The sequence below is a fragment of the Eucalyptus grandis genome, chromosome 6 (assembly GCF_016545825.1).
Source record: "Eucalyptus grandis isolate ANBG69807.140 chromosome 6, ASM1654582v1, whole genome shotgun sequence".
Lineage (NCBI taxonomy): Eukaryota > Viridiplantae > Streptophyta > Magnoliopsida > Myrtales > Myrtaceae > Eucalyptus > Eucalyptus grandis.
This window is the reverse complement of record NC_052617.1, coordinates 25,509,633-25,572,716: the sequence shown is the minus strand read 5'-3', so window position 1 is coordinate 25,572,716 and position 63,084 is coordinate 25,509,633. Positions and strand designations below refer to the sequence as shown.

At 38.7% G+C, this 63,084-nt stretch overlaps 4 protein-coding genes across 6 annotated transcripts; 2 read left to right on the top strand and 2 right to left on the bottom strand.

Moving 5' to 3' along the window:
* Positions 1–4,070: 4,070 nt before the first annotated feature.
* Positions 4,071–11,819, top strand: LOC104449066 (chloride channel protein CLC-f). Its single transcript, XM_010063080.3, has 9 exons — positions 4,071–4,251; positions 5,613–6,015; positions 6,901–7,095; positions 8,004–8,458; positions 8,621–8,725; positions 9,516–9,740; positions 9,847–10,059; positions 10,326–10,558; positions 11,296–11,819. The coding sequence occupies exons 1-9, from the start codon at positions 4,186–4,188 to the stop codon at positions 11,375–11,377; spliced, it is 1,977 nt and encodes a 658-aa protein (XP_010061382.2). The 5' UTR covers positions 4,071–4,185; the 3' UTR covers positions 11,378–11,819.
* A 298-nt stretch (positions 11,820–12,117) lies between these two features.
* On the bottom strand, positions 12,118–16,633 carry LOC104449064 (probable WRKY transcription factor 2). 3 transcript variants are annotated; one of them, XM_039315841.1, is made up of 6 exons: positions 16,156–16,633; positions 14,798–15,338; positions 14,376–14,558; positions 13,317–14,197; positions 13,059–13,217; positions 12,118–12,853 (listed from the first exon to the last, which is right to left on the bottom strand). In XM_039315841.1, exons 2-6 carry the CDS (start codon positions 15,257–15,259, stop codon positions 12,283–12,285), a joined length of 2,256 nt encoding a protein of 751 aa, XP_039171775.1. In that variant the 5' UTR covers positions 15,260–15,338; positions 16,156–16,633; the 3' UTR covers positions 12,118–12,282. The 3 variants fall into 3 exon arrangements, with proteins under 3 accessions (XP_039171775.1, XP_010061379.2, XP_010061380.2); XM_010063077.3 differs by having other exon boundaries at positions 14,798–15,324; XM_010063078.3 differs by lacking the exon at positions 16,156–16,633 and adding an exon at positions 15,669–16,116 and having other exon boundaries at positions 14,798–15,324.
* Positions 16,634–29,191: 12,558 nt separating this feature from the next.
* Positions 29,192–34,047, bottom strand: LOC104449063 (receptor-like protein kinase BRI1-like 3). The gene is made up of 2 exons (XM_010063076.3): positions 33,728–34,047; positions 29,192–33,541 (listed from the first exon to the last, which is right to left on the bottom strand). Exon 2 carries the CDS (start codon positions 33,432–33,434, stop codon positions 29,772–29,774), a length of 3,663 nt encoding a protein of 1,220 aa, XP_010061378.2. The 5' UTR covers positions 33,435–33,541; positions 33,728–34,047; the 3' UTR covers positions 29,192–29,771.
* An 11,547-nt stretch (positions 34,048–45,594) lies between these two features.
* On the top strand, positions 45,595–56,994 carry LOC104449062 (peroxisome biogenesis protein 5). The gene is made up of 15 exons (XM_010063075.3): positions 45,595–45,970; positions 46,555–46,683; positions 46,769–46,913; positions 47,625–47,818; positions 48,217–48,468; positions 48,870–48,992; positions 50,566–50,709; positions 51,056–51,249; positions 52,064–52,301; positions 52,891–52,975; positions 53,595–53,704; positions 53,805–54,029; positions 55,174–55,239; positions 56,215–56,309; positions 56,406–56,994. The coding sequence occupies exons 1-15, from the start codon at positions 45,860–45,862 to the stop codon at positions 56,482–56,484; spliced, it is 2,190 nt and encodes a 729-aa protein (XP_010061377.1). The 5' UTR covers positions 45,595–45,859; the 3' UTR covers positions 56,485–56,994.
* Positions 56,995–63,084: the final 6,090 nt, after the last annotated feature.

Below are 63,084 nucleotides of genomic sequence, written 5' to 3'. Positions count from 1 at the left end.
GTTTTTTTTCCATATGTATTCTCTAAAATTTAGATATATTTTTTCATTTTCAAATTTTGTAGGAAAAATCAATTAGTTATATTATGATCGAGGAAAGGGGACCATCGTACTTTCGTTAGGTTATTGATTCCATGAAAGGTCAAATCAAAGATACGACCAAATTAGTGAATTCGTGTAATCCGAGGTAAAGTTTCTCAATGGGAGATCTATGAACATCAATCTTGTACCATCCTAGTTGACTGGGGAGGCAGGAAATGTTATTTTATTAGTCGATGGAGACAGCTTGTACGATCTCTTTGAAAACCGTCCTATAAGGTTCAATGTCCCCAAATTACAAAAACATTTATATGTTAAACTAATAGAGCATTCATAATTTGATTGTATTGCGATTGAGAAAAGAGCTGTCATATCTTTTTTTTTTTTTTTGGTAAAAAGAGCTGTCATATCTTCATTTGACCTATTTATGAAAAAGATCATGTTAAAGAGGTACATGCAAAATTCTAGAGGGGTGTTTAAAGCCTTACCATAAGTATCTATGATTATTGATATGAGTCTACCATGACATCACATTGAGAATGAGAGCCAAGTCAAAGATAAATAGTTGACTTCTAGATTTTTCTTTTTTGTGTTTAAATATTTTCACACGAATTATTTTTCGACAGTATAGGAAATTTAATTTAAAAAGTAATGTTGCTACCATATATATATATATATATTTCGATGCATAACACTTATCTAAAGTAATTTGCATGAGTGGATCTCTAAAATGGTAATAGTGTACAAAATGAAAACCATGTTACAATAGAGTTTTCTCCAATGAGAAAACTCATCATTTGATTCTTAAAGCATTACCATAAGTATTACCATAAAATCAAGTGTCTTTTACATCTCCTTTACATGCCTAAACCCAAAATCTCAATTACTCTCTCTCTCTTGGGATATATGCACTAAAAATACTAAAACTTATTACGAAACTACACTTAAGTCAAAAAAACTTGCAAAAAATATAAACAAGTCATAAAATTTGTCAGATTTGTGCAATCAAGAGCTTCCATTAATTTCATTCAACTTGATTAACAAAAAATGCTAATGCAACTTTTTTTAAATATTTTTTCTCTCTTATGTAGCGATGACATGGTAAGGCTAAAAACGACATTGTCTTGGCCATTATCACCTGTTCTTTCTCCTCATTTTTCTAATAAAAAATTTAGCTTATTTTTATTTAATTTAAAAATTATATTTTGGATCGAAATAAATATTATTTTGGTCATGCTATCGCTACATAAAAGAAAGAAAATATAAAAAAAAAAATCACGTTAGAATTTTCCGTCAGTCACGTTGGATATAGTCAATAGAATGGATTAATTGCATTAATTTAATAAATTTTAATACTCAATTGTACTTTCTTAATAAAATTTAGGAGTTCCAATGAGCATATCCCTCTTTTATCCTTTACATTTCATTAATTTACATATTGTTTTTTCATGTGTATTCTCTAAAATTTAGATATATTTTCCCACTTTCAAAAATTCGAAGGAAAAATCAATTTACAGTTGCATTGCGACTGAGGAAAGGGCCCTCGCACCGACGTCCACTGAATGATTTCTACGAAAGGTCAAATCAAAGATATGACCAAATCTCCCAAGTGCGTAATCCACGGCAAAGTTTCTCGATGCAAGAAGATCTACAAACGTCCATCTTGTTCCATCCCAGTTGATTGGGGAGGCAGGAGACGTTATTCTACCAGTCAATCGTGAGCGCGCTTGCACGATCTCTTTTGAAACCGTCCTTTAAAGCTTGATCGTCCTCGAAGCACCAAAAAAAAAAAAAAAAGCTTATATGTTGCTGTAATAAAAGTATGCATAATTAATTAGGATGGTACTGCGATTGAGAAAGGGGCTGTCATTCCAACAGAGCTATCGTACATTCAAAGATATCACCAAGTACAGTGAAGGATATGCTTGGTGCTACAAGGATATTTAGCTGCCGACGTTGATACATGGCATACGACATAATGCGACGCAACACAACAGTATATATGTCGATATATAACTTCTAAAAATAAAAATTAATAATTTCAATCTGTTGAGACACATAATATATTAAATGTATATATATTTATATATACATAATAAATTATTATTTTTATGATTATTTTAATCAAATTAATTTAATTTCAAATTCACAAATAAAAAAATTAAAAATTTATATAATTAATTTACACTAAAGATATTAATCCGTCATTTATTGCTTTAATTTGACAAATTCAACTTCATTCCAATAATTTATAAAACTTAGAGAAAAAAACATGAAATTTACATTATGGACTTGCGTGTTGAGTGTGTTGGGAGAAAAGAAAAAAATTTGAGAGTTGAATTGTTATTACAGAAAGTAAAAGTTATAAGAGAAAAAAATTAAAATTTTCTTATTTCCCCATTTATTTTTGGTTTATATATATACACATTTTGACTATTCATTTATTAATTTTTTTTTAAAATTGACACAAGAATCAAATGTTGGAAACTTGAATATTAAAATTGAAGAGTGTTAGAAAAGTTGACTAATGGTCGAATTTTTCAACACGTGTTGATTGAATGTCCGAAAGTATCGAAGAATGTTGGATGCGTGTCGAGTATCCGATATGGTACGAAGGCTCCCGAAAATATCAATACTTCCTAGGTGTTTAGTAGTAAACGCTTATGTTCTTAGATTGTATCCATGGCTGTTGCTGTGAGTCTACCATGACATCATATCGAAAATGAGAGCCAAGTCAAAGATAAATAGCTGGCTTCAGGATTTTTCTTGTCTTTTCTTTTTTTTTTTTTTCTTTGAATTTCTTCACACGAATTTCTTTTTGACCGTCATATAGGAAATTTAATTTAGAAAGTAATGTTGATATATATATATATATATATATATATATATATATATATATTGACCCATATACATTCATCTATACAAAAATGAAAACCATTGTCACAATAGAGGTTTTTTTTTTTTTTTTTTCCAATAAGAAAATTTATGATTTGGTTCTTAAAGCATTACCATCAAATCAAGCATCTTCTATATCTTCTCAATTTGTCTCCCACATTTTCTTTATATTTCAATATCACCCTCGCCTCAAATTACATTAGAAAATTACAATTAATCATACCTCTCTCTCAACAAATATTGACCAACTACTCACCACGTCCAATCAATTAAATAGACTAGATCATTTTCTCGAAAAATATATATATTTTTTCTCTTCATTCAATTATCATCGATGATCGAGTACACGTGTAGCCCGGGCCTCCATACTTAGTATTAAATGCTACTCTTTTTTGGTCGAAACTTAGTATTATATACTTGACGCCAAAAAGAAATCACCAAAAATATTAAATAATGGTCCGACTCAGCGAGATTCCACCAACGACAGCAAAAACGGCGTCGTGTCCCGCCTATCGTCGATTTCCCGGCAAATCAGAGATTCTCTCCTTCAGTTTCCCTAATCCGACGCGCAAGAAAGGAAATTAAAAAATAATAATAAAATAACAAAAAAATAATAAAAAAACGAATGGGAAACAACTGTTCGATGGACGTTGAGTTCGGTCGCGCGATCCACCGAGAAGACGCGATCCCGGCTTCGCTGCTCATCTTCGTACGCCAGAAGACGAAGCACGAATCTCCCGACCGAGAAGAAGAAGCGGCGGCGGCAGGCGGCAGGCGGCGGCGGGCGGCGGAGATCATTCGCGGCTTCTCTTTCCTTTCTTCACCGCGCTCGCTGCGGATCCACCGCCGCCACCGCTCGATGCGCTCGCCGAATCCACTCTGAGTTTGGTGGAGAGAGAGAGTGTGCGCGCGCGAGCGCGCGATGGCCGCGGCGGAGTACGGCGACCAGAGCCACCTGCTCAGGGGGCGGCGTCGGGGGATGACGCCGGGGAGGAGGAAGGCGATTTGGAGGCCCAGGGCGGCGGGGGGTCCGGCGGCGGGAGGGGAGGCCTCAGGGATCTGCTCAAGCATCTGGATCGCGGCCTCTCGGGCCGCCGCCATGGCTCCAAGCGGCTCGACAGGGACAGGGACAGGGACAGGGAGCGGGATTGGGACAGGGGTAGGGAGGGGGAGCATGCCTTGGCGAGGGACGAGGATCATCACTTCGACGGGGAAGGTGATGTTCTGGGCGATAGCGCGCCGCCCGAGTGGGCGATGCTGCTGATCGGTTGCCTCCTCGGCCTTGCAACGGGTCTCTTCGTTGCTGCCTTTAACAACGGGGTGAGTTGGATTTCCTTTTTTTTTTTTTTTGTCCTTTCTAGATCAAACTTTGGATCGATATGGTGCTGGTTTTCGCGTGCATGAGTTCTGGTTTTCGCGTGCTTATTCATTAGAAGCTTCGATTTAGTTGGTTGCTCTGTTTAATTGTATTGATCCACTCTGATCCGTTATCGGTTTTGGTTTAGATTATGAAGACGAGTAGGGCAAAAATAGTGAGTATGTTACTTAGGGTGCGTGGAGTTTTTTCCATATTGGGGGGATTCTCATTGGAACAAGGAAGTGCGCGTGTCATTTTTTGGTAGCTCTGCGACTCAGGGATACAAATACAATGCGTGCTGTTCTGTTTATCATTATTCACCCGTGGACCTCTGTTCTCATCGGATTTTGCTAAGCGTTACGGTTAATGCTTAATTAAGAGTTGCAGCTACTGGACTGTTGTCCTCTGTGTCATGTAAAGAGAGAAGTCCATGATGGAATGTGAATGATATTGCTTAACAAAATGGTGGAATCTTAACCCTTGAGGAAAATGTCAATTATTGAATGTCTTTTGATTACCAAACCGCAGTAATTGAAGCAAGCAAAAAGTTGACCATCAGTCTTGCCTTCCACAAATAACTTTTTCACTCAGTGAATAGAGACAGATGAAACCTGGTGAGACTTAACTGGTTTGTTTGTTTTGTTCGGTGAAAGCATAGTCATGTAGGCATTGGTCTGTTAATCCCTCTTTGATACTTGACCTAGGATTTTCCTACGTGGCAAGGCAGCAGCATAACTAGAACTCTTTTGAGTGAGAGATCTGCTGGGAATTATCATCAAACAACATTTGGATCTGAAGTTTATCTATCAGTTTGGGTTAGATTGGAGCTAGGCGTGGCCAGGCAATTATGAGGGCTGGGCACCTTGTATAGTTCAGTGGTGGGAATGGGTTTTAGTGAGACATAGTGTACTTCCTATCGATTGATTGGGGGGAACTCTTTTCTAATCAAGGGCTTCACTTCATGTTTATGGTAATCACTCTCTTCTTCGTGCTATTTATCTGTTATATCTTCATAGAAGAATCTTACTAAGGCAGTTGTCATGGCTTCTAAGCAGTTGCAGATGTAGGTTACATTTCCCATTTTCCTGTATTACTCGTAGTCTTGACTCTCATAGTGAATAAATGCTGTGTAATTGCTTGTGGTGAAGAAGATGTGTAGTCTCGTTGAGTGCTGTTGGACTTTTTATTTGCCACTTGAGAAATGTTCTCTTGGGTTCCATGTCATTTGTGGCATTGTCTCTCCGTTATTTTCATTTTATGTTTCTGATGACATATTTTACTTTAATTGGATGTCTTGAGATTTGACATCAGAGTGCATATGCAGGTGCATCTAATACATGAGTGGGCATGGGCAGGTACCCCAAACGAGGGTGCTGCTTGGCTTCGTCTACAGAGGTTAGCTGATACTTGGCATCGCATTCTTCTGATTCCTGTAACAGGCGGAGTTATTGTCGGGATGATGCATGGTTTGCTTGAAATATTGGATCAAATAAAGCAATCCATGTCTTCTCAAAGGCAGGGTTTTGATTTGCTTGCTGGAGTTTTTCCGGCAGTAAAAGCCATCCAGGCTGCTGTGACTTTGGGTACTGGTTGTTCTTTGGGTCCTGAAGGCCCTAGTGTAGATATTGGAAAGTCTTGTGCACATGGATTCTCAATAATGATGGAAAACAACAGAGAAAGGAAGATAGCTCTTGTTGCAGCGGGTGCTGCAGCTGGAATTTCTTCAGGTACTGAAGGCTTTTGAAAACCCACATTGAAAACATTCTGCGTGACTCGCTTCATTATTTTTGCTGGTCATAGTTTCTCTGAATCTGATTACCCACTATTTTGATAGCTGTATAAAACTTCTTTTCAGATGGGGGAATTTGTATCTTTCCATTCTTCACTTAGGAAGCTGAACGGCCGCATTTGCATTTTTGGAATTTAGCTATGGAGGCATATGATTTTCATAGATATCTCTGGATTGATGCCATGTAATAATTTATCAGGAACTAAATATAAAGGTATATGGTATTTATGTGGATTATAAGATTTAGTTCTTTGGGTGCGGGAATAATGTTCTATTTAGAGGAAGTCGGTTTTTAATAGCCATATTCTCTCAGGTAGCGTTGAGTGAATGTTATATTCATATTTACTGAATATGAGACAATGGCATCAGGTGAATTACTTAACGAAAGGACACTCAATTAGATCAGGCAGTGGTTGCATGCTTTGGTCTTTCTGTTTGAGCTGGGAATCTGAGAGTGGAGTTAGTGCTGATCTCTTGAATTTTTTTCATGTGAAATTTCTGGAAGGATCATCATGGCTATTCTCTTTAACTTTTAGGGAGGTATGCTGGTCACTGACGATAATTTTAAGTCTATACAGTCTCATGCTCCCTGCAGTGATTTATCATCTAGGTTTTTTTGCGAAATGTATTTCTCTGCCTTGCATTAATGTTCATCTCGTGTAAAATCATCCTGTTAGACCAACTTGTGTTTAGAAAAGTGAGAACCGGTTCCTGTTCTCCCCTTTGAATACCATCCATCCAAGTGATGAAGGCGATACATTTCATTGATTTTTGCTCTGAAATTTTTGTGTACTATTGTGAATCATTTGTGGTCTTTTTGCAGGTTTTAATGCTCCACTTGCTGGATCTTTCTTTGCAATCGAAACTGTTTTAAGGCCTCTTCGTGCAGAAAATTCTCCTCCCTTTACCACAGCGATGATAATATTGGCTTCAGTTATCTCCTCCACTGTATCAAATGTTTTACTTGGGACAGAGTCGGCTTTTACCGTGCCAGGATATGATCTGAAATCTGCTGCAGGTAATTTGTCCTTAGTTCTTCTGTCACTATCAGTGGATCTAATGCACCTGACTTCTCATTAGTTTTGCAGTTTATGATGTTAAAAGTCCTTGTGCTTGGTCAGGAGACTCCTCTTACTTGCTTACCTTCTGAGCTGAATGCATTACGACTTGTTTATGAATTACATGTGATGTTATCTTTAGTCTTGGAATTCTCTTCTCCTTTGAGCATGCCCTCTGCTTTTACCCTTACGGCATCCCCTCTATGGATGGGGACACTATCAGTTTTTGAAGTTGCTTTGTTTTGGTTCTTTGGCTAGTGGATTGGATGGGGTTAACTTGCACTTCAATTTTGGCATCTTTTGTACATATAAAGGCATATGGAACAAAATTTTAGCTGATTGGCAGTGGGCTAGACAAATAGAGCCTGTATCCTTTAAATCAAATTTATTCAAAATATAGTCCTTGCAGTCTCTTTTCCTTGCTTTTGATTTGCTTGTAGAGCTTTGGTAGGTTGTGCTTGAACGTGTTAATGCCAATACCACCTACACCTTGAATAGTTCCAGTCAAGGTTATATCTCAAATATTCGGTCCAGCGCAAGTGGTTTTGGATGTACTGGATGTTCTCATTAAAATAATCAATTTAAAGCAAAGTAATGTCTGGCAATGTATCAGTTTCTTGCAAATTATTGACTTGAAACTCTTTCGCCCTGGATCCCTCGGTAGATTCTGAATGATCTTCAGCCTTTGTTTGAAGCATACTTATACTTGCAAATAGTCACATGCCTTTGATTTGCATGCTGACAATTTGATTGTCTGTTTCTGTGTAAAGAGTAGTGATAAATAGTGGGCAATAATAGATGTAATGAACCACCAGATTTTCTGTTTATTTATGAATCCTTGATGTACTTTTTAAATGATATTTTGCAGAGCTCCCTCTGTACTTGATACTGGGAATGCTATGTGGTGTAGTAAGTGTTGCCTTCACCCGCTTGGTCAGTTGGTTTGCCAAATCATTTGAGTTTATAAGGGAAAAATTTGGCCTTCCTACTGTTGTTTGTCCTGCTTTGGGCGGTCTGGGAGCTGGGATCATAGCTCTTAAATATCCTGGAATTCTTTACTGGGGTTTTACAAATGTGGAGGAAATTTTACATACCGGGAAAAGTGCATCTGCACCTGGAATTTGGCTGCTGACACAACTAGTAGCCGCCAAAGTTATAGCTACAGCGTTATGTAAGGGTTCTGGTCTGGTAGGGGGCCTGTATGCACCAAGTTTGATGATTGGTGCTGCTGCTGGTGCCGTATTTGGAGGCTTCGCTGCTCGTATTGTTAACTCTGCCATTCCAGGCAATGCTGCTGTTGCCCAGCCACAGGCATATGCACTGGTATGTTTTCTTGCCGCAGTGGAATGTGTATCCACACCCCCCTTTCCTTCCCCCAACACCCCACTCGAATTCTCAAACCTGCCCTTCGGTTTGAGAGAAGTCTTGTGATTAACTCTTCTCTAGTCAAAACTGGTTCTCAAAAGCTTCAAAATATTGCTGCAGGTTGGCATGGCTGCTACATTAGCTTCTGTGTGTTCGGTGCCATTGACGTCAGTTTTACTTTTGTTCGAGCTGACTAAAGATTACAGGATATTGCTTCCACTCATGGTAATTCGTTTTTCTAATATTTGTTTTCATGGGGTGGTCTGCTGCTAGATCCATCATTTGTACCATATTTGCAGTGGAACATCGTCCAATTGTTTGTTTGTGTGTCATCACACATTTATGTTTTCAGGACAGGTAGCAACAAAATTTTCCTTGCTGATGTTCCTAAATCGTGCATATTTGCTACCTTTTTGGATATGTCATTGCAAAGACATTTCCTTGTGGAAGAGGATTCTATGTTGAAAACTGATAGTTGTCTCCCCTAACAAAATATATTTCCACCAGAACTAGTTCCCCACCCTCCATTTTTGAGAGATTAAAAAGGCACACAATGTCTGTGCCACCGGGCCATGAATCATACTCTTGAGGGCTCCTCCTCGAACACCATGCCCATCCTTCAGATTAAACGGCTGTTTTGTTTCCCCATATCTCTTGTGGAATGACCTTTCCTGATTCAACCATGTTCTCTAGGGGTACTAGCGGCTGACCTTAATTTGATGTAAAATGCAAATGGCTCTAACCTTTTTCCTGCTAGTCATATGCTGTCCAGACGTAATATGCCTGAAACAGTGGCCTGTCAACTACTCTGGCATTAACATCTTTTGTTGTACATCTTTAGTGGCTTTGATTGCCAGTTAACTGTTCACCACGATACAACCTTGGAATGTTTGTCGCACTTGTTTCTGCTTCATATTGCTCAGCATCAAGCCCAGTCAGTTTAATGGTGATTTGTGATTCATAGTGAAATCTATACTTAAGTCTGGTGTATTGATTTTGTTCCTAACAAATTTAGGGAGCTGTCGGATTAGCAATATGGGTGCCCTCTGTGACAAACCAAGCCAAGGAGACTGAGGCATCTGATGCACGAACTCCACGAAGAGGCTATTCTTATCTTTCACATGCCGAAGACAATAGTGATGCTGAGTGGAGGCATACTGAAGGGCATGGTCTAGAACTACTTCCCATTGATGCTCAATGTGAAGTGGATAACGAAGATATTCTTTTGGCAGATCTTAAGGTATTTGTGATTATTGTTTATTGAGGTTCAAATGCTCTCGATTAATTTTCTGGCCTGCGACATTTACCCTACTATTTCTTATTTGGCTTTCTATGTTGCACTCCAGGTATCTCGGGCAATGTCAAAAAAGTATGTGAAGGTTTCTCCTGCCACGACCTTGAAGGATGCCAGTAAATGCATGCTTGATAGCAAGCAAAATTGTGTGATTGTGGTTGACAAGGAAAATCTGCTCGAAGGGGTATTAACATATGGTGACATAAGACGTTATTTATCCAAAACACCTACAGATGCTTTGACTGGTGACGCTGCATTAAAGGATGTATGTGGTTACACAAAGCTTCTCTTTCTTACTGTATATTTATTATTTCTCTCAGATGTCAAGTCATTCTGTAGTTATTGATGAACTCTGCACCAGAATTCCTTTTTCCTTTTTATTTTTTTGACCAATTGAAGCGTGGGATTCCTAAACTTAATGCCCCCGCCTTCCACCCCCAACCCCACCACCCCAAAAAGACCTTTTGGCGGACTGCCAAGGGTCAATAATCAAGATCCCTTGTCTGATTATTGGGATTGTAACTTTTACAGGCAAATACTACTCTCGTTTCTTCCATATGTACAAGGAAGATAACTTATCGTGGCCAAGAGCGTGGACTTCTAACGTGCTACCCAGACACTGATTTAGAAACGGCAAAAGAGGTGATGGAGGCAAAGGGGATCAAGCAATTGCCTGTGGTAAAGCGTGGTGGAGATCCTCCAAAAGGACGAAGGAGAAGAATTGTAGCTATCCTTCACTATGATTCAATACAGGCCATTCTCAGGTTTTTACCATTTTCACTATTTTAATGTTGTTGGGAATTTTCTTCTGCTCTTGATTGTCTAAGTAAGGACTCTCATTTCATGGGATATTTTCTAGTTGCTAGGCTCCTGAAACATAGATCTATTGAAAAGAATGGCTGCTTTGAAAGTATAAGGGTAGCTTTAATGCAAATGGAAAAATCCTAAATGTTTCTTTAGCATATCTTAGACCACATCACTTACGAATGAATGGTATTCTGCAAATTTCTTGAGTTAGGAGATTCTGGTGAAATGGTTGGTTGTATGTATCTTGGCAGATGGTTCACGCTACTGTGCTTAACAAGGTTAGTTTATTTTCCGTTGAGACTGTCACGGTGTGTGAAGAAGTAAATCTTTGACCAAAAAGAAGAAGTAATCACCGGCAATGTGGCATGTCTGTGACCTTTCTTCGAATTGTTGCTACTCTCTTAGGAGCCTCCATTCAATTCATAATTACTGATTTGCTCCTGACAAATATGAGAAAGAAAAGAAAGGAGTTGAAATCCTGTGCCTGTCAACGTTAATTGCTTTGTGAGCTTATCACGAGTCTTGTTTGCTATCAGAATTGCTTGTTACTCCATTTCGCACTGTGGCTCATCATGCATGCTCATGCTTTCATAATGTAAATGGTGATCTCTGTGAAGTTTCTTCTTAATAGACAGAATTTTGCATATGACTTTTGCTTCATGACATGAAGGCTGACATTCCCATGTTGATGCAGAGATGAAATAAAGCACCGAAAAGATGTAAATCAACGCAGAATAGAAAGCAATCTTGAAGACTCGATTTCAAACTCCCATTAAAGAGGCGACTTATTTGAAGAACCTTTTCTTCCCTCTGCGGCCAAACTGCCAGCAATTTTTAATGTGTCTGCTGAAAGTTTGCCTTGTCCAGATTGTGATACGGTCTGCGGAGTCGGTCGGCAATAGAACCGTGTTGGCAGGGGCTGTCTGGCTCCGAGGATTCTTTGATCGAAACAGCCAACAAAAGATGCATCTTTGTATTTGACTAGAATTCATCTTGCGATTTTTTTTTCATTTTTATATACAGCTCACTCCTGGTCCTTCATCGATGGACAAATGTGGTGGGTCGATGAAAGAAATAGTCGCATGAAAGGAGATATGTACCCAATAGTGTAGGAAAGTAAATTCCCTGCGTCCTACAAAGTGTCATTTTCCTCTCAAACCTGATAATCTACGCAATGAATCAATTAAAGTAGTGTGAAGTGCTGGATGCATTTTTTTTATACCCCTCGTCCACAGGGACTGGATGATTCATGTTGCCTCGTTTAGAGATGTTAAGCTGAATGAACATGGTGAACTTTTGTCTGGTTGCTACACCATTACAATTCTTTCCTATTGAATACAATATGCGCACATCGAGCCTACGTTTTGCATCCCAGAAGCAGATCAATGTTCTTTTCCCCTTCAAACCTTGATGAACTGGACATATGACTCAGCATGGCTTTGGTAGCATATTCTTAGACAACGAGGCTTCAAATTAGCAACTACCATGTTACATGAATTTGAGCTGCGCGCATCACTGAACGGGAAATGGAGAGTACTATATTGTCAAAACCAGGAAGAACGTCAAACTCAGAACTTGAGAAGTTAAACAAACAAAACAAAAATATGTATCGCTATTGAAAAGCTATATATATTATCAGGTGATGTTTCTTCTCTTTAAGCAAAAACAAAAAGGGTGAAATTTACATCTGAGGTCCAAGCGGCAGTCTACTCATAATATGCTGATAAACCGAGGAGTTGTTAGACAAGTTTGGACCAGGCTCAGACATTGGCTCAGCCTTTGGTTCTCCTTTCGGTAACATGAATCCCATTTCATGTACTTGGTGCTGCTGAGCCAGAAATGGATGAACAGGCAACATCGGAAGATTGCCCTGGCCAGGACCCATCCCAGCCATTGCAAAATTCGCCAGTCTGGGTGGATTCATTGCGAAGGAAAATCCGGGACCAGGGCCTAGTTGCTGTCTTCCAGGTAGGCTAAACGAACCCAATGACCCGGGCCCCTCATACCTCCCCATCATGCTATGGACTTGTGAGGGCTCCGGCCTATGGACCTGAGTCTGAACTGCAGAGGTGGTGCACTGGGTTGGTATAGCGCTTGATGCGCCAGAGTTGACATGGCTGCTATTCCGAGCAGCAGGAACATCATGATTATGCTTCCCTTCATACGTAGTAATTACTGACTTAAGGTCATGTGACGCCCTCTCTACGTGCTTCCTAACCGTGCAGCCAGGACTTGTGCACTTGTAGTAACTCCTGCATCGAAACCAAAGGTCTTCAGTTTCAAGCTTTGCAATGGGAACTTTTGGAGAAAATAGAAATAAGAAAATCTCACGACATATGGTCATTTACTATGTACTCCACTCTTACAGAGACAACTTTTCTCGCTTAGCTTTGGATGTTATTGCAATCTACAACAAGAAAATTTCAATTTCAAATGGGAGATGAAAATGACAGTGACCTTGGGTTCGGGTTTCCCTTCACAACTTTCTGTCCATACTTGCGCCAGCGATAACCATCGTCAAGAATATCTACCTCACTGGTCGTCTGGACCACAACTCTCGGCTCACGAATGGCTCTTGAAGCCCCACTCATATCAGTTGCATAGGCTTCAATTTTCCTGAAGAACCACGGAATGAAGAGACGCTCAGATTCTCTAATGTCTAAAGAAAGGAAAAAGAGACCAAAAGACATGCGGAAAACAGGGAGAAATTAATACCTTCTCTTTGAATCAGATTCATCTTCTTCTCCATCATAAGCCAAAGATACACTACCGTGCGTCTGCTGCTCATCATCACATTCATCATTTGAAAAAGTAGAGGACGCATCCACCTGATCCCCTGATTCCAATTGATTACCACCATTCTGTGCCTGTAAAGAGGTCGGAGCATTGCTAAATTCGGGGCCATCAGATGGTGATGATGTGACCTCAAGGTTATCCTGCCTCCACTCTGATCCTCCCATACCAGCAGTTTTCTGCATATTAGCCCAAGCAGGATCAGTGTCCGTAGCATTCTGCAAGCCCATCTGTTCTGGATTGTCCAACTGCATGTCACCAAAGGGATTAGCTCCCCCAATGACAGATCGGCGGTTCGGTGGAGGTTTCGGGTGATTGTGGGCCCCCTTGTAGATGATTTCTGTAATATGGCCCTCATGAGATCGTTCCACCTTCTTTTTTACTTGACAGCTGGGATGAGTGCACTTGTAATAACTTCTTGGATACTCGCTTCCCTTGACTTGTTTCTGTCCATATTTTCTCCAGTTATATCCATCTTCAGAAGGGCTGCCACCATTAACACCTACCAAGGAATCTCCGCTGATTCTTTGGTCTCCTTCATCATCCTGTTGCTCGTCCAGCGGCGGAGAATGTTCAGGATCACCAGTAACAGTACTGAAGTTCCTTTGATCAGATGGCACCCCATCATGACCAGCAACATTTTCTGCTGATGACCTGGAAAAGTCTCCCTGAAATTGGAAGCCACTTCCATTCTGGGATTGCAATTTGGTTGCTTCCACATTACGAGATTGGACAGAATTTTCTGACTGAACTGAAACCTCGATTCTGTGGTAAGACTGCTGAGGAAATGTAGCTTGATTCATCTGCATGTTGAAAGTACAAGACATAGACTAAGTAACAGAAATAACAGTCACCAAATTGTTGCCCATCTTTCAAAGAAATCAAGAAACTAAGCTTAGAAATTCACACGTCTGATAATTAGCTTGAGACATATTACTTGAAAATCATATATTTCAAGTATCTAAGAAAGAAGATAATTACTTTGCTCCCAGCACCAAAAAAGGACGAACTCGACTCCCCAAGAGGCTTGAAAGCAAAGGATGAAGAACTGTTCTCCTCAAATGGGTTATCTTTACTTGTATTTGCATCTAACATCAACCCGGAGCTCCTGCTATTATTGTTATGAATGAAAGGGAACTTTCCTGTGGTTGGAGAGGGCTGAGCCTGCCAAAGGCAGAAGGCAATGTCTCAAACTTGAGAAACCAAATTTTGCATAAGTGAAGACATTACAACTTACAAGCGCATTAACAACCACACACTACTTCAAGAACCCACCCACAGAATATATAATTTTACCGATCTCCTTTATCACACACTTGATAAGTCCATATAAACACACACCATCCAATCTCAACCTTCAAAAGACAGCCCAACAGCAACAGAATCATCAACCTCAAGCTTACCAGCGTATTCGAGAGGAAAACTGGGGAATCGAGAAGTGTTGTAGGACTTAGACCAGGAGGGATCGTCAAATAAGGAGACCGAACATCAGGATTCGACGATAGATCAGCAGATCTAATTCCCTCTGTATTTAATCTTGGGGCGTTAAACCCAGCTCGGGCTGCCAACCTTTCCCCAAGACATCCACGCGAATACCCTTTCTGCTCGACAGCCAAGCGAGATTCACTGGAGTGGTCACCACCACTAGGACCGACTCGTTTTGTGTCCTTGTTTTCAAAGTTTCCCATCGTCACCCTCTCTTGAGATCCTAGAAAAAGCCCCCCTGTCTTATTGTTTCCAGAAGCTTCCAGTCCTGACCTCAAACCAATGTCATCACCAAGCATCGCGGTGAAAAAGGTTCTTGGGCTTGGACTGGGAGGCACCCAATCACCAATCACGGCAACATTATCATCTGCCCCACTCATGATGTAGCTAACCCTTAGCTCAAAGTGAGGATAGACGGAAAACTATCGCGGTGTTGTAGAATGTTCTGAAAAATATGAACCATACAAGAAACATAGGAGATGTAAGAATAGGTACGGCCATATTGAGCTGCAGCTTGAATAAACGCATGAAACATGTTTCTACTGAAATTCGACAGGGATAAAGGGGAACCATGAGATAAAGTTTCCTTTGAGAATTGCTCAAATCAAGCAGGTATTACACAGAAGAGTACAAAGTATATCCAATCAACTGCTCGGTATATTTTGAATCAAATCAATTCCAAGAATCTGAGAAGCAAAGCAGCTCCTCCAAAAAGAAATTCGAGATCAGGAAATGATCTGTAAGCAGAACACATTATCACATGGAAAAACAGAAAGACAAGAAATTTACATTCTTTTGGGTTGTCCTTTTGCACAATCAACTCTGTCAACGATGCTGCTCTGTACACTTAAAAACAATTGGACCCAGAAAAACCCACAAGCTAGCGAAAAGACTCCAGATTTTCTGACAGGAAATCATGGATCGTATTCCGAAATTGGCCAAGATCCGTCGATGACAAAACGAGATTAACAGACATCGCGATCTAAAAATAGGGAAACCAAAACATTCCACAATGTGGAAACGTGCCTGTCCGCTTCCAGTCGACAGGAAAAGAAAAACCAAGACGGCAAAATCACACCTTTCCAACAAAATTTTTTTATCAACACATGGCCCAGAAATGCATACAAAGAGAGTGAGGTACGAAACGCAAGAAATTTTCCCAAAATTTCAGAATCAAAAGAAGGTAAAGATAACAAAACCCAACGACGAAAAAAAGAGAGAAGAAGAGAAAAAGCAAAGACAAGGGGCGTGAAACTCCATTATTGGAAATGATTACCTGCTTGATTGTGGAGTCAATGCTACGATGATTTCAACAAGGACCTGCCCAGCAGCAAACGCCACCACCTCCTCCTGAAATGCCCAAAAATTAAAAAATTCAGCCTACCCTTTTCTCCAAAATCCTCTCTTTCTTTTCCACGGCTCCTGTCCTGTCCCTTCTCTTAATTCAGCTCAATGGGAACACCCACTTCGTTTCTGGGTGTCTGGAAAAAAACGAGGTTAAAAACAAAAACGCCCCCCCACTTCTTTAACCCCTCTCTCCTGTCTCTCTCTCCTCTCTCTCTCTCTCTCTCTCTGCGTCAAAATGACATGATTGTGTCCTTTGAGGAATTTGAAGGGGGAAAAACCAATATTGTCTTTATATGAAAAGAAGGAAAAGGGGGAGGATGGGATGTGTAAAAATGAGAGTGGTGGACCTGGAGGGGAAATGGGGTTGGAATCTTTGGAGAGACAGGGAGAGATGGTGAGGGAGAGAAACCAAAAAAAAGAGAGGCTTGCACTGTTGCCCACACACAGGCACAGCATGTATTATTTTAAATTTTCCCCATTTATTCAAGGAAAATCATTTATTACTGTCTTGTTTTCTGGTCAGGTTATTTATTACCTTCTGTTATTTTGAAATTCTTTTCTCTCTTCTGTGTGCAAATCTTGATTTTCTTCCCTCCCCAGAAGGCCTTCCGAGGTTTTTTCCTGAGGGCCAAAATGCCCTCTTTGCCCCCAAGTAGGCTGACAAATCACGGCACAATACCTGTTGCTGGGGCTGCTGTGCAGGGGCAATGTTGTCCTGCAAAAGAGAATATGACCGGCCCGGATTGAGCACTAAATATTGGGGGGGAAATAGAATTTTCCTTTCTTTAACATCTTCTGGAAAACATGGAATAGCAAAAACATATTTTAAGCTGGGCTGTCACCTTATGAGCCGAACATCTGCAATCTCTCTCTACCCTTTAAAAAGGCAAAGGATCTTAAAACCGTCTACAGAGATTTTTGGGTTGATTCCAGATCATATTATTTAATTATCTTTTTTCTCCCCCTACTTTTTAACCTCCCTTTTTTCTGTGTAATATCACAATTTCCACACTCTCAATGATAACTCTTCCTGGAAACTATAAACAATCCAATTTTTTTTCGTTAAAAACTCAATTTTCATTAATCAATTATTTTGCAAATCTAATATAGGTCCGTGTTGAAAACTCATTTGATCGAATAAGTAGCTTATGTTGGAATTGAGAAATTCTATGGCTCGAATCTTTAGTATTCTCTTATTTATTATCTGTGTTTACTATTTAGGCATAATACTATCACTCATTGTTACTAAAAAATTCAAAGAAACCTTAGAAACAGAAGAAAAGGGGGAAGGCGAGGAAGAAATAGAAATAACTTTCGAAACAAAGGGGACTAAACAGGAACAAGAGGGATCCACCGAAGAAGATCTTGGAAAATTCATTTTTCCATGGGCAATATCCCTAATACATGACTCGCCCAAAGCAAGCTTAAACAGCTGTCTCAAATTTTTCCAGCAATTACCCATTATCTAACACCGCACGTAGAATATATACACATCGCCCTACGAAGAATATCAATTAATTTCTTCGATTTTGTTTAAAGTTAAGAAATAATAAATAATTAGTGCCCTTTGCTCATTGCATTGAAAAAAACGGGGACACAATATTGATCGGACCAGCTAACGATGCTAAAAATTTACACGCAATGGCTTCTATAAGCAGAGCACCCACAACCCAACAAAAACAAAATGGATCTGGTTTGAGAATTCGGGTTTGGTTTTTCGATTTAAGAAGGACGTTGACGAAGATTTTGCAGATTGTACAGGGACCAAATCTCGATTGCGTGCAAATGAGGGGCGGAAATATGAATAAATAAAAAGAATGCTGAGGACCAATCGCCAAGGGGAACACGCGTCAGGGACAAGAAGGTACATTCCGTTTCAAGACGGCTAAAGAAAGCATCGGAAGGAAGGAGAAGAAGAAGATCGGAGCTTCCAATGGACACGACTGGAGATATGCTTTGCAGTTGCTGGCTACGCAACCCAACCTGCCAATTGGCCCCTTTCATATATCATTATTATTGTACAAGACCTTGTTTCATCTCTTTTCATCTTCTTCTTCTCTTTTTTTGTAAAAAATTTCCTCACGAATCTCGTTGACGAATACTCTCAAAATTGAAAGAACGTGTAGAAGATCCACATGCCATGAACAAACAAAAGAAAAGTTATAAATCGATGCTTTGTGACACACAAGATCGTTGTAGTCGACTCGAAAATGTCAATTTGGTGAGCTTGATTCTTTGTCGGCCTAGCATCTCGGGTTTATGTTTTTAAAAAATAATTCCACACGAACCACTCAATGTGGATACAAATGAAGCATCTCTAATTAGGGCGATTTGGACACAGGATTTGTTGATACATAATCTAGTCAAAAAGAAAAAGAAAGATAAATTTATATTAGGTTTTTGCCTAACAACTAATGCAACGACGTTCGAATTAAAAAAGATAATTTTTTATTTAATTTTTTAAGAGCTAGGGTTTTTCTATGGAGGGAAGGGAACCAAGGGGAAGCACGGAGGATCGTCCAGCTCGCGCAGGCGAGAGACGCTAAGTTGAAAAGGACAACAAAAGCGGTGCTCATTTTTAAACCCATTTGTTTGGCACCTTCTGAAATTTTTCGGTTTATTATTTTATTCTTTATAATATGCTTTTCTTTTTCTTTTCTTTTCTTTTTTATTTTCCTTCCTTTCAAAAAGGACAGGTTGATTGATAATGATTTGCTATCTCTAAAAATATATTCTTTGAAGAGATTGGGATCGAATTCTAGGCTAAAAGCCTATTCATGCCCTCTTTTCCATTATCTTCCTCTTTTCTTTTTCTTTTTTTCTTTTAGTTATACTTTATTTTCTTTTTGCTTGTTCTCCCCTTTGCGCACTATCTTTTTAATTATAAGATAAATCCCAGTAATCTGGAAAAATTCTTCTAAGGGGCTGCTACAATTCTTGGGCCAAAAGGAATTGCTAAAATAATTAGAAAATATGGGGGGTTGAATGTAAAAAATGAAAGAAATGGCTTTATTTTCAAGATGGATGGATTAATTTGGTGGTGATAAGAAGATGTCTCTAGGGCTTTTCAATGTGGTGGGCACCTAAATGCATGAAGCAGGACAAGCAAAGATGGGAAATGTCTTGGAACAATGCATGTGATTCAGCCCCCCATAAAAAAACCCAAAAATAATTAGAACAGTAATAATAAAAAAAAAATTACTGGCATTTGCATGAAAAATAGATATATATTCGATTGGGAAAAATTTAGGTTATTGGAATTGGGACCGAAAGGAAAATTGGGCATGTTATCATAAATCTGAATTTGTCGGCTACCTAATTTGATAAAACATTTAAAGGATGAGATATGACTGACCCTCCATTTTGATGGGACTGAGAATTAGTAAGGAGTGCTGATTAAGAAACCAAGAGATGATGAGAGAGGACCCAATTTGGCAAACACCCAATAATTATCAGCATGATAAATTACAAAACAAGCTATTATAAAGTCATTTGGTTGGTCCTTATCCATATTTTTTTAGAACTTAAATAAATAAAATTCCACATGGGCTTATATTTTCAAAAATGAAAATTTTAATAAGTGTAATTTTGGAGCAATTTATCTTTAAGATGAGTTTTGGGGGGGACCCTAACTTGTCTTTTCATGTATCATTGATTGACTTAATAAAGCTATGTTGCTGAGATATGATGAGTCCATCCAGCTCACCCAAAGAAATATTTCTCAGCATAAGCTCCATATTTATAATTATATATGAAAGAAAAAAATAATATTGTATGCATCAAAAGCTTCACTTGACATGTAAAATTGCAAAAGTTTGATAAAATCTATGCAATTCGCATAAATCACTTGACCATGTTGACATGCACAATTAAGTATTCTTGCTTGCCGCGCGTCTTCAATGGGCCATGGAAACGCTATCGGTTGTAATTGGACACGCAAATAAAAAATCAGTAGATAATGCGATACATGCGTTACGTAAAAGGTCTGATATTTTTTTTTTTTTTTTGACCCTCCTTGTTATCTAAGAAGGGAAGGGAGAATTAGATGATGGGATCGATCCAAAAGGGAGCAAAACTAGAGAGATGCAAAGCTTTGTTTGCGAGTGTTAGAAAAATCTGTTTTGGGAAGATGCCAATTGGAACCACCATATCATCCTCGAACCACATTAAAAAACAGTCCCCTATATCAAGTCAAAAGCTACCAAACAGAAGTTCAGTCAATCTTCCCTCCCGACCCCTTTTTCCTATTTCTCTCTCTCTCTCTCTCTCTCTCCCCCTCTCCGATTGAAAATTTATAGTTGATTTATGTTCTCCAATCGAAAAGTTTATATTAATGTATGTAATTATTTATAGAGCGGGGACAGGGTTGGTGGGGCTTTATCTAATTTGCCCGGTCAAAAAGCCCTCCTCTGACCAGGTCTTTGTCCTTTTCTCAGTCCCCCCTGTCACTGGGCCGTTGTGGATGTCACCCAAAGTTCTTCCTTCTGCTCTTTTTCCCGAAGAGGAATTACCGGGGCGAGCAATCGGGTCGGTTTACTATCGGATCTTTTTGATATCCAATCCGGAGCGGAGCCGGCCGACCTTACCCCAATCGACTTTGGATCGGTTCACACATAGACCGAATAACTTCTCGAGCCAAAAAGAGAAAAAGAATAAGAGAAACCGGCTTTAACCAGCTCGGGTCTAGTCTTATAGTATGTTGCTATTAGTGTAACGACCTAAAATGTGAAGGAAGATAAGAATCAACAAGAATTTGAAAATATATTCACTTGTACTTGTTTATCCTAGATTATCTTTTCTAAATTTGTATACGTGTGACATATTCGCCATTTATTAATAAGCATTGCTAAAAATATAGCCACATAAAAACTAGAAAATAAGCGGCGTTGATGTGACACCCACGTGACTTATGTTAAATAAAAGTGACTTTTTTTTTTCTAAAAAATACGTGACGGAAGTTAGAAATGAGGTAAATACATCACAAAACTTTAAGATTTTCTTTTTGGAATCTTTTTATATTACAAAAAGAAATTTAAATAAATTTATGAGGGTGAATATAATTTGAGATTTTTTTCCTACTTGAAACCCATCTTTGTAATGCGTTTGACCAGTGCTGGTGAGTACTTTTCCAGTAGTGCTGGTGAGTACTTTTCCAGTTTATTTTTGTCAAAAGAATAATATGGGAGGCGTTGAAAAACGAACACGGGAAAGCCGGACATATGGACTCAATCCCCTCAAAGTGCGCATGCATCGTCCCCTCGTTAATCGTAATTGACAAGAACCATTATTATTATTATTATTATTATTTTCATTAGGATGGTTCAGAATTTGTAAAATAATAATAATCATAATAAATGATTAAATGATAATGGAGATCCAAGACCACAGACCTTCAATTGGAGGATCATAGATTTTTAATTGCATAGCTTATGAAAGACATAATGGAATAATAATGACATAATTAGCCATTACAATCGTTGTTCGGTGAAACGATGTTAAATAAATACATAACATTTTTTGATCTATAAAAAAAGAAAGAAACATTTAACATTTGGCGTGACCAAATATTGTTTTAATAAAAAATGATTGACTAAACTTAAAAAGAAACTTAATGATTTTACTACATAATTAATCATATAATCAGGAAGAAACCCTAATCATCCCTTGATAGAGCTACTCTAACAGGCATTACCACAAAACTCCCAGAAGTTATCATACTGGATTTTCCCAATTTAAACACAATTTTTTTTGCAAATTTTTTAATATAGAAAAATAATATCTACTCTTACTTTTCTTTTGACAGGTACCAAGTCCTGCTTTTTCAGCGAACGATCCTTGTACCGATTGGGTTTATTCTCCTCAATAAAGCTGAAACGTGTCCTCGAATTCTCAGAATTTTACCATAAGATATTTTTATTTGTGAAAAAGAAATAAAAAAAGGTAAAATTCACGGAGGACACAAGGAGGGCAATGAAAAAAGAGGAGACGGTGGTTTCCATTGGGAGCCGAAAAAATCAATCAATCAATCGATTATTTAATTGATTAAAATACCATATTAGCAGCACTTCCTTTTTCTTTTCCTTTATAGTCTCTCTCTCTCTCTCTCTCTATATATAACATAGTTGTGATTTGATTTTAGTGGAGGGACCCCCAAAAAGACTGGAGTTTTAGAAAGAAGGACCTGATTTTCTGAATCTTGACCCACCAGACCGGTTTTTTCCCTTTGTCAGTGGGACCCTTATTACATTGGACTTTTGATTCCTACGACGGACTGTTCTCGTACATTGCAAATTTACAGGTCCGACTTGGATCCCGCCACAGTCGGAATTTGGTTAAGACTACATCAGATTATACCTAAAAAAGGCACGGTCAAGCATTCGAATCTCCACAACGCCCAATAATTTAGGGGCTGCCGCCCAGAGTTTGCCTTTGCTTGCTTCCTAATTATTTAGCCATGGTGGTGTACAGACCACTAACTATTCGGCGGTGTCGACCAGATTTGTGAAAATGAGTCATATACCCATTTTTTAACCTCATATTTAATGGGCTAAGTTGTTATATGGATTAATTATACTCAATCAATAAATTACATGAATTTAAGACAGTAGAGCTTAAAAATAAATATAGATTAGTTATGTTCAATAAATGAATTATAAATGAATTTAAGATGTAGAGCTAAAAAATGGTATTAAATGGGTTCAAAGTTTATTTAAACCCAACAAATCTTTGTAACCTCCTTACAGAAATGCATCTTCTTTTTTTGAGGGGGAGGGGAGACCCTTACCCTTGACCTCAAGGAACAATAAATTGTGATAAATTGTGATCAATGCCGCACGGCCGTTGGAATGAAGGCTCAATGTTTGGAAGATGTTCAAAATCATAAACCTCTCCAATGGCGAGAAGGAGGTCGTATGCATAGTATGTGCTGCGAAATTATTTGCAACTACTTGAAGAGGCACCAAGACAAATATCTTGTTGAAATAGCTAGGTTGGAGGGAGCTCTGCCACCTTATTGTGATGGGCCACATTAGAAGTCCGTTCAAGTATGACGAGGCCTTGGCTCAGTGTATAATTGTGAGGTACACCCTCCCTCCAAGCCGAGGTATGTTTTCGGTTTACTGAAGAACTGTGTTCGTCGAGCTTGTGCGAGAAAGGCATTTAAGAATCACAAATACTAGAAACTGCCTGAGTTTTTTTTTTTTTTTTTTGATATCCAAGATCTGGCTTGGCATCTCTTACGAGTGCTCACGGCCGCCACCAAGCGCTAATCCCGCAAAGACCACTGACTATACCTGAAGGGGGACTAGCACAGAACCCCACCACCGTGGCCCCCCACTTAAAACACTAGACGCGTTACGTTGTGCTTGTTGGAGGAATCGAACCTGGAGCTTGACTAAGGCAGGAGCAACTTAAGCCAGTTGCGCCACCAGCCAGTGGGAGGAATTGCCAAAGTTGGTACAAGGATTAAATAACAAAATTAGTGCCTATGCTATCCATAGGTAACTATATAAGTATTATTTTGTGACGTCTCAAAACATCACACGCGCCACGTGTTTTTTTTTAATTTTATCTATTAATTATTAATAGCATATGAAAGCACGATAAACACATAATCTCCTACAATAAATCACATGTGTTTGATGATATACATATGCATCTTCTTAATAATAACATTAGCAGTTGCTAACTTGTTACACCATTAAGTAAAACACGACAAAATACATAGTCCTGGGAAGAAGGCTGAGTCAACTAGAGCCACTACTCTTGACTAACCCAAAAGCGAGCCACCATCTAACTTAGGGGTTGTTGGCTTCAGACATCTTCCTGTCCCGTCTATTACCTAGTCTAAGGGGAAACTTCAAACCTGCTCAAAGGTTAGACTATTTCACCATTGACATCAAACCGGGCGAGGGGGAAGCTCTAGTAATCTTACATCCACCCATATAGTTGAATTGCATTTAACATTACACTATCTCAAATCTCGGTACAAGTATATCTTAATATTCTCATTCTATAATATAAGGGAACTCCAAAACATGATGCATATGGTGGATCCATCCTACAAATCTTAAAAATAAGGGGTGAGTCGAAATCTAGTAAATGAAATCTTTAGGTCTAACATAGGAGATCATCTTATCACTCAACTTAGTACAAACAAACGGCGTAAGTTTAATGCAACACATATTAACCATGTATGACAAATGCATAAACAAATGCCCTATTTTTAATATCATGATATGCCAATAGAAACCGTTAACAATATACACAAGTTCACTCACTCAAATGCAAGCATATAGCATATTATTTCATGATGCACAAATATCACCTAGTGGCTCACCACTATCCATAGTGTGAGTTCATATTGGTCATAAAGCTTATCGATATTCATAGGCAAGTTCATACTTATTATGAAACTCATCAATATTCTCAAGTGAGTTCATACTAGTAATGAGGCTCATCTACAAATGAGTTCATACTTCTTATGAATCTCACCAACTTGTACACATGTGAGTTCATGCTGGTCATGTAGTTCATTGATACACGGATGAGTTCGTCTAGGACCTTATTATGGCAAAGGTCTTTCTCTCACATGGTATCATACTACACACATCATTGTAATGTAGCAATTGCCATGTGCACCACAATAATTTGTCATTTCTCATGTAATTAATGATAAAAATCAATTACATGCATACACTCATTCTCTTCTCGTCACGTTTTCATTGATGTAATAAAAGGCTTTAGTCAAGCAAATGGGCAATTGTCATATTAATAAGGTGAATATAAGCAGTGTCTAGTAAGTATAGAGTGAATATGATCAATACGTATAAGGTGAATAGGACTAATGGGTATAAGATGAATATGATCAATATTTATGTATATTCGATAAATGTCAAAATTATGAAAATAACACTTTCAAACCCAATTTCGTCTCTTTCAGATATAACATATTACTCCACCACAAGAAAATCCATTAAACACATCTTAGCATGTAAGAACTCATTAATGCAAATCACATAATTACAACATGTCAATGCACCTCTACCAGACTTGTTAATGTTTACCATCAAATTCAACTAAAACTAAAATTGGTAACAATCAACCAGCCAAGTCAAGAGCACTAAATAAATCATGCTAATTTAGTGGCTAGAGTTTTCACTTGCCTAATGAGACTTGAATGACCCAAAGTTTAAATCACCTTGTAACTCTTGAAAGATGGAATCTTTGCTTTTCAAATTACGGGTTGGAAGTGGAGTAAAATTTCTTTTGAAGTTTGAAGATAGAAGGATACGGCCAAGGTAAAAGCGAGCGATAATACTAAGGTTTAAAAGTGATGTCTTAAAGTGAAACATGATGTGAAGAGTTGTCTTCAAAGTAGAATTACAAGTGGCATGATTTCACCTAGCTTATTGCCGAGTGAAAAAAAGAGCTGATGACTAATACCTGTGATAATGATGGCTTACCTTATGTGTCAAGAGACATATAAGAGTTTTAATTTTTAATAAGACAAATGGCCTTAACATGCAAGTTTTAAGGAACAAATGGAAAACACGTGGCTTAATAAGAATAGTGAAAGGTGACAATTGTGAAAGAGATGCAATTTAAAAGACACAAGTTGTTTGACATGTGGCATAATAAGGGTAGTTAAAAGTTATCAAGGTGAGAAGGAATCATTCACCTTTGGCTAAGTGAGTGAGTTACCATTAATGTAAGCGAGTCATTATTAGTATTAATTAACTAAGGTTAAAGTAAATAATTCACCATGACAGACATCCTAAATTCGCTAAAGTTATGCTAGAAAAGTATCGACTTAGTAAATTTAAAACTCTATAATCACTAAACATATATTTTGAAGAATATTCATCCTCATCTAAAACTAATATGATAGTGAATTAATTACCATTACTCTACACTATCAACGTACAAGTCAACTTTTATCAATTTAATTTCAACAAATCAAACTCAGGATGATTACGGTCGTGGAAAATCATGCTCCACGTTTTCCATACCTTGCAAGATTAGCAACCCAACTAAGATTTTTTACGTGCTAACCCGATCTCCAAGCTAAATAAATTTAGCTTTATGGCCTAAATATTATCATTGGAAACAGAAATTTCGAATCTCATATACATATTATTATGAAAATTCTGAATGTCACACATTGACTTTGGATTTGTGGACTACCCAGATGAACCATCCCTAGTATTGTGTCACGGGCCATTAGATAGGGCCATATTGCGTGTTATATCATCAAACTCTATCATTTAAGAAGCATCCATATCCGCATAGATACGACAATGTTAGTGCCAAAATCATTTTGGACAGAATATTTTCCACTATTTGGATGATGCCACTGTCGACACACTGGTTGCTAGGAACGTGGTCCCATAAATGAGGCCAATTTGCAAGAGTCAATTCTTCCATGTATGCTGCGTGTGCCATGTTATCTACCTTTGCATGGAAGATGGCCTTAGATAATTCTCTGAATCTGTAAGTTGCATGCGCCAGTGGGTTTACTTCACAGGCTCTGGTCCCTCGCGCTTACAAGAGATGGCGATGATGTACATGGAACGTGGAGGGGGGAGCCCCTAAAGGTCCCTTTACACATGAAAACAAGGTGGAAATCCACCTATTCGATGTTGAAGAAGGCCTGAGATTCATATAAGAGGATGACGCCATTTTCCTTTCGCTATTCCGGGGCTACTAGTATTCGTCGCCTTCTTGGAGGCATCCAGCGATGGCACGGGGGCTCTATCCACTAGCAGCCATCCATCGGCCAACCGAGTTTTGTCATTTCTCTACCCGATTACACAGCAATTAGCCAGTTGAGATGGTGATGACTTTTTTTCGATCCGATCATTGTTTCCATGAAGGAGAATTTGCTCAAGTATTCCTCCCCTCTTTTTTCGGTATGTACTTGTTTGGATCCGAGATTCAAGATAGGGGGGAGGTAGCCCTACTTGCACTACATTATGAGAATTTAGGCCTCGGTTATTCCGTTGATGTTTGACAAAAATTGGGAACTGTGCGGAGATTTTTGGACAATCTATAGAGCATATACATTCCACCCCACGAATGGAGACACCGTCCTCGAGCGGAAAAGAAGGCTCACACGAGTTCCTCTAGCTCTTCAGTTAATAGAACTTGAGAGATTGAAGAATACCTTTGGAATGATGGCTCGGGCTACATTGAGAGATTGGTCATTAAAACGTTAAAGTTTGGTGCTAGTAAAAGGCCAAATGTTTTCGTTGTCACCTTCTTTCTATGGTGGATCAGAACGTTCTTACTCCACCAGCAGTAACTGTACCGTCAAGGCGACATTCAGCAGGGCTAAGCGAATCGTGGGGGATGACAGGCAAAGCTTGTTCGGTAAGAACTTGGAGATGACTGTCGTGGTGGTCCTGGCTAATGGAAATTTTGACATTAGAGGAACGTGCTCAAGTTGAGGGAACGGAGGATGGTAATACCTTGTCCAATTCATAGTGACGGAGGCTTGACTAGCGAACATGAAACTATGTTGGACTCGCAATTCTGAAATTTGATGGGTTTTGGAGTCACAGAGAAAGGGAAGAGGAAGAAACTAAGGAGTCTGAAAGTCATAGAGAAAGGCTAAGGAGTGCTGCACTTGAGCTGTCATAGTCAGGGCATGCCAAGCCCGACATTATAAAATGTCTTGGCCATGCCATCCAAAAATTCCTAAACCTACTGTAAGGCTGTCAATTTAGTTCTAAACTTTTTCAATTTTGCAAATTTATTTCTAAACCTCTTGGCAACTTACTAATTTAGTTCTAAACCTTTTAATGATATACCAATTTAGTCCCAAACCTCTTAACGATTTGTCTATTTAGCTCTTCTAGTTAATTTTGATTAGAAATTGCTAGAGTGATGATTTAGTCAGCATTGGTTGTCCTTCATGGCATAGCTAATGCTTTGATGTGGACAATTTATATATATTTTTAATTTTTTTATAATTTATAATTTATAATCTTTTTTTCCTTCTTCCTCTAGCCGACTACCTCAATGATGGTTGGTGAGGGTGAGTCTTGCAGGTGGCACCGTGTCGGCTAGAGGAAGAAGGAAATAAAAAAGAAAAGAAAAGAAAAAGGAGAAAATTATAAAAAGTATAATTTTTTTTTTTTTGAAAATTTAAAAATGTAAAATATTATATATCTTAGTGCCAACCATGTCATGGAGAATGATAGACATTGACTAAACAGTAACGTCATTGATTTCTAGCCAAAATTGACAAATCATTAAAATGTTTAGGATAAAATTAATAAATAATAAAAAAATTTAGGATTAAATTGATACAATTGAAAGATATATGATTAAATTAGTAAGTTCTCAAAATGTTTAAAATTAAATTGACAAAATTGAAAAATTTATGACTAAATTGTTTGCCATACAATAAATTTAGGATCTTTTGGACAATTTTTTCCCTGCATATGTGCTAGTCTTGTGCATGAATGGCTGGACTTGGTTTTTTTTCTTTTTAATTCAATTGTTTGTATGGATTGAATTTTAATTAATCGAATATTTACCTAATCTAAAAGAATATCGGCTCGTGCGCTACTGCGCTTTTGAAAGTTTCTTTCTTTAGTTGGGCCATTCTGAAATTGAAATGGGCCGAGAGTGAGAGAGGAGAGAGAGAGAGAGGGACCATGAAGTCTTTAAAGCAAATTTCATAAGTCAAGGTCTTGAGCATCAGAGTCGCTTCATCATCATTCGAATTAATCTTTCGGCACCTAAGTCTAAGATTACACACTGATGCGAACGTCGATTTTTGACTTACGACGAAAATTTAATCATAGCAGTGGTTAGCTATTGAAAGAAATCGCTTGATGAGCGCAATAATGAGTGATTATGGCACCGATTGAGTCAATACATGGTCTCATCATTACCTTTGCTGAATAAATCCGGCTGAAGTGGAGAAAAATGTCATCGAGCAAAGTACTGATTAGTCCTCCAAAATAGACGTGATCTGCAAGTTAATCTGGTTTCGCTGTCAACAACAGCGAAAGACAATGCGGCAAAGTCTCGGAAACCCACGGCTGGCGACACATCAGATTGTCAAAATGCTCTTTTATTAAGAGGCCTACAGCTTCGGCTTTACAAAACGCTCTTACCATTCCGGTTTTCAAGCTTTCTATAGACATAGGGAGAAAAACAGTGGCAAATTGTGTGCATCAGAAGAGCACTTGAGCATCAGTTGATTTTTGACCACGACGGAAAAAAGAGAAAAAAAAGATGAACATCAGTTAGCAAAACCGTGGCGGCGAAGAAAATGGATGCCAAACACAAACCTTTCGGTGCCTCTAATGCATGGATATGATGAGGGAATTGGAGTAGATACTCTCTGAATTTCGAGCGGTTCAGGGGACCGATCCATTGCTCTCATTCTTTGTCTGCTTTCCATGTACAATGACAGTGGTATCTTGCCAAGTTCTCGGCGTATTTACAAAGGGATAAGTGAGAATGATGAACCCCTCCCACGACTCTGGGAGGATGGAAAAATGCTTTGTGACATCCGCATGGAGCTGATCATCATGAACTGGAGTCTAAGAGTTCGTTCTCTGGCGACTCGATGATAACCGCATCTTTCCCCGAGAGACCGTCCAGGATATCACTGTCTGATGTACTGGCCTGAAGCTCTTTAAATATTGCCATAATCTGAATCATAGTCGGTCGCCTAGTAGGTCTGTCCTCCAGGCACTCGAATGCTATCCTTAGGTACTGACAAAGTTCATCCTTGCGGGAAATATCCTCGACTAGATCAGGGTCTAGTATTTCGTTACTCCTCTTCTCTCTCCAAAGCTGCTTTGCCCAGCTTACCAGGTTGTTATCCTCGCCAAAGTGGGAACAATCTATTGGCCTCTTCCCTGAGAGAAGTTCGAGCAGGATCACTCCGTAACTATACACGTCGCCTTTTGTTGTGCATCTGAAGCTCTGATAGTACTCTGGGGGGACATAACCGGGTGTCCCTGCGAGGGTGCTCACGCTGAGGTGAGTGTCTAGGGCACTCACCAATCTAGCCATGCCAAAATCAGATACCCGAGCTACAAAGTTTTCATCCAGAAGGACATTGCTTGATTTCATATCTCGGTGTATAATGTGAGGAATGCAGCTATGGTGCAAGAACGCTAGGCCTCGAGCCGAATCTATGGCTATCTTCTTTCTAGTTTCCCAATCAAGGTTCAAGGCCATTCCTTTGGGCCTGTTGTGAAGAACCGACTCGAGACTCCCCCATTTCATGTACTCATACACGAGGAGCCTCTCCTCCCCGATCTTGCAATAGCCCAGTAGAGGAACGAGGTTTCGATGCTTGATCTTCCCTATCGTTTCCATTTCAGCCATGAATTCCCGATCGCCCTGGCCTGTGACATGAGCCAGCTTCTTGATGGCGACTACATGCCCATCCTTGAGTTGAGCCTTGTACACCTCGCCGAACCCTCCAGAGCCTATGAGACTCTCTGAGCTGAATCCATTAGTTGCTTCTAGCAGATGGGCAAAGGTGAGCTTTCGCAAAGGCTTCTCGAAAGTGGCAATATTTATGCTTAAGTGCTCATGAACAGTAGAGAGCTTCCAGCTGCTAGTACCTGAAGTTGGAAGACTTTCTATGTACTTTTCTCTGTGTTTCTCCACCTTGTGGTGTATTTTTAGACGGTAGAACACTACCACGAGAATGAGGATACCTATGATAAAGAACGTGGTGCCGATGATTACACCTACTTTAACAGATTGCTTCCTTTCCCGGCCTTTGGAGCTTGATGGAACTATTGATCCAGTATCGGAGCCACATGGGGGCAAAGGCACTCCACAAAGGCCAGAGTTGTTTTCGAACCGGGACGCCGGGAAAGTAATCATTTGACCTTCGGAAGGGATGGGGCCAGTGAGGTTGTTGTTGGAAATGTCGAGATCGTTGAGAAAAGATAGAGATCCTAACGATCCCGGGAGAAACCCTTGAAGATGGTTATGACAGAGATAGAGAACTCCGATGGATTTCAAACCTCCGAAGCTTTCAGGGATAGGCCCCATTAACTCATTGTGCCCCAGATTCAGTACTTGCAGGAAAGTCATGGTGCCATAGCCTTCCGGAATCGTACCAGACAACGAATTGAAGGACAAATCGAGATAAATCATGCTCCCGTTGCTAGCAAAGGTATAGACCGTTTTACCGGTGTAAATCCTAGTTGTTTTGCAGGAGTGCGCCATAGGATAACTCTCCAGCCTTGACGGTCTTATACCCTCAAATTCAACTAGTCCTCCAGCTCCTCTACAATCTGTGCCTCCCTCGTATCGAATAAAAGCAAATTGCTTCCCTGAAATGCTCCCCGGTGTGATCAGGCCTGATCGATCAGCAAGCTCGGGGGGGACAGAACCTGTCAGTTGGTTGCTGTTTAAATCTAGCCAAATGAGTCCAGGGCACTTGCCAAGCTCCGGAGGAATTTGTCCGGTGATTGAGTTATTTCCCAGCTGGAGGATAGCTAGTTTCTGAAGATTCCCAACTCCAGCAGGGATCTCACCAATGAGCTGATTGCTGGAAAGCGAAATCCAGATCATGTTGGTGCATTTGGCGATGGATGGTGGAATTGTTCCTGAAATGAGATTATTATTGAGAATCAAGGTCTCGAGACTTCCCCCATTATCGCAAATCCCTTCAGGAATTTTGCCAGTAAGATTGTTTGCCCACATAACCAAGTCCACAAGCTTTGGCAATTCCCATATCTCTTTAGGGATTTCGCCGTTCAGGCTGTTAAAGCTGAGGTCAATCGATTGCAGGTTCTTGCAATTTCCAAGCTCCGAAGCCACAGTTCCTGAGATATAGTTGTTTGCAAGTAGTATTTTCTCCAGTGATGACGAAAAGGGAGCCAAACAGAAGCCCTGAGGAATATTACCTGTGATGACATTTGAGCTCAAATCAAGTACTTGAAGCTGGCTACAGTTTGTTAAGGACAGCGGAATCAAGCCACTGATGTTGTTGAATGGTAAATGCAGATTTTTCAGGCTAGAGAGACTGCTGACGACAGTAACAAGAATATCTCTGGAGAAATGATTATTCCCTAGATTGAGATTCCACAAGGAAGAGCAAGAAACAAATGTCGAGGGCAATCCGCCAGTAAGGTTGTTCACAGACAGATCGAGCTCCTCTAAAGTTCCACAAGTCTGCCCCAGCTCAGGTGGAATCTGACCCGTGAAATGATTGTGTGCCAAAGACAATCGCCTCAAATTTCGCAAATTTCCAAACAAAGCACCAGGAATCATATACTCCAGCTGATTATGCGAGATGTCTAGTGTTTCCAAAATCTGGCAGTTCTTCACACTTTCTGGAAACTCGCTCCCAGATAGGCCGTTGCTTGATAGATTCAGATAAGTCAAATTGCCACAGCTACCAAAATCAAGGTCAAAGAATTTGTTCGTGAAGTTATTGTTGGAGAGATCAAGATACTCAAGAGAAGGCGGGGAATCCGCCACGAAATTCGGCGGTATGTCCCCGAATAAATGATTACCGGAAAGATCAAGAACTGATAAATTCTTGCAAGAGTTGGGAGTGGCACCCAATTTTCCGGCGATCATGTTACCAGAAAAATTGAGGAGTTCCAAGTTTTGGCAGCTAGAGAGGGAATAAGTCAAAAAGGTGTGATCTGAAATGCGATTCCTAGAGAGGTCAAGCTGCAACAGAGAAGGGCCAAACTGGAGATTCCCACCAGGGATTGAATTCTGTGAGAGATTAACATGAACCAGACTAGGACAAGAAATCAAGAAAGAGTTTCCCGGTAAAGGGTCTGAGAAATTATTAAAGGACAGGTCAACAATCTCAAGTTGGCATGAAGAAGATGCAGAGGCAGAGAGGTCACCGGCTGAGAACAGATTGCCATGCAAGTTCATGACTCGGAGACTGGGCAACTCGGTGAGCCGAGGGAAGTGCAGCGTACCACCGAGCCCAGCATTGCTGAGGTCCAGGGCTTGCACATGGCCATCAGATGTGCACGAGACTCCCTTCCATGAGCATGGTGTCTGAGAGCTGGCTTCCCAGTTGGACAAGAACCCATTCGGGTCAGATTGAACAGATGAATTCTTGAAAGCTAACAACGCCGTAACTTCGTTATTTAATTCCCCCGCTGCTATGAGTTGGTGAAAGAGGACTGAAAATAAACAGAAGAAGCTCATGATGCCCTGTGGGGATAGAAATTTCCATCCTTCATTCATTTTTCGGCCTCTTAGTTCTCTTGACACACTAGCATCACTCAAAATTTTCCCATTCCCTGGCTATCGAGAAATCTTCCGAACGTGGAGTCTCCTCTCACCATTTTTTACTGCAGCATTTGCAATAGAAGCAGTGATAAGTGAAGTGACATGTGAATATGGAAAAAGATTCTTGAGGGAAGAATTAAAACTAATAACAACAGGGGAAGCTAAGAACAGAGACATGCTGTTGCCGTGAGACGGGCAGAAAAGTGAAGCGTCACATGACGAAGAGGTTACTTTAAGGAAGAAGATACCTCGGAGACAGAGACGGGGACATGCAGGTCCGATGCTCAGAAATGCGGGGTCGTTGCCTCATGACTCTGAAACAGCGTGAAAAGAAGTGGGAATTGCAGACACAAGGAGCACCACGACAGCCACCTTCACTCGGACCCAGAAGGAGGAGGTGGAAGAGGACCCCGTTCAACGTCCCAGCTCCACAAGTCTACATTGCGCGAGGGACTAAGAAGAGAGAGAGAGATAGAGAGAGGAAAGAAAGCGACATAAGCTGCAAACTAGCAAGAAAACAATTACACGCTAAAGAAGAAGAAAAGAGAGAGAGAGAGAGAGAGAGAGAGGTCAACGTCTGTTTTTCTAGAGAGAGAGAGCAATGGTGGTGCCCCATTTTCTCCTTTTCTGCTGGCTCATATTTTGGTCGTGCGGTCAAGTCTCCATCTTTGAATCTTCAGCATGCTCTCCAAAGTCCCACAACCCTTGATCTCGCCCAACCCCCCCGTGAAATCTGCTCTTTCTTTTCTCTCAAGTGGCGTCAAATTCACAAAAGGCGGAGTCAGAGACAAAGAATAAAGAGAAGGGAACTGCTTTCTTTCTGTGCGAGATGCATTGGATTGAATTGCACTGCACGTATGTCCCTTCCCCTTCCCCTTTCCCCTTTTAGTTTTCTAGTTCCCTTGAAGACTCGGTCTCATTCCATGTCTAACGTGTCGGTCTTCAGGCAATTGCGAAAATAAGAGCTTGATCAGCGTAGGAATGGACCCCACAACGATTTATAATTACTCATTATTTGACTTTTTGTGGTTTTCAACTTATTGTTATTCTCGTGATGAATTAAATATTGTTAATCAATCACCTTTTTTTTATGTCGATTCCACCACGATATGCTGATGGTGCAACAGCCAGTTGCTCCGCTCTTTTCCAACTCCTTCCTTGAACTTTCCCTTTTGACCAGATTTTTTTGGGGTCACGATGTTTAGTGGGGTTCCTTTGTCTTCTGACCGGTGCGTAGGAGGAATTCCGTCTACATTGCGACTGGATTTGGACTGATTCCGTGCCCTTCTTCCCCTCCTCTCGTGCCTCCAAGAGGCAACGGGTTGATTTTTGCGCCCGTGAACTGCATTGAATTCCAGTGCATGCTTCCGAGATGCATGAAAGTAATTAAAAGCATTGCAAAAGGGGAGTGAAAAACTCGCAAGCAATGCCAGAGAGGGCAGGGAAAGCATCTCGAGAAGGGCGAGAGTCTTTATTAAATTTTTTTTTTCCTGGGCAGGTGCGAATCACGCCATAATGATAATTGACCGGATGATCCAAGACCCGATTTACAATCAAGAATTACTGACTCGATTCTCCAAACTATCCATGATATCGGAAATCTTGATTAGTAGCTTGCATTGCCAATGGTCTCGTCATGGTGGGGGTCGGGCAACAAAACTTATTTAGTAAGCAATGATTTACGTTAGTCAATCACGTACTTAACTTTAAAACATACTTTTGCAGATGATTTATAGTTTGCTAATGCCTAACGCGTTACATCGGATTAAAAAAAAAACGTTTAAAGCACGTCAAGAGATATCATATTAAATCTTGTAAATAAATATATTCTAACATGTCTTTTTATATCGGATCAATTCTACCATATAACAATCACACAAATCCTTTTTTATTTTTATTTTTATTTTTTTAATATGTCGTGAGGCCACTTGTCTCAATCTACTTGCACTTCACACGAGCGCATCTTCTGGCTCACTCATCATCCACGTAAAGGAAAAAAAAAACATAGAAATGAAGAAAATTGCAATTCTCCCTCGTAATAATGAGGGATTTCACATTTGGTCCTTTTTTTTTTTTTTTTTTTTTTTCTGTTTGGTTGCTACAATCAATTGTAGTCCTTGGGTAATCTTTTTAAATCCTTTCCGCTTAATTTCAGTTCAAAATTTGTCAGAATGACGTGTCAACGTTAATAAATGAGATCTCAAGTATGATTTTGTTGCTGTATATATGAGTTGTCTTTTCAATTAAATTGGTAATTGAATGAAGCTTTTTAGGAACCTTTTAATATTCGAGAGTTGAGTTTAATACTCAATAATAATAGCCTCCTCACTACATGATTAAGTCCTTACAATTTGCAAATTTGTTGGTATTACCATTATTATAACAATCATCTATAATATTTTTCGTATCAGATAGTGAGTAAATATAGCAGTTGGCAGATTTAAAGCCATCTACATTTTCTTTTGGACCAGTCCTAAACAATATGCTTTAATTTGACATTTCCATACAACTTTGGATAGCAACATGACGAAAGTAATTAAATCTTTGCTGGAAAATAATACCATTTGTCACTAATACAATGTGCGAGGACTAACATTGATCATTCTGAAAATTATATGGACCAAAAGTGCAATTTTCAGATTTGTATAATTAAGCGCCACAAGTCGATAGAGTCGGTGCAGGTTTAGCATTTTCCCATCGAGATGAAAGTGACTTAAATTGTCACGGGAGAGTAGTATGAATACTAGCACCGTAACCCAAAAAGTCTAAGGATCAAAAGCAAATTCCTCCCAGTACCACGGGTACCAAAATGTAATTATCAGCATTTGCATTGTAGGGTTTTAAATTATGTGGGACCAAGGATTTTAATTTGACCAAGTCGGGCAAGACAAGGAGCGGAATCCAGGATAGAAAAGAGTCTGTTTTTAGGGCAATTGATTATTTTTGTCCGCTTTTGGATATTTCTTTCGTTTTTATGGCTAGATCCCTTTCGTGGGAAGATGTTTTCCCCAAGGAACATAAAAAAGGAAAAAAAAGAAGAAAGAAAAAAAGAAGAAGAACAAAAAGAACAAAAATTTATTCACCACTCAAACGTTTTCAAGGCTAAGAGGGTCCCTCGCTTGTGAAGCGTGTGGTGCGGTGTTAAATAGGTAGATGGCATCTATTGACTTGAACGTCTAAGTCATTAAGACTGATAGGTATCTTCGTGAGCAAGTGCATAGTCAAATTTGCTTGAGCTAATTGCAATTTACCAAATTTGAGATGTGACTCCATTGTCAAAGTATTCGCAACCTCAATAAAGTTCATCAAAACAAACACACATCCGAAACTCTTCGATAAGGAAGTAAAGAAATGAGTTTTCAAAAAAGTTATGTTTTGATATATCTGACCTTTCAAAAAAAAAAAAATTCAATTTAACGTACATCATCAAGTTCGAGCTTAGCCTAGTTCCATCAATGGTTATAAGTACAAGTATAGAAATGGAAACTATACATACGAGCATGAAATATCCGAAAAATTCTTGCATCAATTAATATGTAGGAATTTAAATATGATAAAGGTCCCAAGTGGAAATACCAATTGGTTTATTAGCATTGTAATAGGGGATCCGTGAATTGTATTTTTTGTGTCCGTAGTTTTCATAAAGTGTTTTCGTTAGAGTTAATCAATGAATATTTACTTTTGGGTCAATTATCTAGGATGGAGATGAAGCACGCAATGCCACGTTGGTTGTTAATGGAGACTGATACACTTTGAGTTTACGTATAAGATAAGTAGTGGGTTACAAATTTATTGAACTGTGGTTCTCTTGGATTTCAGTAATTTACCCGACCCTTGCCATGAGCATGTGACAGGGGTATGGAAGAGAATATGTTGAACTTCTGGAACTGATATGATCGGGTAGGTTTCATGGTGGATATAAAAGCTTGCAGGATAGATTCTAGGTCTAAACAATCCAAAAACCTGTGAGTAGAGGGTAGGTATAGTGGATTGGGATCATACTATCCTACACCCTTTGCCTGATACCTTGAAGCTTTGATAGGGTATCGCATACAATATATTTAATTACATAAATGGATATTAATTATTTATTATGTTTTCTTTTTCTTCATGAAAATTCATATTCAAATGTGTGAAAGCCGTAATTGATGAGAAATATCTAAGTCATCAATAAATAGTCTCCAACGCTCTCTCTCTCTCTCTCTTCTTTGTGACAAGCTTTGCTATGTCTATAACCATACAACTTGATTGCTAAGAATAGAGTGGAATATGCTTTTTTCAATGTAAAATCATAGATTTAACTTATGGGTAGAAACTGATTTATATCTTTACCTTTTTTACCTTCAATGTTATTATCATTTTAGAATTTTGTTACTCTTAGACATGACCACGTATTTTAACATGTAATCCATTTGTATTTGGTGTAGAATATTCAATGTGGTCATAACCAAAATGGCGATAAATTTTTATATAATAATGTCTTTGAGAAATAATTATAGGGCAGCATAATGTACCCTAGTGGTTCTAAGCACCTATAAAGTAAATTCTAGATTTTAATAACTTGGAACTTGTAGCCTCGTAGGCGAGTTTTCAAGGTGGGTAAAGGTACCAATGTAGGATAGATACACCATCCAGCATCCACCTCCTACCTTGGTACCTGCACATTGCTGGCAGGCGAAGGCTTGATCTTATCCCTGTTGCTCGGTGGTGGCAGTGCCATGAACTCCCTCATACTCGCTCCTAGAGGGAATTGACACCCTTCCCCAGTCGCGATCTCACTTTTCTAAGTCTAGAGGTAATGCCCAAAGGCGGGCCAACGGCTCCTAATTAACCGTTGATTTTCTTAAAATCTTATCTTGTATGACGTATGATCTAATTGGTGTCCTTTCGGTCTGTCTAACTTGTTTGATGTGTTTATTTAAGTGATCAAACATTCTTTGCTATCAATCGTGAATCCTATAGGTCTTCAAAGTCATTACTTTTGCTCATGCAATGTTTTTTTTATTTTTAATTTTTTTTAGAAATTTATTATTATCCTAAGGCTTTCCCTAATCATGCTAAAAATGAAAAGAACAGTTAATGTATTGAAAGTGCAAGAAGTAAACAGCCACTATTGAAAATGCTTAAAGTAAGGTACGAGAAACCAAACCCGATACTTATCAGGTAAAGAATACACATGACTTTGTTTTATGCCCCGGGATAACAACACCCATGAGCTAAGTTCAAATGGAATCCAAATTATTTTGCAAAAGATGATCTACTAAGATTAAATTTATATGTAAAGTGCTCACTAAGACCCATAAATTAAATGTATGCTGACTAAATGAAATTAGGCTAATTCTAACCCTAAAACTTACCTACTCAAAGTCTTTTTCTGAGCTATTTTCTAAAATTTTAAATATTTTGTATTTTTTTAAAATCATTTCTATGCTCTGCAAAATAAGGGACTCAGGCTAGGCCCTTGGGCCTGGTCTAGATGCAAGTCTGATTTGAATTCTAGGGTCTAGATTAACAAAACAATTCTTGCTTTTATATTAGGGCCCCTTTTCGATTCTAACCGTGCCAAGCCCAAACTAAGATACCCATGACTAGGCCACATTAAACCTTCCGTACTTTCGTAAGTACACTCAACCCAAACCCGATTAAAACCAAACTTAGCCCACAATATACATATTTTTTTGGGGCTAATTCCATAAAAAAGCATCAATTTTAAGTCGATGGACAAATCTGGCCAAAACTTTTTTTTTTATCTCATGAAAAAGCACAAATTTTAGGTTGGTGGACAAATCTGGCCTGAACTTTTTTTTGTCTCGTAAAAAAGCACAAACTTTAGGTTGAGTGATAATTCTGGCCCCATTTTTGTTTTGTCTCATAAAAAATAACAAACTTTCACTCCTATCCAAAATCAAACCCTTACCATTAACTTTCTATTTGAAGTTAACCTTATTTCAAGAGAAAATGTTCTAGCCGTGAGGTTGGTGGATCTCATCATGGTTTCTCTTGATAGGTGGTGATCTACAGTTTCATATTACGACAAAACAATAAAGTCTAGCGAGAGAAATTCAATCGGGAGATTTTTTTACTTGCTAGTGAAGTATAGGAGATGGCATAGTTTCACTGTTATTCTTTAAGCTATAGCTCAAACAAGAAGAAAATGGATGGTGTTAGCCAACAAGTGCACATGGATTAAGGACAATCAATGAATATAAGTTAAGGGTGGCCAGATTTAGAATTTAAGTGAAAGTTGATGATTTTTTTTTCAAACAAAAAAAATTTGGGCCAAAATTGTCACTCAACCTAAAGTTTGTGCTTTTTTATGAGACAAAAAAGAGTTTGGGCCAAATTTGTCCATTAACCTAAAGTTTGTGCTTTTTTATGAGACAAAAAAAGTTGCGCCAAATTTATCCATCGATCTAAAGTTGGTGCTTTTTTTTGGAATTAACCCTTTTTTTTTGCCCATGTTAGGCCCTATTTCCCTTTCATCACTAATTCTATTGTAATTTTTTTTTAATGATAAGTATATTGAGAGTTCTAAAATTTATCATGAAGTGTAATGGAGTTTTAAAATTTTCAAAAAATGCAATCAACAAAAGGACTTGATAGGATCAAGTTTTACCGAAAGTTTTAGAATCCAATTACTCTTTCTTGATAAATTTTATAACTTAACTACACTTTTTAAAAGTGTTAGAACTCAATTATATTTTCATGATAAGTTTTAACACTTCAAATACACTTATCTTTTCTTTTATTTATTTTTAATTAATTTCTAATTCCTTTCTTTCACGCATCTTCTTCCATCTCTTCCAACCGAGAGCTCTCGAACTAAACATTATGCCAAAACAACTCAAAGCTTAATCATAGAAGTAAAGAATACTTTCAGCCATCAAATCATGCACAACCAAAACATCACTATGAGCTACATCGATTCACCTCCAGCCAGCCATCACCAACCACCGGCCTTACTCACAAAGACCAATGTTAATTGTTCGTGCACCGCAAAAGTAGCATCGACTAGTAAATCCACACCATCGACCATCTCCTCAGTTGCGACACGAGTAAAACAAATAAATAGTAGAGACATGACCAGCAAACTTGTGCCGATGCTATAATAATCATCATTTAGGCCTTGGATCTAGCATCATCATCAAATCGATGACTGCTTAACCATGGCACATGGAACATAAGACAAAGAAAATGATGATTAAAGAAAAAACACATTCGATCATCGAAAAGACTTCGAAAATCAATTAATGTGGCTTAATTTGGACCAATATGCTTTATGTTTAGACAAAAACAAGACTAAGTTGCATTGGGCTCTTATAGGCAACTCGTCGAGCATGTTATGTGTGTAGATTGAGGAAAAGGTCAAGACTCAAACTCACATCTAGAATCGAAGGAAACCAATCACTCAGAAAATTTTCGAAATTAATGAAACCGACTTATTCAGGTCCGACACGAGCAAGAACTGAAGAAATCGAGTCTTAACTCCGGCTTCGCTCAAGGCCGGGCAAAACAAAAATTTGACATTATTGGTCGTTGGAGTGTGAGGAGGCTACAACGGACAACTGGGTTGAGGTCGAAAGCTTCAAGGATTGTCGATTGTTTAGATCTTGGCTAGCCAGACAATAGTGCTTGCCACTCTAGCTCCTCATCCCTTATCGAGTTTCACCTTATTTCTTAGAATCTGTTCATATGTACAAGCAGAATATGGGTGCTATGATTGGGACTTACCGTCGCAAAGTAACGAGATTTCCTTAAGCTCATTATTGAGATGGACTCCAAAATTATTATAGAACTTGTTAACCAAGAGAGAATAATGGACAACACTGGACCAACACTACTTAAAGATATCATGAGACTATTGAGTTCTCATTTTAAGTTCAAAATTCGTCATATTTTTTGAGAAGGCAAATAGTGAAGCATTTAGATACTGCATTCTACTTGCAGCTTCCTAGAGAATTAGTTCATGTTTTGTTTAGTGATAAAGTTGGGATTGCAGATTTTAGATGTTAATTTTTCTTAGTTTTGTACCTTATATTTACCAAAAACAAAAATTCAATGTCAAAATTGCAAGTTGTAGGACGTGAATGAGGAAGTGAAAATTGTAAGTATTAAAGGAACACTCTTGTTTTAAACTTGCATTGTTATAGTCCCCAAAGATTATTAGTTTGAAGAAATAAGTATGTTCAAAACGAACTAACATGAAACTAACTATTATTTAAAAAAAAACTCTTGCGAACATCGTCGTATTGATGGTCATAGCACATATTTGTCAAGGGAGGTGGTGTGTTATGTAGTTTGCACATTTAAACTTTGTTTGTTTAGAGGAGAAAAATGATTTCAAAAATATTTTATAAAAAATAATCGCTTATACATTTATAGTTATTAGTCAAGAAAAATATTTCATTATCAATATTTATTTCTAAATATATTTGTAGATGACAAAAATAGTTTTTGTTGATTTATTTTGTAAGCAATACAAATAATTATTTTTAGAAAAATATTTTTCAAATCATTCATTTTTGTGATACAAATGGAGCCTTATGTATTTTGATCAAAGCCAATGATATTAAAATGGATGAAGAAAATTGACTTATTAATTGCCGTAAAAAGCTATGATTGAATTATTAAGCAAGTTACATATATATATAATTTCTTTTCCCAATGATAAGTAATTTGTTTGCTTTTGTATTAGGGCTATCGGTATGACACTGGTGGCCTATTTGGTATAACCACACAGAGCATTATTTGGCAATGCATGTATTAACATTGCAACACCTTGGTGTGTGGCAACTTCCTAAAAGACTAATGTGATGAGATGATCAATATGGAGGCCTGGATTGAACCCTTGAATTCTACTAAAAGTTAGCACTTGCTTTAAGAATATATATAAAAACCACGCTAGATAGATTGGTAGGCCTAGCTCGGGCACCCATATAACTCTAAGCCCTTGTCCAACCCTGCCTATCGGGGCACATGCATGTTCTATGGGGGCACGCCAAGCCCATGATACCGTATTTAGCTATCTATCAATAATAAGCTACTACAATTTTACGGGTGATACAGTTACAACGTCTTTGTTAAGTACTTCATAATATTTACAAACGCTTTATTTTACAATTGAAATCGCTACAAAAAAAAATATGGTGAAACAGGAATTTGACATTATTAGTTGTGTGAGTGTGAGGAGGCTGCCACGGACAATGGAGTCGAGGCTAGAAGCTTCGAGGATTGTCGAATGTTGAGATCTAGTAGGCTAGCCAGACAATGGCGCTTGCGACTCTAGCTCTTCATCCCCTGTGGCCGTGAAACAAGGTAGAGTAGTGGAGTCCCGGCGATGGTTGAGTTTCTTCAATATATACGATCCCTAGTGACCGACGATAATGAATTTGCAATACTCCATGGCAGATTGTTCGTTTACGGCCTTTTCCTTATGGGCTTTGGATACGCTCTCTCTCTCTTTTTCTAATGGGCCGTTCATGGGAGTCGAGGTCCAATAAATCAGGCAATAAGGTAAACAGTAAAGGGCCGAATGTTTGATTAAGATTCAGGTGTCAAATCCCTTAAACTATCCTTCTGTGCTCTTCTCTATCTCTCAGCTATTTTTTCTTTCAACTCTGGTTTCTCTCTTATTTTCCGGACTTGATTTTATTTCACCTTTTTATTGTATCGATTTTTATTATTATTTCTTTTCTAACGTGGTGTGACAAGATGATGCCATTATGTTCAAAGATTGAAAAAGATTGTCAAGAAAAGACGCTTAAGATTAAAATAATCGAAAAAGTCATGTGGCTTTGTTCATTTAAAACATTTAACGTCAAAATTACAAGTTTTAGGACAGAACGAAGGAAGTGAAAATTGTAAGTTTTAAAAGAAATTCCGTTTTAACTTGTGTTCCCAAAAGGATTATTAGTCTGAAGAAAAAAGTATGTTCAAAATGAATTGGCATAAAACTAATTATTATTATTAGAGGGAAAAAACTCTAGTGAACATTGTGGTATTAATGGTCATAGCATGTGTTTGTCACGAGAGGTGACGTGTCATGTTATTTGCACATTTAGCCTCTCTTTATTTCATGGAAAATGAATGATTTAAAAATATTCCTAAAAATAATCGTTTATATTACTTACAATTATTAGTCAAAGAAAAATATTTTCATCATTAATAACACTTTATGTCTAAATATTTTAATGAAAATATTTTTCAAATCATTTATTTCTGTTATACAAATGAAGCCTTATGTATTTCAAGCTAATCTTAGTGATGTTATAACGGATGAAAAAAATTGACTTATTAAGTGCCGTGAAAAGCTATCATTGAATTATAAAGAAAGTTATAGTCATATTGTCTTTTCTTTTTCCAGTGATAAGTAAATAGTTTTCCTTTCTATTGTGAGCGTGGATATGACACTGAAACCTTGTATGATATAACTGCAACTGAACTATGTTTGGCAATGCATATATTAATATTGCAATACCCTAGGTTGTGCTTGATAGTCAACATAAAATTTAGGATATGATAAAATTTATCATATCATGTTTTTAGTGTTTTCTCAATATAAGATAAAGTTGGATATAAATGAATATAGATCGGATAAAATGATTTCATGATGATGGGATAAAGGCAGATTTGATTTCTAACAGTTATAATATGAAACTTATTTTTCTCGAATAGCAAATTTCTTAAATTAACAATATTAAAATTATATTCCAATATAAATAATATTTGAATTCTAATATAATAAGTTCAAAATAACAAAAAAAATGACCATTTAGTTTTTTAATTTAATCTTATTTTTATTTATATATTCGAATTTTATTTTTTATAATACAATTCAATATACAAATATAAATATACATTTATATTTATTACATATTTTAGGTATTTTAATATTTTAGTTATAATGTCGCGAGAGATTTTTACCATCTCTATTTGTAAAATTTTTAGTTTATTTGTACTAATATGCTTTTTATATAATACAATGTATATGATATGATGTGAATATGTCCGACTTTATTACCGTAATAACCAAATAGTTGATAGTATATAGCAAAATTTATGAATTTCATATTCTATTCTTTTTTTTTTTTTGGTGACCCAGGAAACCCCCGCACGGCCGGCAGCCGGAGAGTAAACCCTGGGGAGGCACGCAGGAAACCACCACCCACGCACCCCGGGCAATGCACCACACATCGCTTCAGCCTCCCTGCTTCGCAGGGGCTTCAAACATGGTTCTCCTCGGTGGAGAACACAAGCTCTACCCTCTACGTTGCAACGGTGGGTGGTTCATAACCTATTCTATTCAGCCCCATTTTTGTTAGAAATCTGAATGATCGAGTATTGCATAGTAAGTGGCAACTTCTTAAAAGGCTAAGGTGACAAGAGGAGTTAATAAGAAGGACCGGGACTAGCCCTCGAATTTGACTAAAATGTTAGCAAGCGCATTGAGAAATATATATATAAACCATGCCGGATAGGAAGGCCTAGCTCAGGCCTAGTCCATATAACTACAAGCCCTTGCCCAAGCCTGGATAAAAATGCTTTTAGGCCCTTGCGGCGCAGGCATGTTCTATTGGGGTGCGCCAAGCCCATGATATTGTATTTAGTTGTCTAGCAATAACAAGTTACTACAATTTTGTAGATGATATAGTTATAATGTGTTTGTTAAATACTTCATAATATCTACAAACGCTTCATTCTATAGTTGAAAATCATTAGGGAAAAGAAATCAGCTTCTCATTAAGATGAGTAGGAGCCTAACTCACAAAACGCATAGAGTAATAGTATCATAGCAAAATCCAATCGCAAAACATGGGGTTCTTCTTATTCAAGACCTGCCCATCATATTCATAATTGGAGAGAATCAAAGTGGCTATTGCAATCGTTCATACCAAAAGACAAGAAACACAAATAAATTCATTTCCTTTTTTGTAAAAAAAAAAAAAAAAACTATTATTATTACATGAAATAAATAAATGAAGAAATAAAAATGGAAACCGCCTAAAAATGTGTGAAGCCTGGCAGGCAAATCCATTATCTTTTTTTCCACGTAATTATCCTTTATTATTTTTTCCCCTTTCTGACCTCAACAAGAAAAAGGCAGGAAAGTGCTTCTTCCTGGTTCTGGTCGACGATCCTCTCTCTCTCTCTCTCGCTCTCTCTGAAGAGCCTCCACAATCAGCGTCACCGAAACCCGGCGAGAATCCTCCGGGAGCGAGCCATCTCCGCCGCCTTTCTTCCCCTCCGCGGCTCGTACGCTCGGGCGCGCGGGCGTGCGCGGGGGCCGTGCGTGTGCGTGTGCGTGGGCGTGGGCGTGGAATAGCGAGGAGGAGACTTGACGCGAGGCGAGGCGATCGGCAGCGCTATCTGGCGGCGGCGGCATGGCGATGCGGGAGCTCGCGACCGGCGCGGCCAACTGCGACCCCTCCGCCTCCTCCAACCCCTTGGGCGCTCTCGCCAACGCTCTCGTCGGCTCATCTTCCAAAACACAGGTCCTTATCTCTCTCTCTCTCTTTCTCTCGGAATCGTGGCGCTTCGTGCTGTTTTGCTTGGTCGAACCGTTATGGCTTCGAGTCGATGAGCGGGAATTGGCGGCTCACGTGATCAATTCGGGTTGCCGATGGCACCGTGAGGCCCTTTATCTCCTGTTTTTTTTTTTTTCTTATTCTGTCGATGGCGGAATTTCCCGGGTTTTGTCGCGGCAATTATGGCCGAGCCATTTGTTTTCTTGCGTCAGTTGTGGCTTTGAGCGGGTTAGGATGAATTGGCGGCTCTCATCTCGCTCAATCGATTGCCACTGGGGTTCCGGCGAGTGCTCTAGTGCTGAAGTGTTGTTGCGAGGCCCTTTATTGCTCTATCGGTCGGTTGAATTCTTGTGGACTTCTTGTGCACGTATTGGGATTGAGCCGTTTGAGATGAAAGTACTCTGGCATGATCGTGTTGATAATTTTTTTAGTGGGATTTAGCTTCTAAGTGATTGTGTGGATACAGTGGGAGGTAAAGTAGCTGTTGTGCTTCTGCTGCGGTAACTGTTTCTCTTGGGGACTGACTCAAGACTGGTTATTTGTCTCAATAGGAGAGGCTGAAGGAGATTCCTACGACAACTCCGGCGGCTGAAAGACAGTTTTTTGCACAGCCAGAGGATCGTCTGAGAGCGATTCCTGGCTCGGAATCTGATCAGTCTCTTTTGCCGGTCAATGCCCAGGTATTCTATTTTTGAAACATTAAAGAAATGAGGAAGCTTTCTGTCGAAGATCCGGGCGCTGATTTATTTCATTTGCTGGTGTCAGGGATCTGAATTCATCCGTCGTTTTCACGCTGTGGAGCATGGTGCATTTGAGGGTGCTTGGAATGATATACAACAAGCTAATCTCCCTCCTGTTCCCCATGACTTGAGGGTTGGCATTAATCCTCAGCTTCAACCTACTTTAGATGGTGACTTTTTAATTTTCTTCATCTCTAGATTAATAATGCAGACATGCTGCATTTTTGTTATCTTATGTTGATTTCACTTTCACCTTTGTTCCAATTTAATTGGTCAATCTACTTTCTGTTCTGTTCACTGTTGCTAGAAACAGTGAATATGATCAAAAGAGAATTAGGTTTCCTACATCCATGTAAGTCATTGAATAATATTTGCTATGATAAAGTGGTGTACAGTAAATTGGAGGGAAGAAAACTAATGCTGCAGAGGAATGCAATTCCTGTTTCATAGTCACTGATTGTGTCTTGAAGAGAAAACTAGGACTTGCTTAAAGTGTTATGCTTGAATTGACTTTGAGATTTAAATAGTCTTCAGAGAAGTTTGGCTATTTGGTATGTGAGGTACTGTTACTGCTCTCACAGTTGTAAACCATTGGTAATATGTGAGTGATTTATACTTCATATCTAAGCATGCATCCTTGTGTAAAGTGAATTTTCATAAGTTAGGCTAGCTGATAATGGTGTAAGACCATCTAAAAAATGGTGATTTTGGGACCATCTGGATATTTAAATGCAGATAGATTATCTCACGGAACTTCTACATACTATATGAAGATTAGATTGGACAGGCCCAGAAATGCTTATTACTATAGTGCTAAAGATTTTATCTTTGGCATTTTGAGGTGTTTATCTTGGAGTCTTAATCTCTCGATCATATTGCAGGGCCACCACAGAGAGTGTTGTCTGGCCTTCTGCACTCGTTTGTTGACAGTAGCCGTGGTGGTCTCCCTTTCCGTCCTGCCCAACTTCCGTTGTTGGGGTTGTCTGAGGGTGATAAGCGATGCATACGTGATCGCAGCACTATAATGGCACGGCACTTCTTTGCAGATAAGAGTGAAGATTTTATCAATGCGCAGGTATGTTCACTTTTCTGTTGTTTAGATGCATTTGATTGTTATTTTTAATCCTCAGTTGGTCGTGTCACACATGTTTTCTCTGATAATATTCAAACATGGGATTTCCATAAATAAATGGTCCCCTCATTGGTTTAGTCATTTAGCCCATCTTTGCCCCAAATGCACCTCGAGTATTGTATGCTGTCAATCTTTCTATCTATTAATTTTTTATATCTTTCAAACTCTCTTTATAGATTCTAATGCATGATTTGCTGCCCTTCTTCATGACAACCTGTGTTGGTATTTCATCATTTCTCTTGCTTCGCCTCCTAAATTTGGTTTCACATGCATATTCTCTCCTTTTATTTTCTTTTTTGCTTGGCATTTACCATTTTCTTTTTCTTTTCCCTCAATTTTAGGTGAACACACTCTTGCACTCCTTAGATATTGACAGTGATGTTCGTGGCAAGGCACCTCTGCCTGGGAGATTTCACGAATTGGAGGATTATTGGAATGAGTCACAGGGTATGATGAAACCTGGCCCCCATGTTGGTGATGCATGGGCCTCAGAATTTAACCAACACCGTCGCGAGCTTGGTGGTCCCGATGCTTGGGTCAATTCTTTTGAGCAACAGCATGGTGCTAATGGTTGGGCTTCTGAGTTTGATCAGGCAAGGAATAATTTAACCTGTATTAAAGTCAAACTAGACTTCATAGATAATCTCGTCCTTGACTTAGGTATTACATGCGAAAGCAATGGTTGTGCATTATTGAAGATTTTTTTGCAGTATTTCAAAGCTCCAAGGAAACAAAATTCTGGACTCAAAACAAAATTAAGAAGGAAAATTATTCTGAACAGCGCTATCTCAATTCTTTTTCTGATAAAAGGATTAGGTTTTCAGTCAGTATTAAATTTTAGTGTGGTTTTAGATTAGCTAATGTGGATGACAAAGATCATCTGAAATTCCTTGTGCAGTTATGTATTTTGATCCAGAGGGATAAGTAGTCCATTAACCTAGCTGCATAATCCTTCTCTCTAAAAAGTCATAATGAAAACTTGTTGTGGCTACAGCAATATTCTCAGCTAGCTACTGTTGATCAAATGAGGGGTGTCCACGTCCCTAATTTAGCAGCGATGGAGCAGACTCGAATGCTTGCTCACACATTAGCACAAAATGAAGATCCCAAGTTTCAGGTTCATAATGTTAATCTTGAATACTTAACTGGTGGCTTTATCTCTTCTTCATTTATGTTTTGGCATCATTGAGAATGTCATTTTTAATTGTAAGTTAGGTTAGGATGCAATCTGATTGGTGATGCTTCTCTTTTTTGTTATGGTGTTATCATGCTATTGCACAAACTATGAAGGCTTATAGCTAGTTGCATTGTCTTTTTGAGACTGAATTCACCTCAAAATTTTGAAATGAGTGTCTGAAAGCTGTTTCTGTATTAAGTAGAATTGGCTGATGCAGAAAATTTAGATCAGCGTCTTATGGCCTTTAGTTTAGAATGTCAACTTGTACCGTGTAAATAGTGATGCTGTGTATACAAAAGGTTTTACATGGACACATATACTAAATGGGATGACAATAGAGGGTGCACTCATTGAATGCTTGTAAATGGACAATCATGTGCTCACCCTGTTAGTGAAGCTGACTTTCAGAGTGTTTGGTGCAGCCACCATTTTTTTTTTTTTTTTTTTTTTTGATTGGCTCTTTAGTGGAAATGGAGTGAGATATGACATTGGATATGCATTCGTGTGGCCCTTGGAGTGAGAATGTGACATTTGACTCCTTCGTGAACAAAATATCATAAGACAGCTGCTGATTTTCTTCTTTGGTAGGCAAATGTTTCGCCTTGCATCCAATGTGTGACCTGCTGTTATGAGGTGTTCAGCTATAAAACTTTCCTATTGCTGCAATTAACTTGAAAGTCAAAAGCTCAACTGACAGCTGCTGATTCTCTTCTTTGGTGGGCAAATGTTTCATCTTGCATATAATGTGTGACCTGTTGCTATGAGGTGTTCAGCTATGAAACTTTGCTACTGCTGCAATTAACTCAAAAGTCAAAAGCTTAACTTTGAAAGAGCAGATTTAGGTCTTGTTAACTTGCAATGAATTTCAACGTTAGTCCTTGGGAAGCTTACATGGGTCTCATCCAAGTTATACTTTTCAGTTTGTTCCTCTGCTTCTGTTTTGAAGAGATGGTCACTTTGTACTTTCATTAGCCATAAAACTATAGCTGCTTGGGAGATACAATGTTATCCTAAGCACTACATTGTACCAGTGGCAACTTATAGTATAATTTCATGATATAGTCTGCCTACTCATTAGGGTGCTATGCATTAGATCTTTATCATACTATGAATGTTGTTAAAACGAGTTTAATTAGGTATGTCTGGACGACTTTTATATTTTGTGGCTCCTATACTTTGACTTCATTTAATTAATTTGAAAACTTTTTCATGATTGAGATGTTGATACGTAGATTTACATAAAATGTTTTCAGAACTTTTTGGTCTTTGGATGATTGTTTAAATGTTGTCGGAAGCAGGAAAGCCAAGAAAAGTAATTTGTGCTCCTATTGATGAAAAACAAACATGCTCTTCCTATTAGATGTTATGACAGTATTTTGGAAGTGTCCTTCCAAATGTATTGGCAGGCTCTCTTTAAATGATAATATCTTCATGTCAATCCTTTTAAAATGAGTATTTATGTGGTCAAGTTTTCGCTCAATTGAAATGTCAAACATCATTTTATATTCTGCAGAACTCAAAGTTCCTTCAGTTTTTATCAAAGATGAGCCGTGGTGAACTTATCATTGATGATAATCAAGTAAAGCCTGCACCTGGGGACTGGGCATCAGAATTTCAGCAACAGCACCCTGCAGGTCCTTCTTGGGCTGATGAATATGTGAGTCACGAGCTGATTGAATTTATGGGCAACCTTACTTTATGTTCTTATTCAATATAATTGTTAGAGTTGGCGTACATTCACTGTTTCATGTTTTCTCAAGTGACAACTGTTAAACAGAGCAAATGCGTGGGCACAGTGCTCAAGCAAGGGAATCTGAAGCATTTCGATTTAACATCAGTTCTAGTACATACATCTTCTTCAGGAGGAAATTTTGTGCCATCATTTGGTTGACATACTAATGTTATAGGATGCCTTTAATATGCAATATAGAATATCCCCAAAATGGTTAGGCTGCCTTCTTTATGAGACATCATCGCCTTATTCTAGTTCCTTTTTGACCCAGCTCCACCGTGGACCGGATCAATGGGCTAATGAATTTGCTGCTGAAAGAGAGACAAATGGAGCTCTAGATGATCAATGGGTCAATGAATTCTCCAAGTTGCATGTTAATGACTGGGCAGATGAATTTGGGAAGCAAGTTGCTGAGGGGACTTTGGGAGACAATACAGCTGATGACTGGGCAAATGCATACAACGAGTGAGTTAATTATGTTGTATGTGAAAGTAGAGACCAAATTCAATCAATTTTAACTTCCTTAGGGTAAAGGTTGATAATTGAAACTAACAACTTGATATCTGTACATGCTAAATATACTTTTCCTTGCACAGTAGTTATTTCTTAGCAGTACATCTCTCAAAATCTTTTGCAGTATTGCCTAAATGCAATGCTTTGTGAAGGGAAAATTTCCTTTTGAAGTTGGATTGAAATGTAAATTTGATGTTTGCCTATTGAGAATATGATACATGTGCTTGTTGAAGATATGCGTTAAAGGGAAAATGGTGTCACTGTCATCTATTGTTCTCTCCTTTGCTTTCTTAAATAATATGGTGATCTCACCATGTGGAGGCACCGTCTTCTGGAGAAGTAAGTGAATTGTTTATCAGATAGTTACGTGTCTTACTGATGCTGCTGTACCACTGATAAACTTGGGACAGAGGGAAAAGGCATTATCATAATATATTGACAAATTCCTGTAAAGAAAGTGTTTGGATTCCTGCATATCATGACAGCTTGTGAGCACTCTGAAATGTGTATCTCCTCTCCTAAGTTTTTCTTGTTCAGTTTATCCTTGAAGCAGTTTCAACAAAGACGTTAGTCTGACCACTTTCTTTGGGATTTTGCCTTCGTTTCTGAAATCTGAATGTTGCTTTTGTTTCCAGCAATTCTAGATAATGAGTGTCAAGTCTCTGAGATACTAGCATGGAATTAACCATGTTTATGACTATTAAATGATTTTTTAACATAATTACCTATCTCAGTTCGTCCTTTTCATTTATGTCGTATCTTTCAGGTTCTGGAATGAGCAAAAGCAGCAGTCAGATGGTTCAAGGGGAGTGTATGTTTTCTCAGATATGAATCCTTATGTTGGGCACCCTAATCCCTTAAAAGAAGGCCAAGACCTCTTCCGCAGAGGGCTTCTAAGTGAAGCAATTCTTGCTTTAGAGGCTGAAGTTCTTAAAAATCCTGATAATGCTGAAGGTTGGAGATTACTTGGCATAGCACATGCAGAGAATGATGATGATCAACAGGTTATTCAACTTACTGTATTTTAAAGTCATTAAGTGTGTTCTATGCTTAGGATGCTTCCTCAGGCAAATTAATTGTTGCTGCTTCGAACACGTCTTTTTCCCGAGTTTGTTGTTCTATTGTAGACTCACAAGAAAGCTGCTATCTGCTTGTCAAACAACTTGTTGATCCCTTGCTCCCATTGGAGATTCTAAATTTTTAAGATGTACCCTCTTTAGTATGTTGTATAAGTGGATTTTTTTCTTGACTCTTACTGGTATTTTTGAAGTACTTTGGGTTCAGTGCATTTTTGTAGTAATCAGTCGTACCAACTTAATGACAGAGGGGCAATGAGCTGTTTTAACCCAAGTACTTCCAATTGTTTCATTCTACTTAATTCTGCCCTTGTCATCAGTCTTTCAGTGAGTGTATAGCTGAGAATCTTTAGCACGAGGAAATAGAGTTAACTGGCAATAACAAGTGGCCTGGGTGTTTTTAAATGAGCTATGCAACATATATTTAGTAGTTCATTAATGCCAATGTGCTTCAGCAGAGATCTTAAGTTGTTCAACTGAACCTCTCATGTATTAACTTGAAACAAAATCAATGCAGGCTATTGCAGCAATGATGCGAGCTCAGGAGGCTGATCCAACGAATTTGGAAGTGCTCCTTTCCCTTGGTGTCAGTCACACAAATGGTAGGTGCAAAGTTAACAGCAAAAGTTACCGAACAATCCCATATGCTTTTTAATGCTAATTTTGGCGATGGCAGCATTCATCAGTTAATGAATTACATGATGGGACTCCACTTTCTTCCTTGTACTCAGTAGTGTAGACAGAGTTATTTGCAAGCTCCTTGAACTTATAAATTATTACTCAAATTTGTCTTATTCGATAATTAAGATCGGCTCTATAATTCTCCAGTTCAAGTCAAGTTTGACTTGATCGCCTCCTGTGCTTCTTCGAGTTGTTGAAAATCTATATATGTGGCGTGTTCACATGGTTAAGAAAATTGAAAATTAAACAATGTGGTTCTCAATTTTTTTTCACTGTGATAATTTGAGTGCAAGCTTGAGCACATTTCAATTTGAGACTACAAGTTGATTCTAGATATTTGAATCAAGTTGAGTTTTGTGTCGATGGAGTTTTTCACTAGTTGAGGTTTTGTTTGAAAATTCTAATTCAATTGATCTGGAGTTGTCTCAAGTACGAGAAATAGAAGTCCTTTTCCATGGATCTCTCTTTTGGACAAGATCAAGAAGCAATAGAAGCATCAGATTATGAATGGTTCCTAATAATTGTAATTTTCTGTTGCAGAGCTGGAGCAGGCTGCTGCATTGAGATATTTACATGGATGGCTGCGTCATCATCCAAAGTACGGAACGCTGGCATCTTCTGATATGCCTGAGTCTTTGTATCATGCTGATGTAAGTGTCAGTACAAGATTCCTTACGGTTTGCATGCATTTAGACAAAATTTGGTGATCAAAATACGTGGAAAATTAAAAGCTTTCTATTTCACAAGCAGGTTTCTAGATTGTTTAGTGATGCGGCACTAATGTCTCCTGAGGATGCTGATGTGCACATTGTACTCGGTGTACTTTATAACTTGTCGAGAGAATATGATAGAGCTATTGCCTCTTTCCAAACGGCATTGAAACTTAAGCCAAATGACTACTCACTTTGGAACAAACTTGGCGCAACACAAGCCAACAGTGTTCAGAGCGCTGATGCAATCTTGGCTTATCAAAAGGTAAGTTTTATATGATCATACATGGTGTTTGGATAATCACTTTTGGCTTGTGAGTGTGTCAATTGTGAGATGTGGGGAAATGGATCAAGCAAATTAGTGAGATGTGTATCGTTAAAATTTTCGTTGTAGTTAATGAATGTGGAGGAAACAATTCTTTCCATGTCTAACAGCTATATAGCTAATCTGTACTGCTACCAAAGAAATATCACAGCCATGTTTCTTTTTTTGACATGGAAAGTCACCTAAGATGGATAATTTTGGGCCATGAAAGCCTGCTGATATCATGGACTAGATATGAGTCGAAGTTGGGTTGAATGGTCCAAACATCATTGGTTGTTTGTAGTTGAACTTGTGGTGTGCACTTAATCTCACTGTTTCTTTAAGTCATGGTACTTGTCACGAGCCGATCGATCTTGTGTTCCCTGGCCCGTGCGGCCTTAGGATTTCTTCCAGCAGCCTTACTCATACTTAACTCGGATTTTTAGAGGGAGAAACTCTAGAGAGAGAAGTTCTGTATTGTATTTACTTATGAATGAGATAAGTACAATAAGGGGGAGGAGACCTCTATATATACAAATACAAGGCAAACCGTATCCGTACATCTCCCCAACTACTAACTACCCGTATTTATTACATACGAATACAATTACCGTATCGTCCACCCCTAGGAGTATTCTAGAAAACTCAAGAAAACCCTAGGACTCGGGGATATACAAGCCGAGAATCGCTTGATCCACGGATGTGTCACGGCCGTCCCTTAGAACCCTCTTGGATCGGCATTCTTTTGGGCCGTAACTCTTTTGAAGACCTTTTGCTTAACCTGTACTTCTTTCTTCTATCTTAACTATGGACTTGTGTTTGTATGTCACTGTGTGAACACGCACTTCTTCCATGTGCTTGCTTGCTTATGTACATATAGGAATGAAAAGGGTAGGTAACTAGATAACTTGAACTGTTAAGTATCAATGTCAATGTTATAACATCCTGATGAAAGTGGGCTGAAAAAAGACTCGGCAAGGTGCATTTGCTTCTTTGAGAGATCATCTACTGTTCCTCGGAGATAGAGTCGCCAATTTATCTTAGCCTATTTCTTAACCTGGGATTGATTCTCTCTCTCTCTCACATATGTTCTCTGTGTTTGCAGGCTCTTGATTTGAAGCCTAATTATGTTCGAGCGTGGGCAAATATGGGGATTAGTTATGCCAACCAGGTAAACTCTCCTGCATCAGTCTTTCTGTCTAGTTATTGGTGAAATTAAACTATTTGATTGCATGTATTGCAAATTTGAGGGTGGAGCGAGGTTGAATTTGGAAACCCTTTTGGTCGTTCAAGCAACGATTTGCTGTTGGACCATGCATATTATTGCACTATGACTAATTTCTTTGCTCAGAGAAGAACAGCCCCAATGTCTATGATGTCTGGGTAAAATCACGCAAAAACATTGTAATGCCGATGATAGTTTATTGCATATTCCCTATTAGGGCCTGTTGGTTTATGTCTTTTAAATAGCATATGGCAACTTTTTGCTTTCCCATCAAAGTTTAAAATACTATATAGATTTAAAAATTAGGAAAAAATTATATGTGAATGTATGTGCCAACATTTGTATATTGCAAAAGTTTGAGGTGCTTTGAGCTTCAGAGAAAGTTAAAGTGCATCCACCACAAGATCTAGTTGAAGCAATAATAAAAAAAAGTATAAGTCTATCGAGATAAGTCAATGATCATTTGATTGTCCTCATTGCTAGAACTCATGAGACAAGGATACATGGGAAGAGATGGACATGCTCTAGAGTGGCAATTCGTATCTGGTCATCATATTCATGTTGACTATTTGTGTCGGGTCGTCATATTCATGTCGACTATTTGTGTCATTTCTTGTCATCACAAAGAGAGAGAGAGCGATGAACGTGTCAATTGATGTTAGTTTCAAGTTAAGTCCTGCCGTGCTGTGTCAGCTTCGAGTTTCCATTCCTCTCAGTAAATATGCATCGTATTCAACTTGTTTTTCATGTTGTGTCGGGGATTGCTACAAAATACTTTCATGCATTTCTTTTGGTTGTGGCATATAGTGACTGTCTACACTGCTCACAAAGAAACTTTTGGCACTAATGATCCATAAAATGTATGGAAAATTTTTGGCACTGTCTTTCATTTCTTATGTTTTCTCCCTTCTCCCCATTTAGGGCTTGTATGAAGACTCTATCCGTTACTATGTCCGTGCACTTTCCATGAATCCTAAGGCAGACAATGCATGGCAATACTTAAGAATCTCGTTAAGGTATGACCTTGCCCAATGTAGAAGTTGGCTTCTGATAGCAGTATTCATACGGGCATATATAAAGATCTGCCTTTGTCCATGCTGTCTCCTTTGCAGCTCTGCTTCTAGGCACGATATGCTGAATGCTTGTGATTCGCGCAATTTGGACGTTCTGCAGAAGGAGTTCCCCCTATGATGATTTTATTGGTTCTGGAACTGTGGCTGAGTAATGGTTTGTCACAAGATATGGGTGTTGTGCTTTTTGGGAAACGTGAGTAATGACAGTTCTTCGCCAATAGTAGGACACTTTTGTGCCTGGGTTGCGGTTGCTCTGCTGGGAGAATAATGAGCTTTTGCTCCTGGCCAAAACCTGAAGAAATGGGAGCTCACTAGATTGGATTCTGCACACAGGGCGAGACTAGCTTCAAGTACCCAAGGCATTCACACCCGCTATTGGTCCTTAGTTGCCCTTCAATGCATTGCATATTAGATGATTGGATCTAGAAAACTAATTTGTACCATGCTCTCCGGGCAATTCGGATGTTTGGATCCGAATGACTAGATTCTTCTGAATTGCTCGATAGTCATTACCGCATTAGAAAGTGTAAACGCCCAAATAAGGTGGGACTATTTGCAGCATAGAGGAATGTGGACACCGAATATGCATTTGTAATAAGTCAAAAAGGCATTTTTCCGTCGTGTTTATGGCCACTCGTTGCATTTAGCTGACACTACTGTAGTTGAAAACGGTCCTCTTTTTCCTACTCTGCTCAACTGCCAGACGGCTTAACGGGCTCGGGATAATTCAACTGAAAAACCACTTCCTTAAAAACCCTTAGAAATCACTCGTCACTGTCGTCTTTTGTAAGTTTGAAGCACTTCATAGACGCTTGTGCGCGCTGGTAATAGAAAATTCCCTACTTACTTGCAGTGAGTTCATCGGCATACTGCACCTTGGAAGGTTCATAATCGTGATGAAAGGATTTGTAGCTAGCGAGGATAATGTCGAGCTGGGAACACACCCTCTCTCTCTATGTTTGTGAATGAAATGATATCTTCATGTGGGGTTAGGTTCATGTTGTCTGAGCGAAGGAATGGTACGATCCAACATAATAAATGCAAACCTGCCTCCTCTCCTCTCCCTCCTTTTTCTTTTCTTTTCTTTTCTTTTCACTTGACTTCTAGCGCACGGTCCCGTCCACACGAAAGCGAGCTCAGCATGTCCCACGACATCCTATTCCCCTATTCCCTACGATCCCTACGAAGAAATGGCATGGCTGACCGTCTGATTTGCGTGTTCTCTCCTTTAATTCCATAACCGGTTAACTTATGTCCCCATGAAACGTGAGGTAAAGAGGTCGAAATCGCTTTACTTGGAGGACCAGCTTGTGTACCTAGCTTCATATCAGTGTATTCTCGACTTTGAGAATCTTGATGGGCCTATTGTAATATGTTCACTGACATCGGACGGTGTTAAGTAGTCATGCTTAAAATTCATTTATTTGAAGGAAAACTATTTCTTAAAAATCATTTTCCGATTTTTCAATGTTTGAATAATGAAAAATTAATCGATTTAAAAACATCTTTTTATGGATCAAAAACAATAATTCTAGATTGGGTGGAAACAACTTTCACTTCTTATAAAAAGGAAATCATTATCCCTCAACTACTAAACGCGTGAAAATTAATTTTGAAAAAGATTTTTATGAAAATATTTTCATTATTCATAAAATTTTCAATGAAAAAATGGATATTTAGATCGAATATTTTGTGTGGATGAGAAATTGTTATGAATAAGGATAATATTCTCAGGCTCGTCGATCAACTATTCATGTTGTTTTTGTTTACCCAAATAATATATGTGTTCCGAACAAATGATAATAATAATAATAAATAGTATATGTGATGAACATTCACATGTTAGTCGATAATAGTGTCTGTAAATGAGAATCCTGCTTCCAGACAGTACCCCCCCCATTATTTATTGCAGCAAATCTCGACTGTCGCTCTCCACCTGATCCTCGTCCCCTCCACAGCACCCTCGGGTCCAAACCCCTTCACTTCTCTCTCTCTCTCTCTCTCTCTCTCCCCCACCCATCCACCCACCCACACACGCGGTGAACAAAGAATCAGGGAAGCACCAGGAAACCCTTGATGCCACACAGCTTGGAATGATGGGTTAAGGATCCTACTCACCCAAAAGAATCTATGAGATCATCTTGCTTCTAAAACAAAATAAAATTCTCTTCTTGTTAATCAAGATCAATCGCAATGATTGGATATAGCGGGTTCATGGAAAATTCATATGCATGTGTCCATGTCCTAGCTGAATATTTGGGACATGCGGCTATCCGGGACGAGACATGCATTCCACGTGCAAGTTAGGAGCATCATCCAATCCTTCGGCTGCTAATCAGAATGATCCATTCGCTCTAAAATAAGCACAAGGACTCATTCCAGAATCTGCCCATCATCATTCTAGCGTGGATAGTTTGGTCATGAAATGTTGATACTTGGAAACTCCAAGAAACAGTGCTTAGTGCACGGTGGCCTTCAAAGAGAGGCCTAGCAAACAGTGGGGTGTGCTGTTTAGGCTGATACTTCACCCAGATGACTTTTGCCATTGACCAGAAATATGCATCAAGCAGAGATGCTCTTGCTGAGGGACTGGGGTTTGATATTTTTGGATGTTGATTTCTGGGTTTTTTTGGTTAGGCAGAGATTTCATTTCATTGCTGAAATGTCTCATTGATTGGGTGACGTTACAGTGGCCTCCATCTGCAGCAAGGGTTAACCATCTTTGTTTGCTCTTAATCCATCCATCAATCAGTCAATCAATCAATCTTGGGTACTTTTCTCCAAGTGATATGTGCCCATCCAATATTTTATATGTAACCCTTTTTTCTTAATTTCTTTCTCCTTCAACTAACCAAATTAAACTTCTGACCAAATTAAAGTGTGATTAGTCGTGCATCGCATCCTGGAATAGTGCTTTGGCAATTAGATACTGTTGATGGGGAAAAAAAAAATAAAACCAACATGCATGTCAGCTGGGGAGTGAAAAGATTTGAACATCTCTCTGCTATCTTATCAGTATTGACTAGTGGGTTGACTTATGGTGATAATTGATTGATGCTTCTCTCTCTCTCTCTCTCTCTCTCTCTGCAAGTGGACCTGTGGAAGCTAAAAGTTTTTTCGGAACTGCACGTTTTGATTAGTCTATAATGGTGCTAATTTTGACAATTCTCCCTATAAGGAGGACCCAAGCGTGTGACGTCAGCAATACATGCGCGTCCCTGGAGACATCAAGAGCATTATTGAAGGAGCCGGTCACGACTTGCTGTGTGTGACATCACACGGGACATCTGAACAGCAGGAATGCCTGACCATTCAATATCCTTGATTATTATAGTTCCTTCACGAATGCAATTCTAAATCCAAGCGTTAATACATAACGTGGTATGAGTTTTCTGTAATTGTTTTTGTTTATTGGAGGGAATAGGCATTCGAAAACTCTAGATATAGATTTAGATCATTTCTTGATTTTGCTTGTTGATTTTCTTTCTTCTTTTTTGGGGCCATCCGAGGATTGCATTGATCGCTTGTTCTAGCTTTGCAGTTTAAATGGAGAGATTGGGAAAGAAAATGCTATATTTTCCTCCATCATTGTCAGTGGATATCTTATTTTGATCATATTTCTAATTGATGGGATTATCGACATCACTACATGCAGATATAACTAAATATCATTATAAATGATAGATATGTATGTTACATATTAATCACAAAGTAATCTCCATCACCACACCACCATATGTATGATAGCTTTCGTCTGTCGATAAATATTAATCCATTCAGGAGCACATCTCGTCTTGAGTGTATGTCTAAAGTGGAGCTGACCTTCAATGCTCATGGGCACACGACAGAGAAAGGAAGAATAATTTAGATAGGGAGAACGCCCATAGTAACAAATCTCAAGATAGAGCAATACACAATCAGGGCATATATTATATGAAGAGGGTGCCCACAAAACATCCACAATTAGTATATGTTAATACACATAAGAGGAATATCCCAAGGCCTGCTTTTCTGAAGCAACACTGAATGATTGAGGAAGCCCCAAAGAAAAGTTTAATCGCTTGCAGCGGATCAAAATACTTGACAGATACCCCAGTTTGTGTCCCCATGCTCACCACTGAAATATTTATATTGACTTGCCGACTTGGGGGGACAAAAGGTGCGCCAATTACTCATCAGTGCCCGCAAAAGATTCAAACCTAAGCTGGTGGGGTTCTTCTCAAGAGGACACAGAGGTCAAAAAGGTCAACACCTTGAGTCAGCTAGGGATGGTTGCTGCGTTCATTTTTAAGTCAATGGGTGCACCAGATTCGGATGGGTTTCGTCTTTAAAGAAATGACCCTTGGAATCTTTTCCTTTTCACGAATGATGTGGAGATCAAAGGCACGTGTCCACATTTCGATGCTGATCAAATAATCGCAAATATACACATACCTGTTGATCTCGAGACTGTGTTTGGATACAAGAAAAATCCTGCCTATCTATGTACCGTATGAAAATTTGAGAATGTATATTGTGCGAATCTAGTTCGTCTCATTGTTGGCGCCCAAAAGAGAGAAGCCGATTTCCTCATTAACATAGAGGATAGACAGTCACCATAGTGAAAAAAAGTGGTGGGGGTCAATCTGAATTTTGAAAAAATGTAATGAACTCTGATATTTATATACCAAACAGATCTCATTTATAACAGCGAAGATGCAAAAGCTAGCTACCTACTCTAGATCTACTGGAAGTAAGGATTCTCGCCATGCGACAGAAGACGGAAGTGTTTTTGTTTATTTATTTTTTCTTTGCCTTCCTTTTTCACGTACAAACCATCTTATCAATGTCAGGGAGTGAACAGAAGGTTTTGAGAAGTGTTTTCAACATCTAATTCATACACGCAAACCCTCATTTCGTTTTCACCGCTCCATTTGTGGCAAGGATCAGAGCTCACTTCTCTCTTTCAATAAAGTTCCGATCTCCGAGCGGGTCAAGGGGATGTTCCCTGGTTTCTTTCCTGTGTGGGTGCATGTTTCTGATGCTGTTCATTTTCTGGTTATGCCGAAACTTGGGAAGTAAGAGTAAGCCCACAATTATTAGAAAATAGGAGGAATCAAGCTATTAACATATGAAAGGATAGATTCCTTTCTTTCAATGATCAACTAAGATGAGTAAGTCACCAACCCCTCTTAGGCATTGACAGTGGCACACATTAAGAGTCTATTTGTTTAGACATAAGAATAAGCCAAACATAAAATGTTTTTGTTACCCCAAAAGTCTAAAATTTATTTCGAATTTCAAAAAATTACGAAAAAAATTATATAGGGATCTAACGTATCAATGTGTGAGCATTGTCAAAGTTTTGGGAGTTCTGGATATTTTCTTTCTTTGCAAATTTTGTGAATGAATGAAATGCTTGATGCTTATGAACTCAAAAGAGAACCCATGAAACCTTGATATGGAAATAAAATGATCCGAATGTAATGCTAGATAATTTAAGACTGGCATTTACAAAATTGACATTTATGTGTCGAAATATCTTGCATCAACTAATATTTTTATATTGTAGACTGATCTTAATATACATAGCACTTCTTGAAATACTTATACCATTTAGACTGATTTTTTCATTAACATCGAAAAAAGCGGGTTTTGAGTTGTGACTTGTCTGTTATGATTATAGTATGTTGTCTTTTAATCTGACGATGATGGTACCTACAGCCAAAAGGAGCTGATCACAACAAGAATGGTCTCGCTACTTAGCTATTCAAACTCGTTTAGGTCAAGGTCAAGGACTCTGAGTTTTAATCCTTATTGAGTTTGACTCTGTAGCTCAGATATCATGCCTCGAATGGAGTTCAAGCTTCTACTACTACTCATCTTGCGCAAACTTTTTTCGCTAATTTGCACTTCTTTGTACTAAAGAAGTACTCAAGTTATTTTTAATTAGATCGCCATTTGAACAACTACACAAACTCAAATCCAAGTTCAAGTTCAAGTAAAGGTTATATAACAATTTTGGGTGCTTAAAAAAAACTCGAGTTGGTTCAAGTTCGAACATGTCAATTACTACATGCAATCAATGCTGCAACGAAGAAAAATCTTAAGATCGACCGAATTAGATTTCCTCTGGAAGTCTACAAATCAAGCAAGTTTGAGCCTTAGCGAATGATGCACAGTATAATCAATCAATATGGAATCGACCCATCTCTATCATACCCTAAATGTACCTAATTATAATGAATTCAGAGAGAGAGAGAGAGAGAGAGAGAGGGGGATATATTTAGAAAAGGATGTTGAAGAGTGGGATTTGCTCTAAAGCCATAAGCAAGAGACAAAGCCTAGGAATCAATAAATAAATAATGAAGTGGAGGTGGTCCTAGAAAAACCGCAGGACCCGAGAGATACCAAAGCACAAGTGTGCTTCAAAAAGGTTGCAGGGTCCTAGGGGAGGCAAAGGGTGGGCAGTGATAGCCTCTATTTTGACAACTTTCATGGTTTTGTTGAGGGGGACACAGGGCATAAATTAGGGATTGTTTGGTTCCTAATAATAATTTGAATAGTATATTACCATGCCCCCTTCAATCTCAATAAGACAAGTGCAAACATAACAGTTGATATCACACTGTTGTTTGGTTTTCCCTCAGAAGAAGAACCCTCATGCAAACTCAGTCATCACTCTCGCCACTCTTTCTCAGAAGGCCAGAACCCCATGCGATGCTAGATATATTAACAT

What these genes read in the sequence shown, in the direction of transcription:
- LOC104449066 (XM_010063080.3), top strand. Translation starts at nt 4,186, where the DNA reads ATGCTGCTGATCGGTTGCCTCCTCGGCCTTGCAACGGGTCTCTTCGTT. An exon ending in TGCAGCTGGAATTTCTTCAG is followed by an intron (nt 6,016 to 6,900) that starts GTACTGAAGGCT and finishes GTCTTTTTGCAG; the next exon opens with GTTTTAATGCTCCACTTGCT. An exon ending in TGATCTGAAATCTGCTGCAG is followed by an intron (nt 7,096 to 8,003) that starts GTAATTTGTCCT and finishes GATATTTTGCAG; the next exon opens with AGCTCCCTCTGTACTTGATA.
- LOC104449064 (XM_039315841.1), bottom strand. Translation starts at nt 15,259, where the DNA reads ATGAGTGGGGCAGATGATAATGTTGCCGTGATTGGTGATTGGGTGCCT. An exon ending in TTTTCCTCTCGAATACGCTG is followed by an intron (nt 14,559 to 14,797) that starts GTAAGCTTGAGG and finishes TGCCTTTGGCAG; the next exon opens with GCTCAGCCCTCTCCAACCAC. An exon ending in GAATCTGATTCAAAGAGAAG is followed by an intron (nt 13,218 to 13,316) that starts GTATTAATTTCT and finishes GTGGTTCTTCAG; the next exon opens with GAAAATTGAAGCCTATGCAA.
- LOC104449063 (XM_010063076.3), bottom strand. Translation starts at nt 33,434, where the DNA reads ATGAATGAAGGATGGAAATTTCTATCCCCACAGGGCATCATGAGCTTC.
- LOC104449062 (XM_010063075.3), top strand. Translation starts at nt 45,860, where the DNA reads ATGGCGATGCGGGAGCTCGCGACCGGCGCGGCCAACTGCGACCCCTCC. An exon ending in TGGTGTCAGTCACACAAATG is followed by an intron (nt 52,976 to 53,594) that starts GTAGGTGCAAAG and finishes TTTCTGTTGCAG; the next exon opens with AGCTGGAGCAGGCTGCTGCA. An exon ending in CAATCTTGGCTTATCAAAAG is followed by an intron (nt 54,030 to 55,173) that starts GTAAGTTTTATA and finishes CTGTGTTTGCAG; the next exon opens with GCTCTTGATTTGAAGCCTAA.